This window comes from Trifolium pratense, linkage group LG6 (genome assembly GCF_020283565.1).
Source record: "Trifolium pratense cultivar HEN17-A07 linkage group LG6, ARS_RC_1.1, whole genome shotgun sequence".
Taxonomy (NCBI): domain Eukaryota; kingdom Viridiplantae; phylum Streptophyta; class Magnoliopsida; order Fabales; family Fabaceae; genus Trifolium; species Trifolium pratense.
The window spans coordinates 19,583,573-19,655,661 of NC_060064.1; the positions used below are offsets into that span (position 1 = coordinate 19,583,573).

The following is a 72,089-nucleotide window of genomic DNA, read 5'->3' on the forward strand; positions in this document are numbered from 1 at the left end:
GATATGTGAAATTAGTCTTAATTAACAATGATGTTTGTATAAGCATAATTATTAAAGGTATTTCATTTCAATAAGCTTGATTATGGAATTTATTTTGTTTGAAATTAATTTGTTTTATTCTTTGACAAATTCTAATATGGATCACTTCTTCAAGTGATTTATGGTGGGCTAGTCATGAATAACGTTATAACGAATAAGAATTTCATAAAATCCACTGTTGGATTAAAAGTTTATATCATATAGATTATCCATAGAAAAATTGAAAATCATTGGATATGTTATCGAAACTCATACCGTTAATCCTGATAGATCTCAATAATATTTCAAATGATTTTAAATTTTTCTAAAAAAATTTATGGAAGATCTTCCTGTGAGGAATAAAAGAGGGGCACGATCTCCTCTCAATGTTTGTCCCCATCGAGTATCTCAACTTCTAGGAGAAGAACAAGGGCAAATCCAACTTATGTTTTTGGTGCTGCAACTTTGCACTTAGATGGTCAAACTTCTGTTTTTGGCCTGTCATGCGCCCACTTAGCTACTACGGGACAATCCCATTTGTGCATGAAACCCCATTTGAGTGACACTCATTTTGGTTAGTCATAACGTTTCCAATTGAGCCACAAAAATGTCCCTCGTCAATTAACATAACATTCCCAATCGTCATCTTTAAAGAACACCTATATAAATTTTATGAGTAACCAACGACGAACTATACGGGCATTTATACACGAATTGACAAAAACCAACACAAACTAAAAATGAACACAACAAATAGAATAAAACAGATGAGGAGAGGTGAATGAGAGAATGGGGGCAGGCCTTTTACTTGTGCAAAAGGCTTGACCACCGACTGGGCTGCTACTTAAGTAGCATACTATGTCTGCTAGGCAGGTAGTGGACGGTGATTTCAAAATTTCTCATTTTTATAACGTCCGCTACTTAAGTAGCGAAAAAACAAAATTAAAAATTAATATAGTGCACGAGAAGCACCGAAGGCGCAAAAAATAAAAAACTCTTAATGTATAGTGCTTATACAAACGCCCAAAACATTAAACCAAGGGTGAATTAGGAATTTTGTTCTTCTGACCCCTATATTGTAAAAGGCCTCCGTTCTGACCAAATTATCCCTAAGCGTGTTTTAAAATGTAAGATCCGAAATTAATTAATTTTTTGAATTTTAATGCGTGTATTGGTTGACGTAGGATCCATCATAGTGCAATTGCAGTCTCATCCCGTGCATGCTTCAATTGGGATTTTGGGATGGTAAAGGTTGACTTGAAATGGAGTGATTTAGTGATGAGAGAAGTGAATCATGACAGAGGAAGTGAAAATGAAGCTTGGGTGAGTTTAATTTACTCTTTGTGTCTCTAAGATCTTAGAGGTGTGTTTGCATGAGGTAAGAGAAGAGGAGGAGTTGCTGAATTTGGGTTCTTTGAAATGAGGAAGACATGAAGGTAGTAGTTGGGGTGTTGACTTATATACAAGTGTTTTTTTTTAAAAAAAAAAAAATACATTTCGGATTATATGATCCAAATTTAATTACTTTTTTTTATTATTTTTTTACATTATGGATGTTACGTTCCGAAAATACTCTTTTTCGGATTCTAGAATACGAGGTGAAATTTCATTTCGGAACACAAGATGAAGATACAAACGAATCCGAGTCCAAAATTGAGGGTATTTTAGGATTTTTTTGGGGGCCTGAAAAAACTCAAGGGGTTTAAAAAGCAATTTTAGTGAATCAGATCAATCAATGTTTTGGGCCCACTGCTAGGTTTGCATTTGATTTAGTTTTTACCTGTGTGCATCTACTTGCTAGACGCACCCCATTTATGTTATTTATTATTATTATTATTATTATTATTATTATTATTATTATTATTATTATTATTATTATTATTATTATTATTATTATTATTATTATTATTATTATTATTATTATTATTATTATTATTATTATTTTGTAGGTTCTCTCCATTCATTATAATTCAGAGCGTGAGATATTAGTTTTTTTTTTTTAAATTTATCCCTTAATAATTTGGAGTATTTACCCATCAACTAATAAAAAAAATATATAAATGTGAAATAAAAGTTGGTCACAAATTAGTTGTGTGTACCACATGTAAATCTAGTTATGTAACTTTTTTTTTTTGACGATAAAGTGATTATAGCATATCATTGATTAAAATGTGTTCAATACAATCGAGAATATCACCCATAATTTGGACACTAGCTAAAAATGGGGCCGCCATAGCAAGGGTGTGAGCAACCTCATTTGCTTATCTCCTTACAAACTCAACACTAGAATTTACATAGAAAGAGGAAAAAGTAGCTTTGTAATTTTGAATAATAGCGCCAAACTCCGTAAAGTCTTTCTTATGATAACGAAAACTTTCAACCACCAATTTGGAATCTAGTTCAAAATCAACAGGACCCAAATTGAATTCATCCACCGTAAAGTCTTTCTTGTTGTTATTGATTATTGAGTAAATACTCCAAAATTATCAAGAACTATTGAATCTCTTTTAATTAAATTTTTTGGGGGGGGTGTGAGGATGTTAGGAAAACAGCTTGGGTAAATTGGAAAACTATTTGTTTACGGAAAGAGTATGGAGGTTTGGGGGTGCGGCAGTTGCGGGAGTTTAATTTGGCACTGTTAGGTAAATGGTGTTGGAGGATGTTAGTGGATCGAGAGGGGTTGTGGTTTCGTGTATTGGCAGCGCGATATGGGGTGGAACGAGGGAGATTGAGAGATGGGGGGAGGCGAGGGTCTTTGTGGTGGCGAGAGATAGTGAGCATTCGGGATGGTGTTGGAGAGTCAGGGGGAGGTTGGTTCGGGGAGCATGTTGTTAGGATAGTGGGGGACGGTTCAAATACTCTTTTTTGGACTGACCCATGGGTGGATGAGAATCCTTTATGTGAGCGATTTGGTCGTCTGTTTGCTTTATCAGAGACTAAGTCGCGTACGGTGGCTGAGATGTTCTCGTTAGGGTGGGGGTTGGATGGGGCGGCTTGGGTTTGGCGGAGGCAGTTGAGGGCGTGGGAGGAGGACATGTTGAGGGAGTGTCAGTTTTTACTTGCTAACATTTCTTTACAGGCACAATATTCAGATAGGTGGCGGTGGCAGCCAGATCCTGACACAGGTTACACTGTTCGAGGAGTTTACCAGCTTTTGACTACTCGTGACTCGGTTACTTTGGATGAGGCAGATCATCTTATTTGGCATCCTCAGGTTCCTTTGAAGGTATCCATCTTTGCGTGGCGTCTACTTCGCGATAGGTTACCTACAAAGACAAATTTGGTTATTCGAGGCATCTTATCTTCTTCAGCACAGGTGTGCGTAGCTGGTTGTGGGGAGGCAGAGTCGGCTCATCATCTGTTCATCTCTTGCGATTTTTTTGGTTCTCTTTGGGCTTCGGTGTGCACGTGGATTGACATTTCTTTGACGGACTCCAGTACTATCCGGGCCCACTTCGTTCACTTCACATCATCATTTGGTGGATCACGGACACGACGGTCTTTTTTGCAGCTTATTTGGCTTGTCAGCGTATGGGTTATATGGACGGAAAGAAACCATAGATTGTTTACAGGCTCAACTAGCACTTCTCTCCAGTTATTGGACAAGATCAAGTTATTTTCGTATAGGTGGTTGAAGTCGAAGAATGTTACTTTGGCTTTAAACTACCATAGCTGGTGGTCTAGTCCTTTGTTATGTTTGGGCTTTGTATGATGTTGATCTTTTATTTTTCTTTTCTGTCTTTCTGTAAACTCTGGTAGTTCATCTAGGCACACCTTGTGCTGAGATGACTATTTTTAGTTTTAATATATATCTCATTTTAGCTTCTTCAAAAAAAAATGTTTCACCGAAATATTAAATATGAACATATCTTTCATCTGCGGTCTAAATATTGATTCACTATATTATTCCATTTAAGTTTAATTACAGTAAAATATCACAAAACTCAATAATGAATAAAAGGTTCTCACATATATACTCCTTTCAAATTACATCACTTACATATATGTCACAAAATCATTTTTCCTGATGTTCAATACTAGAATGCAATTAATTTTTCACACCAAGATTTTCTTATGAAAGTATTCTTTTTATAGTAATCACAAGTTAGTGTGTTTTTCTGATATTTTGATTGTGTGATGCAAACTAAAAAATTAAAACCTATTAATACTCTATTGTTTTTTTCTTTTGTAGGAAAAATATCACCAATGCATTCATAAGAAACCACCTTTTTCAATAAAAATTAAATAAATTCGTCAAAAAAAAAAATTAAATAATGAAAAATTGATTTATCTCATAATATAGTAGATCACAACATGTTTTTGAGTTATAGTTTTAATTGTATATATACACTATTTAAACTACTTTTCAATGTGTTTATGACATTGATAATAGTTAAATATAAATATTTCACACTTGCCCCATAAGTACTAATAGTAGTATTTAGTTTGAAATTTCATATTTCTTTCACATTTAAAAATGTGAGTGTAACCGGTAACTACTAGACTACTAGAGATTTCACACTTTGTGATGATTTATGAACATATGTCACAGTTTTGTTTACATTGTTGTGTCCAGGGGCGTCTCCGAGTTTTAGGAAGTTCTGTGCAAAATATAAAAGTGACCCCTTAATAAAAAAAAATTAAAAAAATTATCGATTTAAAATGCATATAATATATAAAAAAAAAACATTATTGTAAACATATAAATTATCAATATTAAATCTTACATTAAATTAAATGGAACAAGAAATACAAAATAATTATCTTTGAATATAACGTCAAAAAGGAACATCATAATCTAAGATTAAATTTTATGCAAAGATTAAAATGGACTAGAACTATATTTACGAGTATAGATAACTAATATATTGATACTCATGATATTTATGAACATTAACAATATATAACTATTATTTTAGTGCCTAAAAATTAATCTATTAATATACATTTGATATTTTATAGGTATAAATAATATATAAGTAATATTATAGGACCTCAAAATTTTGAGTTGAGGCCCTCAAAATTTTGAGGCCCTATACCGTCGCACACCTCGCACATGCATGCGAGCCTCCTTGTGTCATTGGACATAATGTATCTAGTCTAGTTGTAATTGGTTGCAAAATCCTCTAGAGATTTTGGATGTTACTGAGCGCAACAAAAAGATCATCAACATAAAAAGGAAGCATTCAAGGCTACCCTCCAATATGTAGCCATGAAGAAAGAGGTGGTTCCTGGGGATACTATTACTAACCCAGTCAAGATTGACACTCTACAAACAGTTCCAACACACGCGGTGATTCTGTGACGGTGCTTCGTGCTTTTGAAAATATGAATGTGGTTCCTTGGGATTTACGGAATCGTTGGTCGAATCGTTTGCATCTTGGTCTTACCTTGAAATGGTCTCATATTTATAGAGAAGAAAATGCTTATGTGGATAAGTTTGTTAGTCTTGGGCATGCTTACACGCAAATGAGGTGGTGGGAGACTCTTTGCCATCTATGTTCAGGGACGATTTTCTAAGAGATAAACTAGGACTCCCTCAATACCTAATCACTTGAACTTTGTTTTTCATGTTATTTCTTTGGGGTAAGGCCTAGTCCCCCTAATAATTAATATTATTTTTTCCTTTTTAATATAATATGAGACATAGATAGAGGATAATGAACAATGGGGTGCCAACATAGTTGAGATGTCTATTTCTACCTAGATATTTAAATGCTCTTAATTTATAAAAAATTATAAATAAATAAAATATTAAATATATAGATAAAATCAAGTAACTGATATATACTTAATATCATAAAATTTTAGTGAAAATGTAATGTCTCTCTTTTGTTATTGTGGAACATTAATATGTTGTTCATCCTGGTCTCTTGAACACAAGTTAAGTGTGTTGTAGCCAGATCCAGATTGTATGCAATAAAAACTGCATGCAGTAAAGAAAGATCTAACCTTCTAATTAAGATTAGACGATTCAGATATAAAATAGTCATACAATCTAATTTAGTCTTCTTTATATTTGGATCATCCGATCTTAATCAGATAACCAAATTTTCCCTGCATGCAATCCAATTCTGTCGAAGTCTAAGAGGCTTATAATTTTGTGAACTTCAATTTTGGGCCCTAATTATAAACTTCAACTTTATAGCTTTGTTAGTTGTGACATTCACAAAAAAAATGGACACATGTGAAGCATATATAGATATTATTAATATGGTATCATGTCCAAACACTAACTGCCACACACTTTCCTTAAGTAGCACTCACAGATACAGACTACAATCCACTCAATGTTCATATCATCATAAATGATGGAGATGGACCATACACAGCAATGTTGATAGTTAGGTGATCTTCTCTTCAATTCATTTAGTTCAATTCAATTTCATTCATAAACCTACTTTTAATTAATTAATTAATTAATTAATTAAGAATGGCCTAGATATAAGTCTTTCTCTAATATTATTAAATTAATAAACCCATATGGCCAATTTCAGTTTGTCCAGTCTTCATCATAAATGGCGTAAATTCGTGGAAGTTGCATGTGAAAGGCCCGTAACACAAGAAAATTCTTAATTTATTAACTTACAATAATACCATTGGAATTAAAGAGTGTCCCTTAATGTGGCAGGCATACCCCATGTTAGCTGAGGATTAGGTTCGTATGGAGTCAAAAGGATAGAATTTGATGTGTAGTAGTATTATTATTTAAATCGTTTGATCGTGATCATCGACAGTTTATATTTTTAATTTGAATTTTAAAATAAAAATTCAAATTTAAAATCTAAACCGTCTACACTTAATTTTGGATGATCCAATTACAGTGATCACATATAATCAAACTGCAGTGGATCCAAATCATGTTAATTAGTTATGGAGGGACTATTTTCTAGTGCTACTATATTCTAAGTTTGACTCCCATGTAGCCTTAAATTTAGCAAGTTCTTTGGGAGTATCATGCTGCTAGATCAAGCAACTCATGTGGGATACCTTTAAAGTCTACATATATCAAATTATTTTAAGAAGTCTTGTTTCCTAAAATTTTTAACGTTGTTGATGCATGCATATATAACCAATATTAATACTAATATCTACCAAAAGTTATTAACTAAATATATTTATAGTGAAATCTTTCATCATCAAACACTTTTTTTTTTGTATTCGCAACACAAGATTCGGAAGATTTTGAGTTCAATTCTACCCAACATAGTAATGTTGTTATATGAAATTTAATTGAAATTAGTTACATTTTTGAGAATGTACTTTCTTTTAGGATACCTTAATATCGCTATGAAATTTTTACCACTAACTATCTTTGTCGAGGAATCTGTGAGACACATAAAACACGTAAATTCTCCTCACACGATCAAATTTTCTTCATACACATGAATTAGAAATCAAATTTCTGATCACATATTTAAAGTTTCCAAGACTCTTATCAATAGAACCAATTCATTCTTAAATGAGGATGCACTTCAAGATCTTAAATATAAACACCGTAAGCTAAAATACCAATAGTCTCAATAATAGAGTTGCATTGCATGTGTTCCAAATTAATTAATAGTAAGAGATATATATGCAAAAATGATGACTTCATTTCAATGTGACACTTAACACTATTATTTAAATTATTTAAATATAAAAAAGACAAACTCTAAATCTCTATATCATATACTTCAAACCCATTTCACATTATTATTCATTGAAACACAAAGTTACCAAAATTCTTATTCAAAGATGTTTAGTTCCAAATCTGAGCAACAACAAAAAACTATCCTCCAAATCAAGCAAGATGACAAGTTCTTTTGCAGACTTCTAACAAAAGAAAGTTCCATTTCCAATCCATCTTTTAGAGTAGCTATTACTGTCCCTTTTGTTTGGGAATCTCAACCTGGCACACCAAAATACACATTCTCTGAAAAAATTCTACCTCCTCTTACTCCTCCACCATCTTATTTTTCATGCAAAAAAATACCAAGTAAGAAAAATTCAAGATCCAATCTTTTTCTTGCACTTTTTCCAAAACTAAATCTTAAAAAAAATATTAAGTCTTCTTCGTCGTCATCTTCATCTTCATCACCTTCGAATTCGCCTTATTATTCTTCTGCTTCATATTCTTCTTCCTCTGAGTCTTCATCATCAACATCATCGTCAACCAAAATTGTCCCGAGAAGACGACGTTTCTTAAGCTATGGTTCATCTTTCGAGTTAAGAGGAGAAGATGAAGATGCTACTTCACCTACTTCAACACTATGTTTTGGTCTTACTCGTTCAACTAGCACTATGGCTAATAGTGGATTCCTAGGATTCTCCAAAAGGTAATCTTAATGGTGGATTATACCATCGACAAAGGTGGTTATACTAAATTTGTACGTGCGTGTTTAAAATCACAGTGAGTTTGACAAAGTCACAGTGTGATTTTCTTGAAGCGTTGAAAAATAGTTTTTGCTAGCACACTGTGATTCTGTAAAATTGTTGTCAATTCAAACATTTGCTTAGTTAGAGTTTATGTGTAATTAATCTTTGATTTGCTTTTCATGTTTAAAGAGCAACCAAATTTTCTAGGATAGTGAGTTTGTTTCTTGTCAAATAATGGGTATGCTTAATTCTAAAGTGTACTTTGATGTCTTAAACATACTATATTATGTTTAAACTATCATATATAGTTTATGGATCTTTGAAGGTCTATTGAATCCATGGACCTTAATTTCAAGCAAGATCTTGTTCTATCTTCTTTTGGTTTTTTATGTTATGAGTTTTGTTGTTATGACAATTGAATCATAATAGTTGATATTAAGAACACATTACACATTAATTTAAAAATTAATAAGAAAATGTGTCAAAAAATATAATAGTCAATATTCATTAGTAATTATAAATGAATTTTTCAGCTATCTTTTTCTATCACTTATTGTGCTTAGTTGGACCAATATTTGCAAAGCTTAGTTTTAAATTATCATACATGATAGATACCAAACATGATATTGAGATTAACCTATGAGCGCAAATTAATGAATAAATATGATCGAATGTAACTATATGTCATTGTCGATATTGACACTAGTCAACCTTTAACTTAAATTGTCGGTGTTACATAGGTTTTAAATTTCCCCAATTTTAGTTGATTTATTTAAAATTAAGTTTAAACTAAACTGATTTACATTTGAGTACTCTAATCCTAAGTTTGCAATAAATTTTACAATCTAAAACAAATTCATCTATCTCAAATGAGTTTAAAGACTAACAATCCAAAACAAATTCTTCTTTCTCTATCTTCTTATATGAGTAGCACAAACACTTCTAATGAAAGACATGTCTAGTGTCCGACACTGACACACATGATTACATTTAATTAATTTATTTTCTCAAATTATTTTCAGTATCAACATATTAACGTCCATATTTGTGTTAGTGTTTGATATGCTTCTCATATATTCATACATTATGTCATATTATAGAACAATTCAACGGTTGAAATTTTCCTATGGCTGCATTGCCACTATTCTCTACTAGCCGTCCCTTTAAATAATTGAAGGGACAGAACAAAATTCTCAATTCAACATATTTGACATATTACTGTATTTTTTTCTTAATAAGGCCAATTTTAGTGTCCTATATTTTTTGTCATAATCTCCACACCATCACTCATTGCAAAAGCAAGAAATTGGTAAAAGTTTCTCCCATACTATTAATTTGGTCTTAATTAAAGATGACGAATAGTTGTTCTGTTTGCAGTGACTTAGTACTAATATGTTGTTGTGTCGTGTAGTGTAGGTAAAGTAACCTTACACACTTTTAAGGGTTACCATTCATTTCAACATTTCTCGTGTGTCACGGATTCATGTAGGAGTACAAAATGAATATCCCTTAGTCATAAGAGGACATTGCAATAAATAATACTAGGAACATTGTTATTTTTCAACCACTTATAACGTTAATCAAATCAAATATACTCAATAGTATATACCTCAAAAAACATTGGTTGGTTGATGTTTGGATGGATGGATGGTGAGTTATGACAAATTTTACCACTATTTAGTGTCACGGAATTAAATTCTTTAGCCTAGGTTAAATTATTGGTGTGCCATTTTTTTTATTTTTTTTTTACCACGGTATCTGGCCCGACTGAGTCGTCTAAACTGATTTGGAGGTCAGTTCTGACATCATGTGGTTCCAACCCTCTCCCAATCACAGCTGCGGGGATCAAATTGCCATTTTAATTTACATAACATAAAATAAAACTTCATTATTGAAGTTTTTTTTCACATTTTTTAGTCCCTGAAGTTTTTTACGTCAATGTTTTTAGTCCATACTTTTCATTTAACTTGTATACTTTCACATTTTTTAATGAGTTTTTGTATTCATGTTTATAACATATGATGAATTATTTATGAATTTTTATGTGAAAAAACTAAAAAATTCATATTTAATTCATCTTTTGTAACAGAGATTCATATAATTTACTAAACATGACCGCAGAAAAAATTTAAAATTTAAAATGGTATGCACGAGTTGAATAAAAAGTACGGACTAAAAATATTGACGGAAAAAACATCAAGACTAAAAAGTGTGGAAAAAAATTTCAGGAACTAAAATAAAATTCTATGAAACTATAGGACCAAAAACATATTTAACCATTAGTTAAGGATACAAATATAGAAATTTTATCTCGTAAATTGTGCATTCAATGTTTTAATGATGTGAAAAGTTATTCTCTCTCATCATTAACTTTATCATTTGTTTCCTTTTTTAGTATGTTTAACTAGTGCCCCAGGGACACTGTTTAGCATGACCCAAAGTATATATATACCACCATTATTTTTAGAAATTTAGGGCTCGTTTGGTTTGATCGAATGAAAGCGGGAGAAAAGAAATTGCGCAAACCAATGAATGAACCTAGACTAACTTTAATCAAAATTCATTCATTGATTTCCGTAATTTTCTTTCCTCCTACTTTTTTTCCTTCATACCAAACGGACCCTTAAGGTTCCGTGTGTTGAGACATCTTTTTGAGTTTATAAGCCCATGTGATTATTTGTTTCTCGTCAAAGAAAAAAAATGCTCATGTGATTAAAAAACATTATTTCATAATATATAACAATTTTTTATTAGTTTATACTTTAATTTGATAAGTCAATTAATTTTCATCTCAATTTTACTCCAAAGTTTATACTTTAATTTGATAAGTCAATTAGTTTTCATCTCAATTTTACCCCAAATCCAACTTGTATCTAGACTCCAAAATAGTAATTCTCATTTTTGTCCTTTCATCTAATAAAAATAAATATTAGTTGAACATATTTTTTTATGTCAGTGATATTTAACTGATAATTTTATTCAATACTATAAATTTAATTATTTAGATTATTCACCGTAAGTTATAAGCTAACTTATAAATTATTCCCTATAAACTATAAGCTATGTAATTTTGTCAAGTAGTGCTTAAATGTTTATTAGTTTTCACCATCAGTATCTAGCGCACTGGACCGTATAATCTAGTTCGAGAGTTAGTTTTGATATCAAGTGATTTCAACCCCTACCGATCACAATTGGAGAGGATCGAACTGTGATCCTTCATACAAAATTCAGCGTTAATTATTACTGAGTCAACTAATGATTTATAGTGCCTAAAATGTTTAGATGAGTGGTAAATATGACAACATTGCAATGAAATCATAAATTTATTAAAGCTAATTCAAAGTGTAGCATGATAGTTCATGTTATACTTCCAATTTGGTAGTAAATTCAAACGGACATGTATAGTTTATATAGTTTCTTGAAATTTCCATGATATTTCAAAGAGACACTTAATACCTAATGTAAAGATACTGAAAAGGAAGGATCTAAATGGTAAGGTATAACCACCTTATACAATGTATTATGGATTAAAATAAATACTTGTTGATATTCAGTGTGCAGTGTCTCTTTGCTTACATTATAATAATATGCAAATGCAATTCCAGGAAAAGAGATTGAAGGATACCCCAACAACCAAACACTTGTTTGATCTTATATAATAAATGTCGGTAGAGAAAAACTTTAGCTTCACCCACCCATGTGCATATGGGCCACTCTATGTGTGTGATACATGTACATATATAGAAACCAAATAATTACTATAATTTGATATTTGATATAGTAAATCAATCTACAAGAATTTACCAAGGATAAATTTTCCATGGTAAGATTTTTGAGTCACTTAAATGGGTGATTAGGACTTCTTTATTTTAGGACTTTTAATTTGTATGTTAAGATTAACTAAAAGTTGATTGGTATGTTTCATTATCCTTGGACTCATTAGATTATGTTTATGTCCCCTAATTTTGTATAATTCTATTTTCCTTTTTTTATTAATAAAATAGAAAGATATAATAATAGAAGCGGAGTCTGTTTTGTTTATCTGATGTTTAGATGCTCCTCAACTTATTAAAAAAAATTAAATCTAAATTGTATACGAAAAAAATTACGTCGGTGAAAATCCATATCCAAAGTAGTATAAATTGTGTAAAACTCTTTTGATTTTTTCTTGTTAGCATATGAACTTTTAGCTACATTTTGATTGAATTGACTAAAATTCTCCTAGTTTCTTTTAAATTTTCAACTACTGCCCTTTCCATTTTCTTGTCTTTCCGTTCTTCATATTTGACAGGGGTACATATAACCTGAGTTCACATATGTTAAGAGTCCCACATCGGTTGAGAGATGGCCTGACTAAATGTTTATATACTAGAGACAATCCTCACCTTACAAGCCGGTTTTGTAAGGATGAGTTAAGTCCAATACTCATTTCTAAGATGGTATCAGAGTCTCTCCACGATCCGCTGGGCCACCTGTTATCAGGTTTCCGCTATCGGGTCACCCACCGTTTATATCCACGCACCAAGCCCAATAGTGCTGGGCGTGAGGGGGTGTGTTAAGAGTCCCACATCGGTTGAGAGATGGCCTGACTAAATGTTTATATACTAGAGGCAATCCTCACCTTACAAGCCGGTTTTGTAAGGATGAGTTAGGTCAAATACTCATTTCTAAGAACATACACCAACATGAATTGAATTCATGAAGACACAGAGATGAAATGAGTTCACGTAAAGTAAATGTTAATGAAAGATATAGAATGATATTAAAAGTGGATAAGTGGATGTCTGGAGTTCGACCTCGGTTCCTGCATATAAAATGTAATGTCCCTACCAATTGAGTTAAGCTCACGGAAACCGCCCTAAAATCACATGTTAAAAAACTAAATATAAAAAATTTATCTTAAAATCCTGTGTGTTCAACTTTTTTAAAATTCAAAATATTGTTTTTTTCAATGTTAAATCACTTTTGTATTCCTTAACATTGCCCTTAGAGAACATAGCATGACCCTATAAAAAATAAATACAAGGTTAGGGATATTTTAGGCATTATATAAATAAATAGTTTGTGACAAAGGATGTAACTATGATGGAAGGGTGTAACTAGCAAAAAAAATCTAATTATTTTACTCTGTTAGTCTAATTAGCTGTGTTAAGGGATTGTTTCAGTTTAATGGGTCTTACCAGATTCTGGAGTGAGATTCATGCAAAAAAAATGGAGTCGGATTGTTTCCTTTTTATTTTTATATATTTATTTTGTTATTTATTAGGTGTCAAAAAAAGTTGATGTGGTACCTGAGTCACCTAAGTGATTTTTTTCCCAAAATATACCCCTCTCCCTCTCTTATTTCCCGTAATACACCCCTCTCAATTTTTTTTCCCGTAATACACCTCTGACAGAAGATAAACTTGGTAGCACCATTTGAAATGGCTACATGGCCATGTGATAGCGCCATTTAGAATGGCTACATTGACTGGAATCTGCTTTTTCTGTCTCCTTGACTGCTTTTCTGACATGTAGCCATTTGAAATGGCGCCATTGACCAAGCATAGCACCATTCCAAATGGCGCCATCTCCCTTGTTTTTTCCTTTCTGCTGCGCGTGGCTTGCTGCATGGGAGGAGGAATTTGAAATTTTTTGTGGCACCGGAGGTCATCGTAGACATCGTAGACATTAGGAATTTTAGTGTTTTGTTTGTAATTAATTATTTATTTATATAATCGTCTTGTAATAAATTTTTTTCCATCAAATAAAAAAAAAACAATTTCTTTATTCATCGAATATTTGTTCATCAAATAAATAAAATCATTGCAAAAAAATTCCTAATCTCCTCCTCCCATGCATTATTCAATTTGCTACCCGTAATGATATAATAATAAATCTAAATGTATATTTAAATTTCAACTAATTTAAGAGATTAGGAACTGATGGTACAGAGGTATTTCAACTAATTTATTATCATAATCATAATCATATTACTGCTAATTCAACTAAAGTTTGCAGTAATTTTATGGGAGGTCATCCCTTAGCAGTAATCATGTTGGAATGGAAAATATCATTTAATGTTTCCTAATCTCTTAAAAAAATTTCATGCATTCAAAAATTTTCAAATCTCATGCATTCAAAAAATTTCAAATTCCTCCTCCCATGCAGCAAGCCACGCGCAGCAGATAGGAAAAAACAACAAGGGAGATGGCGCCATTTGGAATGGTGCTATGCTTGGTCAATGGCGCCATTTCAAATGGCTACATGTCAGAAAAGCAGTCAAGGAGACAGCAGGTGCAGAGGAGACAGAAAAAAGCAGATTCCAGTCAATGTAGCCATTCTAAATGGCGCTATCACATGGCCATGTAGCCATTTCAAATGGTGCTACCAAGTTTGTCTTCTGTCAGAGGTGTATTACGGGAAAAAAAATTGAGAGGGGGGTATTACGGGAAATAAGAGAGGGAGAGGGGTATATTTTGGGAAAAAAATCCACCTAAGTGGCTTGCCACATCAACATTGACTTAGTTAAAATTGACCTTTTGTAAAAGAGAGCAAACATATGAGGCTAAAAGTGCTATTTTAAAAATTAAGAGGTTAAAATTGCAAGTTTGTGAATCTTAGAGGCTAAAAGTGCAATTTAACCAATTATATATTATTGGGATGCAGTAAACATTTTTTTATATTTTAAAGTAACAATTAATTATTGTACAAAAAAAAAGGCAATTATTTAGAGATAGAGAAATATTGCAAATAAGGTCCTTGTAATGACACAAATGAAATACTCCCTCTGTCCCAAAATATAAGGGAACATTGGTCAAAGAAAGTTGATGTATTTAGTCCAAATAATTTAATCAAATACATCAACTTTCTTTGACCAATTTTCTCTTATATTTTAGGACGGAGGGAGTAGTAGACAAATAGTAATTAATTTCATTTAAAATTTGTAAAAACAAAGATTAAAATTATCAATAGGTGCAAATAAAGAAAAATTATAAACTAAGAAGGTGCAATTATCGGTAGTTGTTCTTGAAGTTTTTAGTGTGAATAAACCTTCAATTTAATCCTTGAACTATCGATCTCTCTTAAATTTGGTCCCTATACTATAGAAATATTTTAAATGGTTCCTAAACTATTTATAATCCATCAATTTGATCCCTCGACTATCATTTTCTCTTATTTTTTAAATGAACTGAAGGACTAAATTGATGTATTAATAATAGTTTATGGACTATTTAGTATATTTGTATAGTCCAGAGATCAAATTGGAGAGAGATTAATAGTTAGGGACTAAATTGAAGGTTTATTCTTTTAGTGTCTTGTACAAAGTATGAATAACAAACACGCACACACTCATACACTATATAAATTGATTCCAATAACCAAAATAATTTTAATTCCTCTATTTTACAGGTTATTTTATATACCTTTATGCAATTTCTCAATGAAGAACTAACGTGCCAAGTATCCTCTTGAATGAAATGAATCCTAATAAGAAAATTTCTCTTCCGACCCCACATTTCTTTTATACGTCTCTAAAATTTAATTTTGTCCTTCAAAATTCAAAAAAATTGGAACACAAAATATCGATTTTTACGAACCGAAAAATTCAAACTTCGGTTTTTAGAAACTGCTCGCTAAAAACTTCGATTAATGTTAACCGAAATGATCCTTTATATCAGGAAAGGTCTGTCACTTTGTTATTCTTCATCAGTACACAACCAAAAATCTCATTCGAATCAAATCGGTTTTCACACGCATTTAAGGCTTGAAATCAAGATTGAAAAATATACTAAGGGTGTCTACACGAGATCTTCTTCCATATCTAAACATAGAAAAATAAATTCACAATCAATACAAACTTATAATCTTTGATAAATTCAAACTTATAATTTAATCAAACATTTAATTCTTACACCAATGGAAACATAATTCATATGGAGAAACATTTCAATTCACTAAAACATTTTGTCAAGCACTTAGAGTACAATATAATAAAATTAACCTCATATTCACGTTTAACTTAATATGCAACATGCATTCATGCTAATATCTAATCAATCTAACAACTAACCAATAATCAACAATTCAAACAACATAATCAACAATTTAACACAAACTCAGATATAAATTTGCTAAGGGGGAACAAAAAACGCATAGAATTGAAAATGTTGAGGATGAACACATAGATTGATAAAAAATATATGGAACTTATTTGATGAAGTATGATTTGAAGTTGGGCTCAAAATTGCGCAAGAGAGGAGTTAGTAAATGGTGATTTCTTCAAAAAACGTAACTGATATCAGAACTTGAGCTTCTATTTCTATATCAATTAACTTCGGTTACATAAACCGAAAAAAACAAGCGGTTTCTATTAACCAAAATATTTAAACGATAAAAAAAAAATCGATTAGTAAAAACCGAAAAACCTTGCAATATCAAAAACGTCAGTTCGAGGTATAAAAGAAATGTGGGTTAGACTTCTTGGTCCATTAATCTCTCTATCCATGGACCGCTTCCAACAAAGTTGGACTCAGGTCTAGTTGACTTGTACTCTCGATAGCATATTGTCATGCATTTACACAAACAATTACATAAAATAATAAGTTCTACGTCGCATTTGCATAATAATTTGTATAAAGACAAGGAATCATAGACCAACAAGCTGCGATTATGTGTTTTCCTAGTGTGCCATTTTTTGGGGAGAAGAATCCTATTCGTGAAAGTATATGAGAAAATGACCCTTGAATATTCTCCCCATATTTTTTCAAGATAAATTTGTCCACTATTACATTGTTATTTTTAATGGATAATCCACTTTTCATTTACAAAGTTGGACGCTCTTTATCACATTTTTTGCTGCGGAGTTTACGGTGCAACTCTACATCATTTGAATAAAAAACTAAGTCATAGTTGATTAAGCAATAAACAATCTTGAAATGGAAGAATACCTCATAAAGGACCTCCCATTGTCAAAGACGAAATCAACTAGTACGAGAAGTACTATGAGGCTATAAAATAAAAGCATACAAAAGACATAGTCCTGGATAAACAAAAACCTTACAAAACACAATCACGCAATAGGAAAAAAAAAAGGGGACACGCTAGAAACAGCAGCAGGAACAGGGCAGAAAATTCCAATAAGCAAAAAACCAAGCAACCAAACACACTTCAAAAGCATGGAGAACACTAGCACACTGTCCGCAAAAACCAGCAAAACAACTACACAACAACTGCACATCATCTCAGCATACAATCACCCGGGTTCCAAACCCATTCATATTATTTGCGGACAGTGTTAATTTGACATATTATTTGTCTCCAAAATTAAACAAACATTGGTTTTCTACCGTACCAAATCACATTGATATTCATATCCAAAACGATATGAGGCATATTTTGAGCCGTAAATGAAATTTTCCTATGTTTCAAAAAAATAAAAAATTAAGTATACAATATTCTATAACATCCGCTAAATAATGAAGGCAGGACAACAAACTTTGTTCGCCGTTTGATCTGAATTCCAATAGTGGAACAGCACAAAATATGCTACACGGGACTGGAGAGTTCCCCCAAATCTTGTTACCCACCAAGGTGGAGTACAAGATTTTGTCCACTGGACAATAAAGAAAAAGACAATATTGCCCGTATAATTGTCACTTTTTCAATACCACAGGCTGTACATTTTTTTTTAATAAAATTATAACAATGTTTATTTTTTTAACGAAACCATGCTTTTGATCAGTACTTGGTAATTGTTTCTAGTTTGTCCACTTATTTTTAATTAAAATTTTAGTTTGACATTTTGTGTGTTGCACAATAATATATTCAGATTTAGTAAAAAAATAAATAATATATTCAGATTTAACATATAATTATAATTTTATTTATGCATTAAAAAAATTATATAACATGTTTTTAATTTCATAATATCATAATAGATTTTTGATAAATAGAAAAAAATTTAACAGTTTGGAAATTTTGATATATTTATTTTTAAGGACAATGTACGGTTCCATATACATAGTTCTTACTGTGCTAGATACATGGATGCAGTTATTTTTATTTAAAAACAATTTTCTTTTTCTTTTTTTAATTAAAAATATAAATAACTACCTTTTTGTGAGAGGAACAGTAAAAACCACATCTAAAGAAATACATATAAGTTTTGTCCTATTTTTAATACTAGTTCCAATAAAACATTACACAATAGAGAACATTATAATAATTTTGAACATTTTTGTCCTGTGCTGTACATCGATTACCAAACAATGTCAAGAACAAAAAATTGTCCAGAACAAAAAGTTGTTCTGTGACTCACCTACATGTCCAATCCTATTTTGTCTGTCCTGTCCTTTATTGCGAATCAAACGCAAAATTATAAAATTATGATTTACTTAATAAGTAAATATAAAACACGAATTAAGTGGAAAGATTATTAATCTTACCATCTCTTTTACACATATTTTTAAAAAAAGGTTTACTTGTAATGAAAAAACTTTTTTTAATTTAAAAATAAATGCAAATTTTAAAATAAAATAATTCAGAAGTACACAAGTTTAATCTTTAATAACTAAAATACTAGCTATTAGTAAAGTTTTATTTACTTTTTAGTCCATCTAAAAAATTTTATTTGGACAAAAAGGTCACCAATTAGATTTTTTTAATTAATATTCAAGCTTTTTGAATATTTAATAATAATATTCAAGCTTGGAGCGTATTAAGCACACTAAATTAAGAACCGAGTTTAATTGTTGTGCACCGTCGGTGTAAATTATTTTTGCACATGCATCCAATGACGCGTTGCCACGTCACATAATGAATGTGACACATCATGTGTTTTTAATGACCATACATGATGTGTCGGTTTTTTATTGGATGCATGTGCAAAATAACTTTACACCGACGGTGCATATAAATTAAATTCATTAAGAACCGGTTCTGTTCACCTTGATCGGTCCAACTTACCCCAAAACCACCGGTTCACTTTTTTGTCTTTCTAATTTTTTTATTTTTTTTTTATTTTTTTTCTTTCTTGTTCTTCTTCTTTCTCTTCTTATCTCGTTTTTCACATATACTTTCTCTCTCGAACACCGACCCACCCACAAATACACCGACCCGAAAATTGAACGAGTCAAGTTCAGCTCCGAACCCGTTTAGCTACCTCAAATGAACGATGAATCTGTAAGTGTTCGATTCCTATTCCATTTCGCTTTCTGTTGATGCTTTTATTGCCATAGTTGAAGCTTATTAGGGTTTCTGATTATTATTATTATTATTTTCCTTTTTTGTTTTGATATTTTAGGGTTTTGAAGTTTTGAACTGTGTTGTTTGATTTTGAATTGGAGAAGGAAGTTAAAAATATAGGGTTAGGGTTTTTCTGTAAAGCATTGGTTTAGTTTGAGGGTATATTGGGAATTGATTGTTGTTAGGGTTTGGATTGAGACGGGAAGATTGGCGTGGGTTAGAGGATAATGTGTATACTGTGTGTGATTCAGAAGTGTTCTCGCCGGGTTGCTACAATGCTACCTTGGTTGGTTATTCCTTTGATTGGTTTGTGGGCACTTTCTCAGCTTCTGCCACCTGCTTTTAGGTTCGAGATTACTTCGCCTAGACTGGCTTGTGTTTTTGTGTTGTTGGTTACTCTGTTTTGGTATGAGATTTTGATGCCTCAGTTGTCGGCTTGGAGGGTGAGGAGGAATGCTAGGCTTAGGGAGAGGAAGAGGTTTGAAGCTATAGAAATGCAGAAACTGAGGAAGACAGCTACTAGGAGGTGCCGTAACTGCTTGAATCCTTATAGGGATCAGAACCCTGGTGGGAGTCGGTTTATGTGCTCCTATTGTGGCCATCTTTCTAAGAGACCAGTTTTGGACTTGCCTGGGTTGCAAGAGTTGCAGATTTCAAATACTGGTATAGTTAAGGATTTTGTTGGAAAAAGTGGTAAGATATTGAATGGCAAGGTTTGGTCTGAAAATGGGTGGATGTGCAGTCAGGACTGGTTGGAGAATGGAAATTGGGCTGGTGGTTCTGTTTTAGGTAATCCTATCAACTGGAAGATGTATGGGAATTGCAGTGTTTTTGGGGGAGATGAGCATTGTTTGACATCTAGGTCATATTCTGGAATTCTGGTTTTTGTTTGCAGGCTTTTGGCATCTTTTTTCTTGACCATTAGGTGGCTTTGGAGAAAGATATTTAGAATTCGTTCAAGGGAAGAGAATGGGGAAAACCTCATGGCAAAAAGGGATGAGAATGGGGAAAACCCGAATGAAAGTAGAGTGGAAAGAGCACGCAGGAAAGCCGAGGAGAAAAGACAGGCTAGGCTAGAGAGAGAACTTTTGGAGGAGGAAGAGAGAAAACAGAGGGAAGAGGTTGCAAAGTTAGTGGAGGAGCGTAGGAGGCTGAGAGATGAGACAATGGAAGCTGAAAAAGATAAGAGCAAATTATCACATACCAGTAAGGAGAAAGACCGAAGGAAGGAAGCTGAAAAGAAGCGCCAGGAAAGAAGAAAAGAGAAAGATAAAGGGTCTAGTAAGAGCAATTCTGATGTAGAAGAGATTGAAAAAAGTGCTACCAAAGAAAGTGAGCGAAAGCGGGACTTTGACAAAAAGAGTGAAACTGATCGTAGAGAGCATCAGAAATCTGGATTAGAGAGTGGCAAAGGACATAGTACAGATACTGCACATAGTAAAAATTTTGTTGCAAACAGTTATAACCGAGGAAGTACTGGGACAAGGTACCTTGATCGCATGCGTGGTACAATTTTGTCTTCTTCAAAAGCACTTGGTTTTGGAAAGGGTGCTAATATTCCTGCTACTGTGGTGAAAGAAAGCAAGTCTAACAATTCCGTAGATCATGTTCATACTGCTTCCAGCAGGAGAGATATATTTCCTCCTGAACGTCCAGCTGCTAAATCCAATTTGAATGGAGATGCTAAGAATATCAATCATTCTGTAAGTTATCATCCTTACCGTCTCCTTTTCTTTGCCTTTTTACAATACTGTTTTCTGGCTATTCTGAAGGTTGATTGATATTGAATCACTAACTTTCTATTCAAAGAAATTTCTTAAACTTAAATGCATTTTACAGACTTGTATTGCTACTTTTAGATTTATTAATTTCATGTAGCATTTTGACATACAATCTTTGAGATTTGTGAAAAGTGAAAACTAAATGGTGCTCTATTTAGTTTGAATTTCTTGTTACCTAGGATAAGCAATTTCATAGAAAGAGAATTACATGACATTATGATTGTTCTCTGCAGGTTCTCCCTGAACCACAGCCACGGGCTGTACCTAAAATGTCATGGCAGCAATTATTTACTCGTTCCTCATCTGTTCCTAAATCCTCAAATTCAAATGTAATATGTAGACCAAATTCCAAAAGTCAAGTTGAAGCCAAAAGCCCTCAGTTATCTGGCCAGGCACCAATTGCACAATCATTTAACAACCCAATTCAGTTTGGTCTTCCATCACCATTTAATATTTCTACTCATCTTAATGGTTCAACTAGTAGTAGTAGTAGTCTAGGTTTCTCTCCTGCAATTGAACCTGTATTATCCCCTGTTGTAAATACATCACATGAGTTTAGGTATGAAGAGCAAGAGCTTTTTGAAGACCCCTGTTATGATCCAAATCCATTATCCTTGCTTGGACCTGTTTCTGAGTCACTTGATAATTTTCAGTTGGATTTCGGAAGTGGCTTTATGAAAGACACAGAAGTAATTAAACCTCGCTCTTTAAGAAACACATCTGGTACTGACGTCAACAAGCCATCTCCAATTGAGTCCCCATTGACCCGAGAAAAGAATAACAGTTCTAATAGATTTACTAGTACCCCCCAGCCCCAAGACATACATCCATTTCCTTTGGATGATGCAGCTGCAATTGAGAAGGGAACATGGCAGATGTGGAGTAGTTCACCTCTTGGTCCGGAAGCTTTAGGTTTTGTTGCTGGCCCAGAAAGTTGGCTTTTGTCCTCACAAAGGAACCTACCAACCATTGGTACCTTTATTCCCCCAGCATGTCAGAAGACTGCAGCTACTGTTTTTAACAAAGACGATAATATAATTTCCAGTAGCTATTCTGCGCAGAATGTTTTTCTTCCTAATGGTAACAGTGGCAGGACCATCAGCCCCGTTGCAGTTTCAACTGGTTATGATCCTTGGTTACAAAAAGGTCTCTTTCCACCTATATCTTCCGGCCTTAAAACTCATGAGACTGCTCAGAATGAAATGATATATGGGAGTCCAAGTGGATCTTCTAGCAGCAATGTGCTCGAGTGTTCTCCAGCTAACGGTTGGTCCAAGTGAGTAAATCACCGTTTTGCCTAATTTTTCCTATTATTGCATGGCTAATTTAATATGTCTGTTGTTTATGGATCTACCATGCTATTAGAATTTTATACTGTTACTGTACATGTTATTGTTTAAACTTTAACCTTATTATGCTGTTTCTTGAGTTATTGGTTATTATGTTGAACTTAGTCAATCAAACTCAGTCGATCAAAATGTAATTTTAGGAGTGTGAACTCTCACTATCCAGAGCAGTGCATATTGCTCTAGGGCATATATGAACATAATGATTAAATCATTTTAGTATTTCCTTACAGAATGCAGGCTTATAAAGGCAAAGTGAGATACAGTGAGTGTAGGCAAGTGGGAAGTGTATTAAACAAATTTATATTTATTCCATGTTTTGAATATAAATGAACTTCCTTTGATGTACATTAGGAATTGTTTACCATTTGATTACTTGCTTACTCTAATAATAATGTAAGGAGGAAGGCTAATTGTCTAAGAGTAAAACAAGATATAGCATTTTATGTGTTAAATTGGCAGCCTGAGTTTTATGAGAGAAGAATCGGGAGTAAAAAATTGAACAAGGATCGGAGTTGAAGTAAATTGAAATAGATTCTTTATATGCCATGCCCTATGAAGCACGAACACTCCTCGGATTAGGCGTGTCCCGGTGTCGGACATGCGTCGGTGGTAGACACAATACCGGCACATATTGATTACATTGAATTATGCCATTTTCTCAAATTATGTTCGGTGTCCGTGTCATGTCCGGTGTCTGCATCCATGCTTCATAACTATGTGGGCTTATAGAATCACAGCTTATATTAAGCTGTCCATAATTTTGTGTTGTCCATGAAGGCATGAACATTGTTGATACACACGAAAGGTAATTTAAGTAGTGTAATTGAAAACCATGTTGTCATGTTATGTAGGATATTAGTTAAATGCATAAAATACAGGCAAAAGAATTATAGAATTCAGCTGCTAGTAACCTTTTCAATGCTGTTTTGTTTAGTAAAATTAGATTTCATAGAATTTTTGTCTAGTCTAACTCAACCCTTACAAAACCGGGTTGTAAGAAGAGGACTGCCCCACTTATAAACTTATATTTAAGCCTTATGTCACATCCAAAGTGAGACAATTATCACACCCCCACGGCCCTCCCTCTGTGATTGAACATCTGGAGCATGACCCAAGTCACCCGGTAGAAATTACCTAATCTAGATGACCCAATAAATTTTGGATAGGCTCTGATACCATCTTAGGATATTATGGGTTGAGCCTAACCAACCCTTACAAAACTGGTTTGAAAGTTGAGGACTGTCCCCACTTATAAACTTATATTCAAGGCTTATCTCATCCAATGTGGAACTCTTAACAAATTTAACTGCAAATTAAATGAAGTGATTTAATCATGAAATGAAGTGATTGGGGGTATCTAAGGCATCTGGGGTGGGGCTGTGTTTTTGGTCTCTTTTAATTTTTTGCCATTGATTGAGTCATGTGGTATAGAACTATAGAACTACGTAATTGCTAAATCCTAGTTGTAGGCAGTTTTATTATGCTTCCTATTTCCTAAATATAGCTTTTTAGATAAACACTCATCTAGAAAACTGTCATAAGCTGCTGACTTTTGAACTAGATAAACAAAAGGAACTTTTTAATCATAATGTCTTGCAACTTGCAAGGTCTTCTGGCTTTTTGTGACACTATTGATTTCTTTTTACTTAATGCCTGTAAGGACATTGACCCGGATGTGTTCTTATTTCAAGATATCCATTTTTAGTGTTAATAAAAATGGTTTATACTCATGTTCTCACTGGTTGATTAACAGCTTGTGATATCTGTTTCTTTGCAGAAATGAATGGTTTGTACATGGTTCTGGGCAAAGCATAGGGAATTCATCTGCGTCAATTCTCCATAATGGTAGTCCAAAGTATCCATCATCAGATGTACATTCATTTTGGTCATCTGATTAGAAAGATGGTAGTGACAGGGTAAGAGGGACTTTATAAACTAAACTGTTCTTAAGGCCAATTCCATTTTTTTGGGGGTGGGGGAGTCTAGAATACTGGAAGCATTGTATCTTCCTTTCTTGTTTATGAAGGAAGGTTGATGTTTACTTAATGTTATAGCATCGATAGGATTACATGCACGTCGTGCATGGCTTTTCTAAGGCAGGTAACAGAGGTGTCCCCTTTTTGATATGAAATTGTTCTTTGGAGAATGGAAAGTTCACATTCCCTCCCTTGTCACTATCTTCAATTATGACATCTTAATGAAAAATAAAACTTATACTAACATGATCCGCGTCCATTATAGAAATATTCTCGTGTTTCTGCCTGTTTTATTATGTATTATATTTGTTCACAATATCCACCAAGTAGGTCTGATTTGGCCAAGTCCTGCTTTTAACAATGTTGACAAATTAATGGAAAGGATCCTCCAAAAGGTGTTGAAATAAGTTAATGTTTATTTTATAGACACACCCAAAGTTTCTATTTTAAAAATGGCAGATTTGAAATGTACCTTGAATTGGTCAAGTACTGCATAACTAGATGTCAGTGTCAGGTTCCTTTACTTTTTCTTTTTGAAGTTATACTAATTGTGTTACTTGTTAAAAAATCTAACTATTTTATAATATATAAAAAAAAGGTTTATAATTGACTTTTAAGAGCTTTATGACCATGAGAATTATTGTAATTATAAAATGTCCTTTTGTCACGTTTCATACTAATTGGAAGTGTTCTTTGTAGATGGTATATTTTGTCTGGATGTTCATTTTTGAAAGGTACAAAGATTTGGTTTTTTATGTGTTTCTGAAGTTATGTTGAAGTGCAATGAAAGTTTCTCCTTAATTTATGTTACTTTGTTTTTTCTAAAAGAATTATGATACACGTTAAAGCCTAATAATAGGCATTATTAGTAAAATTAGCATTACAAAAAAAGTTACCTAAAAAAAGTATCGCTGACTGAATTACTTAATTTTTTTTTTCTGAAATGTTAATATAATCTTAACCAAATTTTAAAGCTGCAACTTTGCAATTTCCAGATAAATAATTTAAGACTGATTGGGTCAAGCAAGCTAGTTGGATTTTCTAAATATATGCTTGTATAAATAATTAAAATAGAAGAAAAATTTTCAGACTCATTCTGAATTGATTTGGCCGAGAGGGACTATAACTTAATTAACAAATAAATGAATGAAAAAATAAAAAACATTTCCGACCTACCGGATTCGAACCAGTGACCTAAGGATGGCTATTTGGCATGTTACCAACTACAGTCCTCCGCTCTACCAACTGAGCTAAGGTCGGGATGATGTTCCTTTTGGAAACGTTTATTATATTATATACAACGTTTATTTCTGATCACATTCATATATTTAATTTACTAACATTTTCTCTTCTTTCGGATTCAATGAATAAGAAGTGCATCATTATGTTTATTTATCAAAACTAAAAGCAATATTTTGTTTGGAATTACGATTACAATAGAGAAAAGAATATAAAAACAAAAGAATAGAATTAATTACATTCATCATTATATATTGTAAAAAAAATTAAATTCATCATTGCATTTTTTAACTGTATTTTACTTAAAGATTCTATCCATTCATTAGTTTTCGACCTTTTGGTGTACCCAAGAACATTTAGATGAGATGGCGTACCCAATGTTAAAATTCTTAGAGAGATTTGTTTTCCATTTGGGTTCTATAAGACTCAGGAGATTGATATATGCAATTGCGCACAGAGGATACACAATTTAAACAAAAAAGAAGAAGACCTTTATGGTGTCATATCTTAGCAAACAAAGAAACACTATAAGCAAATTTTGGTTGATGTGAGTTAGAGTACGGTGGAAGTGGAATGTCGTATTTTATCCTCTTATGTGAAAATTACACATGAAATAACTTTTTCCTTTAAAATAACTCATTTACTGTAAAGATTAATTAAATATTCAAAGTTAATCATTGGTCAACTATAATCAAAGTAGATGTTAGGTTTCTAGAAGGAATCCAAATTTCTCAATACAATTAAAATTTATCTATGATCTTATAAAAAAGCCTATTGTTGGCTTGAAGTAAACTTTTGAATTAAGACCGAAGAGCAAATGACTCAAAATGACCGTCTTTAAAACAAGCAGTTTGATGCTTGTAGAGCTCGACTTGAGAAGTAAAACACACTCAAAATGATTTTGAAGTTGCACAAAATTTATTAGGTTTTTTAATATGTGTAAATAATCTTTAAAATAACAAAATGAAAAGGAACGAGGGATCGGTATATCACATAATTAACGAAATTAAACAACTGCAAACATTGAAATTGATTCATATTATTAAAATCGAAATACATTACAATTGTTAAACATTACTTTGCCACCATACCATAATACCCAATTTTTCAAGAAGTGTCAGCAAAGTCGTAAGAGTTTGACTTTATATCATCAAACATCAAGAGATGATTCAAATTTCACTTGAGATGGTCATTACAACTATTATTAATAATAATATAATAATTTTCTTTCATCGTAACACTCAATTGCAACAATAAAAGTAAACAATAAGTTGCATTATACCCAAAAGTTCCAAAACCTCAATTGATAGCCCTGCAATTAACCCTAATCTGACCATTGGTCCGAGTGAGTGGATCAAGATTCCCCATTTTGATCATAGCATTAGCAAAATCAGTAGCAAAACTTGAAGGGTCACTACTATATTGATCAACATCATCATCTGTAGATCCTCCATTGAAAAGTTGTTGATCAGAATGAAAGAGACCCTTTTTATTTTGCAAGTTCTGGTAATAAGCATTGTCAAATGTATTTGGAGTTGTTGTGTCAATTGGTGATAAATTGTCATCACCACCTGTGGTAGGACAATTTGCTTGCAATGATGTTGCAAAGGTTGGATCTATGTTGTCTTCATTGTTAATCCTGTTTCTGAAGAATAAACACCTTGCTTGACCAATTGTGTGAGCTCCTATTTTTTTTTTTTTTTTTACAAATAAGAGTCAATGTAAAGGTTATAATAAATGATGGTGGACATGAAGTTTAGTTTATAAAACATCTTGATCATATATCCTACATAAATTAATGTGATTGAGAATTTGTTATTTCAGAAATCAAATCATTTGGCAGGACTAAATTGATGTTTTTTTTTTTTTTTTTATAAGCGACTAAATTGATGGTTGACTCGATCTTATATACACTTTGCCTCGCTCATTTTTTATACTTCTACTAAAAACTATAATGCCCGGGAAATAAATTCTTTAAAAATGGTTCTTTTTGTTTCAAAAATTGTTTTTTATTGTTAATTATAATTATAAAATTTACTATCTGCTTTTATTTTGTTTATTATTTCAAATATTTTGCCTATAGTTGCCGGTTCAGTAGTAGAGAAATTGACTTAGAAATTTTGATGAACGAAATTCAAATATCATATAAGATTGTTGTAAAATGACTATAAGTTAAACTATTATTAATACTAATTTTCTTTCTTCTAATTTTTAAAAATATTTTATTTAATTAGAAATATTTTTATTCTTTTATTTATAATTCTTTGAAAACAAAAACAAAGTAAAAATAATGTTATTTTGGTACTCTTTTAGTTGTTATTTTTTTTCAAACTAATGTTTTTTTTTTATTTAAATATAATTTCAATCCCATTGCTATATAGTTTAATTATATTATCCAAGTATATAATGAGGTTTGATAATTTGTACAAAAAAAAATGTTTGATAATTAAAATGTATCAAACACTATATTTACCTGATAGAGCAACCATTTCTTTGGCTGTGAAACCTTTGTTATCAAAAGCAGCAATAAGACCACTTAGATCTGTATCAGGACCAGGTAAATCTGTGTTTGCAGAATTTAAATTTGCATCGGTTGAATCCCTTCTGCCCAATTGCACTGCCCAACTAGGTCCACCCAGCTGAAATTTTTATTTTATTTTTGCAACATTATTTAGTAACATTCCAAAAAAATAAAATATAAAAAATTTATTGTATGATCTATAATTTTTTTTGTCAAGTAACCTAGTGGCTAGAGTCTCACACATTTAAATATGAAGAAGTGTGGAATCCGAGATTCGAATCTCGACAACTCCAATAATATCCCTTTTGGTTTTCACCCTCTGGTTCATAGGGAAAGGGGGCCCTAGTAGTCTAGAATTCGGGGCGAGTTCTGACATCAAGTGGTTCCAGTCCCCTCCCAAATGCAATTGCGGGGGATCGAACCGTAGTCCTCCCTACCAAATTCAGCGCCAATCACCACTGAACCAACTAAATTTTGGTTTTATGATCTATAACTTTATTATAGTAAGAAAAAACCTTTATATTGCATATGTATGAAAAATGAGCCGTGTTGATCTCTTCATTCTAATAAACACACTCTTTTTTCTATATGCACTTTTTATTTATCGGATAAAATTCATACATATTTCGTTATTTATGTGGGCCTATTTTTAAAATGTTAAGACCCAAATAAATTTCGTCAAGTAAAAAGTGAGTATTAAATTAAAATATTAGAATGGTTGTTGAGAGCGCCGCTAATAAAAAAAAACTCGACGACATGATCCTCGAATAGTATACTTACTTTGACAACAGAATCTCTTGCAGCTACGACGACAATATCAGCGCATGAGACAACATTGGGACACAAATTTTCGAGCTGAGACTTGATGGTGTCAATTACATCAAAACCCCTTAAGGAACCGGCGTTTGGGCCTGCTGTTTTTTCACCTGTAAAACTTGATGTATCGTCTAACAATACTGATGCATCACATCCCTATAATCAAACACAAGATTGACACTAAAATGTCAGATAATTTCTAGAAAAAACAATTTCATCAGTTGACTTTTTATTGCTTGTTGTTTAAGAAATGTTCTTTTTTAATACTATATAGGAAAGAAATGTTCTTCTAAGAAAATATAAAAAAATATACGCAGGATTGCCATGCTTTTTATTATACCGAGAGACACATTAATATGACTAAGAAATTTATATTGAAATTTTGAATTCAACTCCTTGTGAAAACTCACTTAAAATTTAAATAATAAACCAGCAATCTCATTTATTAATGAACTAGAGTAGCAAGTCATATAGTCTATTAAAAAATAGAGTAACAAGTCATACACAATGTTATCTTCTGTATATTTTTATATAGAAAACAAATGCTGATACTATGGTTTTGTTTGGCAAAAATAGTTTATGATTGATAAACTAGCTGATAGCTTATGGCTGATAACTAGTTGATAAGCTGATTAAAGTATTTGGTAAAATTAGCAGTTCAACTGAAAGATAAATGTAAAATGACATAAAAGGATATCTTTAATTCAATAATTTTTTTTATCAAATTAATACTATTTAAGATACTTAGAATTTAATATTTTAAGTTTATTTTATTTTTTTGGTACAATATTTTAAGTTTATTAATTCAATAATTATATCTTTCAAATATTATTATTAAGCTAATTTTTATATGCTGAATTTTTTTAAAAACAAATATTTTCATTTCAGTTGATATACTTTATGAAAAAATAACAGCAAAATATATTCACAATATAGTACAATGGTTAGTTATAGTAAAGTATGTTGTTTCAAAAAAAATTATAGTAAAGTACGTACCTATGAATTGATAAAAAAAAATGCTTTAGCCTTCATATTTGAAAATAGATAATAAGACAACGTTAAAACATACTATATACATGTGATTTTAAAAGGAGCAACGTTAAAATATGTATTTACTTATTTTATTTTAAATTCTAATGATAATAAATTATAAAGAGTAAATGTGGATTTTAGTTAAAATAATAAGGGTAAAAGAGGAAGAAAAAATGAAAAGTTAAAAGCAATAAGCTTAGAAGCTACTTGAAATAGCTTCTGAAAAAGAAGCTATAAATCAGTAAAATAAGCTATAAGTTCTTTCTGAAAAGACTGTTACCAAACAAGTCTTTTAGCTTATAAGCCATAAGATAAAAGCTAAAAGCTAGTTTTTTTGGCTTGCCAAACAGACCATTATATCCATAACAAATTATAGATGTCACTTGAGATACTATCTGTACCTTTTTTTTGAAAGAAGCATGATATTTAGAGACATTTTTTATGCTAAAATAGTTATATTTATGCTAAGAAAGTACTATAATTTATTTTTTTTTTCTCCTGAGGTATACCACTTTTAAATGAGCAATCGTGTGTAGGGCTGTAATATGATTTTCTCCCTAAAATAAATAAAAGAAATAGATTTTCATGAACAAAAAATTAAAAGATAGAATAAGAAATTTGACTTGCTTGAACAAAACAATCATGGAATTGAAGACGAAGGAGTGATGCTCCCATACGAGCCTCAGTTTCCACAGCAGAATCTACAACTGCCTTAATGGTTGAAAGTGCATTAGGACATGATATTGAGTAAAAATCAGAGTTTGACAATTGGGCTGAGACTACACCAACAAAGCATAAAATCAAACAAACTTTGGAAATTGAAATAATTTTAGCCATGTTTGTGGTAATGAGAATTCTATATAATTTTATGTGAGCTAGCTTATGATTATGTACTTGTGATTCTATCTATATATTTGTCACATATTTATATAGTATTAGTAGGTCTACTTTGGGATTTTCTTTGGTCAATATATCACAAACAATTATTTGAATTTTTTTATATTGTCCTATTGGATACGTGATCTCTTCATATAAATTAAATTTTCGTTTACTATTTGACAATTAAATTTGAATTTATTATCTTGTATATATCTAAGCTTTTTACCGACGGGACTTTGTCTTAAGGAGTGGAAATATTTGATTTTAATTAATAATTATAACCATAAATATAAAAATCAAACATAAATATTAAAATATAAGTTTAGTGTAATTGTTATTGTTTTTTTGACTTAGTGTAGTTGTTATTGCTATATATTACTATGTCAACATTGCTACATCAAATATTAATCAACATTGCGAAATTAAGCATTTGACAATATTGCAATTGGGCAAAAGAGCCACAAGTTGGTTATGATGATATCTTCTTATTACATATATTAATCAACAAGTAAAGCATAGGAGGAGGAATTAAAACTTGCAGCAATGAATTGTTTTTAAAAGATACGAGTTCATGTCAAGAGGGTTATCCAGGAATTATTCATATTGAGCTCAAACAAATGTATAAGTGAGTTAAACATCACACTTTAATTCAAAATCTTAAGATATTAGATTTATGGGTCATCTCATTGATCAAGTGTTCAACCTCCACTTTTCTAAGCAATGTGAAACTTAACTCATCTCACACTTGCCACAACATTTCCCATCATCTTTGTCAGGAAAACTTTCGATATAAGAAGTTGGTCGAAATATCCTTCGTCGAACCATCGACTCTAATACCACTGTTGTTCACGAGGGGGAAGCTGGAGGATCATCCACATTGGGCTCAAAATAACTATACAAATGATTTAGACACCACACTTTAACCTAAAACCTTAAGACATTAGGTTCACGGATCCTCGCACCTATAAAGTGCTCAACCTCTACTTTTCTAAATAATGTGAGACTTAACTCACCTTACACTTGCCACAACAGTGCCACAATAGTTTTGAGCGCCTTAAGTAAGTAGTTAAATTTGATCTATGACTCTTGTAAATGGAGAAAATTTGGTTGAAAAGGGAGAATTCACCTCACGTACCCGATAAATTCTCCGACGGAAATTAGTCACTACTAAATGACGGTAGGAACTTTGTAAATAAACTATAGTAATAAACAAAAAAAATACTTGGGCTAAAATATTAATCATCTTGTTGCACTTGCAGGCCCTTAATCAATGATGTAGTTAGCAAATTATAGTTGTACTAAGCTGTCCAAGGAAAAAAATTCCCACTTTTATAGTCTCATGTCACATTGATTCTACTCTTAGTAGCTAAAGCAAGATCTTAGTGACTACCACTAAGTGGACTTTGTGCAATGTCAAGTGCTGGCTTCAACTACCATGTGAATTGCAACTGTGGAAGCAAGAAGCTTGTGATCAATCTTTGAATAACACTCGTGTAATAAATCAAGCATCTAATAATTTTTCAAAATACATTTGAAATACAACAAAACAACTAGCAACGATTCACAATTAGCAAGAGTCCAACAATTAACCTTTTCTCCCGTGCTTATCCTTACTCTGAGATTGCGGTCTTCAACATTATAAATAACTTTTTGTCAAATAATCGATTATCCCAAAAGTTTAAATTATTAGGATATAGTCATATCAATGATTTTATATTATTTCTAACACTTTCCTAGAAGAGTGATACCAAATAATAGGCACCCATTTAACAAAAAAATTATCCCTAAATATAAATTCATTTCCAAATTATTTCATATAATTATCGTTCATTTTTTTAATATAAATAAACTCCTAATTAATACTACTACTAAGTGTTTTAGAATATGCAAAATTAAGTCCACAAATTCTAGATCAACCGGTAAATATGCAAAAATTGTTAGGTCGGATGCATGATTGATGTTTGAACTCCGGTCCATCCGCTTCGTGTGTATGAGTTTTCAACGACTTGTTGATGATAGTCAATTATATGATTTTTTAGTAGTAATTTAGGGTAGTTTTAATAGCAATTGAAGCCCAAAAACAATCAAATACCTAGAAAAGTGAAGTTACTCGGCCTAGAAACAAGAAAAGTGGAAAAAACATCAAAAAAGGGCAAAAACGTAATAAACAACGCAAGCTATCATACCTACGATGAGATCCAACATGGCGCGATGAGAAGGCGGTTTAAATTGAAGAAAATCTGCAACAAATCTTTTCCCGTGCTTATCCTTACTCTGATTGCGGTCTTCAACATTATAAATAACTTTCTGTCAAATAACCGATTATCCCAAAAGCTTAAACTCTTAGGATAAAGTCATATCAATGATTTTATATTATTTCTAACACGCCCCCTCACGCAAGAACCAACTTGGGCTTGAAGCGTGGATAATGCATAGACCCACCTACCACATGCTTAAATTCCATTTTTTTTTAAAATTAGAAAGTGAGGGGAGCAGGGATCAAACTCTAGACCACTTAGTCATAGAAACTCTGATACTGTGTCAAATAATTGATTATCCCAAAAGCTTAAGCTGTTAGGATATCAATGATTTTATATTATTTCTAACACTTACATAGAAGAGTGATACTAAATAATTTAACAAAAAATTATCCGTAAATATAAATTTCCAAATTATTTCATATATTTATCGTTCATTTTTTTTAATATAAATAAACTCCTAATTAATACCACTAAGTGTTTTAGAATATGCAAAATTAAGTTCACAAATTCTAGATCAACCGGTAAAAATGCAAAAATTGTTAGGTTAGATGTATGATCGATGTTTGAATTCCGGTCCATCTGCTTCGAGTGTATGAGTTTTCAATGACTCGTCATTTGGTCTATTTATGAAATAAAAAAGAATATGAAAAATCAAAATTAACCATATACATTAACTATATATAAAATAGACACATTAATCATCCGTAAGTTTAACTCAGTTGGTAGAGAAATTACATTTAATAGCATAAATAACATACTCATACCTAGAGCTGGGTATGCGGGCTAGCCCGCCCCGTTTAACCCGCCCCGCATAAACCCGCATATTAAACGGGGCGAGCAAGCCCGTCGGCAAATATAAACGAGTTATAATATTAAGCCCAAGTCCGGTCCGCATAAGCCCGCGGGTTAAACGGTTAACCCGCGGACTATTACAAAAAAAAATCATTTTTTTCAAAAAAAAACTAAATTAGTAAAATATTGATATAATGAAAGCTTAAAAAAATATAGGCTTAACTACACATTTGGTCCCTTACGTTTATTTTAGGTTTCAATTTGGTCCCTTACGTTTAAAAAGTATCAATTTGGTCCCTTACGTTTATTTTAGGTTTCAAGTTAGTCCTTTCCGTTAGTTTTGTCACTAACACCGTTTGAACAGTACACGTGTCAGCGTGTCAAAGTGCCACGTGTCAGTCCACGTATGCAAATTGACTGCCACATGTGACAAAATTGACGGAAAGGACTAACTTGAAACCTAAAATAAACGTAAGGGACCAAATTGATACTTTTTAAACGTAAGGGACCAAATTGAAACCTAAAATAAACGTAAGGGACCAAATGTATAGTTAAGCGAAAAATATATTATTAATAATTTTATGTTATAACATATAAATTGTAACTAACAAATAAAAATAAATAAAGTTTGTGATATCATTGAGTTTATCTATCTTCTCTTTGTAAGTAATGCAACTAAAATCAAGTTCAACTGATTCTTATCGTCATTTTTTTACTGTCCATTTTAGTGAGAAAAACTTTCTACATGTACCCAAAAAAACATAAAAAGATTAACAGATTAAATTTAACTAAGTCACATCAAGGTAATCAAATTATTCAAAATATAATAGCGGAAAATACCCCCAAGAAAAATAACTACCCATTTGGACATGTATCTTTTAAATACTAGCAAATGTATATACAGCTAAGACAAAGTAAAAGATAGTGAAACCTGATGTTTTGTGTTGTTGTCTACTTGATTAAAATTGAAGTGTGTTGTTGCTTTTTATAATTAGGGTTTAGACTAAGTCTTTTTTTTTTTGTTAAAAAAGTTGAATTTGGACATGGACCAAGTTATTTATATATCTGACAAATTTTGTAATTAATTATATAAAAAAAAGCAGGCGGGCCACGGGCTAACCCGCGAACCCGCGGATTTAACCCGCATAACCCGCGGTTTTAACGGTCCAACCCACACGGGCAAAAATGTAAACGGGCCAAAAAAAATTGGTCTTAAGTCCGTGCGGACTGCGGGTTAAACGGGTCGGCCCGCGGACCTTAGTCCGTATACCCAGCTCTACTCATACCTATAAATAATGTGATAAAATTAAAGTAATTAGAATACTTATGCCTTTAGATCTACATTGTTGATAAAGTTACTCGCGGTGTAAATGAGAGAGAGAATGAAGAAGAAAAAAAAAGAGTTTTGAGCTTAACATTCCTTCCTTTGCTTGAAGATGAAAACAAAACTTGTACTCTATTCTTGTTGAGCTTGAAACAAATTCCTATGAAAAGAAATGACCAATCAAGAGATTCCACATTGCTAGTATAGACAATTAGGATTTTACTTTTAAGGCTATTACTTACTCCTCATTCCCTTATTATAAGCCTTATTTCTATTTTCACGCATTAAGAAAAGTTAGTAGTGTAATTAATATGTATTTTTTGGATGTTACAATTATGAGGAGTGCTAGGGTCACACCCTTTAACACACTCCCATAAATACACCCACACATGGAAAGCCAAGTCAGCAATTTTTTTATTTCTTTTACTTGTTAACCGGATGTGCAGGTTAAAACAGATAAACCTTTTTGTAATTTTTTTTTTTATAATTTATCTTTGTCTCTTTGACATCGCAATTTCCATGACCGCAACAAGCTCCATGATTTTTCCTATCTGATTCATCTAGCACTTCAATTATCGGCTACTAATTACCCTGTTGCAAGCTCTTGTTGTCATTTCCATTAATTCCCATCATTTTGTCGAGAGTTCCGATCTGTTCTGTCGTGCTCTGTTAGCGGCGACCATCTCTGTTGTTAGCTCTGTTCCGTTAGCCGCATCGTTCTGTTCCTGTTGCCATCGATGTGAGCCACACCGTTTTGTCGGGAGTTCCGATCTGTTCTGTCGCACATCAATCTTTGTGTTTTTTTCCTCCCAGATCTAAATTGTCTTCTCTACTTTTTAAATGGATTTTAAACCAATTGAACTAATTGAAGCATAGGATCATCGATTGTGGCATTCTTTTTGTGTTTTAATTAAAATTTATATAACATTACTTTGGTGGATTGTTTAGATTTCATTGAGAATTTGGGAAAGATATTCCACTCATTTTTGCGAGTGATATTGTTTCTATAATTTTGTGTGTGCAGAAGCTTTCAAATTGTGTTTAATAATTTAGGTAAAAGATTGACTTGAACATAGTAGAAGTTCCCAGAGAGTGAAGAAACGGTGGTGGTGGAGGAGGTTGAATAAAGAAGATGAAAAGTTTAAATAATTATTAATTAAAAATATAAAATAAATAATTACAACCTGTAAGAGAAACCGGTTCCCAGTTAAATGGATAATAAAAATAGGTGATGTGGTTAATTATGATTGGAGTGTGTTATAAGGGTGTGTTAGAGAGTGTGACACTAGCACTTCTCTATAATTATTAAATTGTCTTTGGTAAAAAGATGTTTTAAGGCTATTACTTACTCCTCATTCCCTTAAAAAGATGTCTTTATTACTACGTTTTTTAAGAGAAGTTCAAAGAGTATCTAGGCCATATATTAATCAAATCAAGTACAAGAATGAGGATTAGGCAATAGTCAAAATCATGAAATCATCAAGAAGGTCCCAAGTTAGAAGCTTAAGATTTATTTTACTTCTTACTTCTCACAACCTTCTCAAAGAGGTTTAGCACATCTCAAGTTTCCTTCATAGCTGATCAGTGTCCCATAAGCTTAATCTTGTATGATACTATGACCACACCTTTAAGGGCACACTTTATATAGATTTGGCCCTTTCATGACTATGAGCTAGATTCATACATTTCACTCATAAGGTTCAACCATTTTTGAGATTTTCTCATTTGATACTAGCGGTTGCCTTTTCATTCTTCTTCTTTTCTATTCGTTTGGGGATCAACCATCTTTTGGGATAAATAGCCTACGAGTCGGGTTGTCCTTCTTAGTTCGAGTGGTTGCCTTTTACCGACTTTCATTCACATGTTTTTGTTTTCACATTCACCACACAAGATCAATTAGGACTTAGATGAAAGGGTACTGATAAACTCAACCATGCTTCATAGGACAAAAAAAATTCATTTATGGTCTCTCAAAGTTTAAGTTTTAGATTTCCAAGCATAAGAATGATACAAACGAGCAAAGAATAGAATATGAATTCTATTTGCATGCTCTTATGATCAAAAACTCAATTATAGATTGCAAAAAGTAAGAAATGAAAAAAAAATTGGTAAATTATCAAACCTTTAACTTAAAAAAATTGGTAAATTTGTTAATAACCTTCGAGTCGGGTTATATTTCTTAGTTCGAGTGGTTGTCTTATAACGACTTTCATTCACATATTTTTTTTCACTTACAATATATAATATTTTGCTCAAGGATCATCACAACACAAGATCAATTATGACTTATTGATGAAAGGGTGCCGATAAACTCAATCATGTTTTATAGGACAAAATGTTTCATTTAAGGTTTCAAAGTTTAAGTTCTAGTTCTAGATTGCCAAGCATAAGAAGCAAACGAGGAAAAGAGCATAGACTATGAAGTCTATTAGAAAGCTCTTATGGTAAAAAACTCAATTATAGAATATTGCAAAAAGTAAGAAATGAAAGAAAATTGTTAACTTATGAAACCTTTAACTTCAATTCTCCACAAATTTTTTTAAAAAAAAAACTTAAATTCTCCACAAAAAATTCCATGTCATTCCCCTCACAACAATAAATCCTATTATTCTAGTGTCGATTATGGACGAATCATCTAGTAAACAGGTGATTGAATTCAAATGGTTCATGAGCTTTCATTTAAGAACGAATCGTTTTGATTCAGAACAATCTAAATTCACATTATAATCAGAATAATTCTTAATCAATTTATTTTTTACTTCCATATGAAACTCTGAAGTATTAAACCTCTTTTCATGATAACTTATTATTAGTTTTTAGTTTAGCTCTCCTTTACTAAAAATGTTTAAGCCCAACACTTGGGCCTGACTTTTATATTACTTGGGCCTGAGTTTATGATTATGCCCTGTTTAATGATGTTTTTTCTCCCCACCTCCTGTGAATCTTTTATGCCCTTAATATTCCAATTTTGCCCTTACAGAAAAATTCGGTTCGCAGAAACCGAATTTTTACTAGTGCAAATTCAGAGTAAATTTCGGTTTTTAGAAACTGAATTTTTTTTTCAAGGGCAAAATTGGAAATTCAAGAGAATAAAAGATTCGCGGGGGTGGGAAGAGAAAACATCCTGTTTAATATTCCACACACCAAGAAGGTTTGACAATTAAATAGGTACCAACATTATTATTGATTGATATATTGATATATCGATTTACATTAATTAAGTTTAATGAGAGATTTATGATTACAATATATAGAATAATCCATAACCTTGTATTGTACTTTTACTTATACAATACTAAAAGGTCCAAAATCTTAGTTGATTCTCCCACAGATTTTTCTAATCTGACCATTAGACCCAGTAAGTGGACTAAGATTCCCCATTTTAACCATTGCATTAGCAAAATCAGCTCGAAAACTTAAAGGGTTGGTAACATAAGAATTAACTTGTGCCTTTGTGGATCCATCATCAAAAAGCACTTGATCAGAGTGAAAGAGACCCTTTTGATTTTGCAAGTTCTTGTAATAAACATTGTCAAATGTGTTTGGAGTGGTTGTGTCAAGTGGTGACAAATTTAAATCACCACCTGATCTTGGACAATTTGATTGTAATGATGTTGCAAAAGATGAATCTATGTTGTTCTCGTTGTAAATCCTGTTTCTGAAGAATCTACAGCTAGCTTGACCAATTGTGTGTGATCCTAAAATATTTTTCAATTGAAAAAATTGAGTACATGTAGGTAATTATAAAATTGAGTATATGAAACAATTGATCATGGACATGTATATTGAGTGGTAGAGATTTTGTTGGTCTTGACTATTTAATTTTTCGGAAAAAAGACATTGATAATTCAGAACTCTGCTAGATAGATAAATTAAAATTCGTATTTTTTGAAAAGATCTAAATTTAACTAAAAGTCTAAAATGGATATAGACACAGAGTAAATAAACTTTACACACTCAACTAATCACAACCATGTTTTCCGCCATGTCACCCCACTTTCTTGATATAACAAGGAAGATTGAAACATTCTTATCGGTTGAGTGTGTAATTTTTTTTTACTCTGTCTGCTTATGTCACTAAACTCTTTCACTAATTTGTCAAAAAAAAAACTAAATTTCAATAATTATATTTGAGTGGGTAGAGTTTGATTTTTATTTTTTTTTACCGTTAATTCATTAATTCCTTCAATATATTAGTAATTAATAAAAAATTAATTTCAGTACAAAGAAAAAAAAAATTCAATCCAAAAACATGATAGACCAACATTTGCATTGTTCATGATGTAAGTGTAGATGATTTTTTTTTTTAAAAGGAGTGTGTTAGATTTTAAAAATATATAAAGTCCGTTTTGACATTTAAAAATATAATAATAGAAGAAGATAAGAGCAAATCCTTAAATTATCTTGAAATTGTAGGGTGTAGGGTCAGTTTTGAAATTGGGAAATTGACAAAACTATTTCATATCTTCAATTTTTTTTAAGAAAAAAAATTTCAAATTGGTTTCTAAAGTTGAAGGTTGAATATTGCTCAAAATCAAATTTCTCTTAAATAATTTTTTTCATTATGATGTCAAATTAGTCCTTAATTATATTTCTTAGTTAAAATCTAAAATGTTAGTATATCTTTAAATGAAATATCACATGCATTTTCTATTTTAATTATAAAGATCTCAAGTTCAATCCCGAGTTTAAACATGCAACAATGCGGAGGATATCCAATTTACATCAAAAGGAAAAACCTAATATGTTATCCAATTCACTAAAACATATTTAAAATTTTAGATATGTTTTTGTGAATTTCTTAATTTTAGAACTCTCTTGACAAACTTCCTTCAACTTCAAGAGTAATGTTTCACTTAAAGTGTCATGTAATGTTTTACTTGTCATGCATAAACCTTTAAGATAATTAGTTCATGATAAAATTAATATATAAAAAAAAATGTTTGATAAATACTGTGCATCAATATATTTAGCTAAGTACCTGAAAGAGCAACCACCTCTCTAACTGAAAAACCTTTTTTGGAGAAAGCATTAGCAAGGTCACTTACATCAGAAGAGGGACCTGGCAAATCTGAGTTAGCTGAACTTAAACTTGCTGTTGTTGAATCTCTTCTGCCCAATGGAACACCCCAACTAGGTCCACCAAGCTGAAAAATATATATGTTCAATATATTAAATATTGCGGCTAGGCATATGGTTAAACCTTCTGCTTATACAACGCGAAATTTGAATTATAGTCCGAAATTTCATAATTGATAGATTATACGTAAATTCAATTATAAATTAATGATGTTGACGATTTTTTACGATCTTATAGAAATAATGTTACTTACGGCAACAACTGAGTCTCTTGCTGCTACAGCAAGAATATCAGCACAAGAGACGGTATTGGGGCATAACCTTTCTACTTTAGACTTTATTCTGTCTATTACATCAAAGCCTCTCAGCGAATTAGCATTTGCACCTGCTGATTTTTCACCTGTGAAACTTGATGTATCGTCCAATAGTACTGATGCATCACATCCCTGGATATATCAAAATTAATATGTATGAGCAAAATAAATTAAAGATAATAATTTTTAGTTGTCATTTTTATCACTTTCGGATTAAGAAAAAATATTTTCATCTAAAGAAATTAAGTAAGCATGATTATTTGTCGAGTTTTTTTTTTCTCAATATATAATAGAATAATTTGTGTGTGTATGCAGGACTAATACACACATATCAAACAATGATTGAGTAATTTATCTAATCTAATAATTTAAAATAAGAATTCACACGTACCCTACACAATATCTTAAATAAAACATTTTAAACAAATTATTCAATATTGGCACTAAATAATAATGGCTAAAAGTGGACTTTTCCACAAACAAACATATATTTGTTTCAAAGTTGATTTATGTGCTATTTTATTGATCATTGAATTTTATAAACCTTACATTAAAGTTATGTTTATTAAATAGATAATTTCAAAACTAAGTTGAAACATTGGTTTATATTCTTTTATTACTAAGTTTCATAACTATTTGTTACTTAATTAAATAATTTCAAACACTCGACCACAATTTAAAAAGTTAAAAAAATAATTTCAAGCAAACTCATAACAAACTTTTTAAAAATATAAGTAAATGTTAACTATATATGAGAATAATCAATTTGTATATATATAGCAAAATTTAATTTTTATGGTGAGTTATTAAGCTGATAAACTCTAGACACAATTTCTTTTGGTGGTATATTAGAGCATATATATTAGTATCTATGAAACACAAACACTCATCAGATTAGTCGTATTCAGTGTTTGACACATGTCGGTGTCGATCACCGATACGAGGTCGACACTTATGATTACACTTAATTATGTCAGTGTCTGTGCTTCATAGATTAGTATATTACATCATTACACATGCATGCATGTTTTAGGAAAATATAACTCCAGTGCTTATAATGAAGTGTATCATATATATCTAAATTTAATGTGTATGCAAACAAATTAATATGCAAATGGGTTAGATCAAGTCTCAAAATTTATTTATGGTGCAAAAAGAGAAAATTAGAAGAACAAATTAAAGTAAATGTTTTTTGAAGAAGAATTAAAGTAAAAGTTGACTTGCTTGAACAAAACAATCATGGAAATGAAGACGAAGCAAAGAAGCCCCCATGCGAGGCTCATTGGCCACAGCAGCAATTATTTCTGTTTTAATGGTTGGAAGCACAAGAGGACATAAGTTGATATAAAAGTTAAGGGATAATTGAGCTGAAATTGTGCCAAGAAAGCAAAAGAGTAAGAAAAAATGAACTTTGGTGATTGGAAGAATCATGGTATAATTGTATTTTATACTTAAAAAAGGAAAAATTATATACTAAGAGAATGCAAAGAAATGAGAGGCTTATAGTTATGCTTGTGATTAAGGTCTTGAGATGTGTCACGTATTTATATATGAGAGTTTGCCTTAGATTAATTTGTTTTATTCTCTTGTCAATATTTAGCCACAAGGGATTAAAAAAATACTAGTATGTTTGATTATTGAAAAGGAGGAAGTGACATCATAGTTGTATATCAGCATAATCATTAAGTTTAATCATACATACATACATACATACATACATACATACATATATATATATATATATGAATGATGGATTGCTTTAAGTGGTAAAAGATTTAAACTTATAAAGTAGTTAATATTAAATAACGATAGAAAATTGGTACTCGGTGGCAGACCCTGGATCAAGGGTGCAAATTTTTTAATTTCATTAACAATAATTATTATATTTAATAAAACTATTTAAGATACCAATTTTTAGTGCCTAAATTTTTTTCTTCTTATTTTACTATTTATTTAAACCACTAAATAAATAATTGCATAAAATAATTTCTAATATTTTTTTGTTGATAACACAAATTTATGTGAGTTGAATTTCGAGAACTCAACATGATTAGGATAATCCTTAAAATTCAAGAAATGCTGATAGAATATTTATAGACAACCACTAAAGACTTTTGAGGTAAAATAATGTTTTGAGGGAATTCAAATGATTTGAGGTGAATTCCACTGTTTGGATGAAAATTTGAAGAATTTTCAAAATGATGGAAATTTATGAAGTATTTTGTCCAAGTTAAATATAGAGAATTTCAAAATGACACCTAAAACCAAATAATTTGAAATTTCTTCTTCTCTATAAACTTTTAAAAATTACTAATTGATCGTAAAACCTAAAATTAGCCGAAAAACCTAAAAACGATGATATACGCTAAATCGGCCGAAAATCCAAAAATTTGGCAGAAAATACCTAAAATCGGTCAAAAGCTCAAAAATCGACTATAAACCCAAAAATCGGCTGAAAACCCAAAAAATCGGCCGAAAAACCAAAAATCGACCGAAAACCCAAAAAATCGGCCGAAAACCTAAAATCGGCCAAAATCCAAAAAATCGACTATAAACCCTAAAATCGGCCGGCAACCCGAAAAATTGGCAGAAAAACCTAAAATCGGCCAAAATTCCAAAAATCAATAAACCCTAAAATCGGCTGAAAACCCAAAAAATTGGCCGAAAAACCAAAAATCGACCGAAAACCCAAAATCGGCCAACATCCAAAAAATCGGCTGAAGAATCTAAAATCGTCCCTAAACCCAAAAAACTCGGCCGAAAACCTAAAATCGACCCAAAATCCTGAAATCTGCTATAAACCCCAAAATCGGCCAAAAGCCCTAAAATCGACTATAAACTCTAAACCCAAAAAATCGGCCCTAAACCCCAAAAATCGACCCTAAACCCAACAAATCGGCCGAAAAACCTAAAATCTGCAAAAAAACCAAAAAATCGACTATAAACCCTAAAATCGACCGAAAAACGAAAAATCGACCAAGAAACCCAAAAATCGACTATAAACCCTATTATCGGCCAAAAAATGGGTTTATATATGAAATCCTCACACCAAAGTTGCAAAATCTTACAAATTAACCAAACTCTCGATACTTGAATTATTTTTCACCTAAATTATTAATTACGTTATGAATTACTATAACATTTGCTTATAAGGACATTAGTATAAAAGTGTTACCGTCTTATTAATTGTTAGTTAATTTAGTGGTGATTGACGCTGAATTTGGTAAGGAGGATCACATATGGTTCGATCCCCGTAACTGCGATTGAGAGGGGCTTAAACCACTTGATGTCAGAACTGACCTAAAAATCAGATTAAACTCATGGTGAAAACAAAAAAATGTTACCATCTTCTCTGCACCCGCGTCAGTTTTACGTGGATCCGCCCTTGTACGTACTTTATATGATATAGCAAAAAAAAAAAGTTTAGTCATATATTTTTTATGGAATTAATTAAATTTTTTTACCCAAATTATTAAAATACAAACTCATGGTGAAAACAAAAAAATGTTACTATCTTCTCTGCACCCGCGTCAGTTTTACGTGGATCCGCCCTTGTTCGCACTTATATGATATAGCAAAAAAAAAAAAAGTTTAGTCATATATTTTTTATGGAATTAATTAACTTTTTTTCCCAAATTATTAAAATAGAATTTATTTATAAAATGGCAAATAATCTAAATGATATATATATATATATATATATATATATATATATATATATATATATATATATATATGGCACTTTAATTCAACAATGGAAGCAGAGATCCACTTGTTATTTAAAAACTAATTGATAAACCATCACCAACCTCCTAGGTAACATTATCCAAAACAGTAAGAAAGTGTTGTTGCATGAAAGATAAAATAGAAGGTTAAGTATTAAAACTGTTAAAACATATTTTTGACAGATTCCAAAATTACACCGTTGGTCTTTTATTTTTTATTTTTTTTATTATTTTGGTTCTTTATTTTATTTTTTGTAATATTTTCATCCTTTATTTTTTATTTTGTAACACTTTGATCCTGTATATTTTTTATTTGTAATATTTTTAGTCCTTTTTTGTAACACTTTGGTCTTTTATCTTAATTATTTATAAAAAATAAAGGACCTAAATGTTAGAAATAAAAAAAATAAAAGACCAAAGTGTTACAAATAAAAAGATATTTTCTGATAAAATTTAAGGGAATTTTTATTTTTTTTATATATATTTCCTCAATAAGACAATGAAGAGAAGAATAATATAAGGGTTAATGGAACTCTTTTTCCTAAGAAAAGAGGCAAGATATAAAATTGAACCCATTGTTTAGAGCAAGTGACAAAATCCCAAGGAAGTGGAAGTCTTTTTCTTAAGCATGTATGTAATACCGAAATCCCTTTCCAAGACTAGAGAGAGAATACACCATTTTCCAAGTAATTTTTTTTTTAAAGATGTCACATTAATACTGTTGTACTATATATATATATACACACAGAATAATTATACAGCTGGTTTTGCCGAAATAGGAATAAACGATACAATTTAATCTGTAGTACGTAAAATAAATGGACAACAAGCTATGTCGTTAATTTTTTCCGATGGCAAAACCAATCATTTCGAAAACTACATTAAAAAATCTAAAAGAGACAACATTATTATATGCGCGTGATTTTAAATTCTTTTCTAAAGATCAATATCATCTGAAGCTAGAGAGTCAAAAAATTTAAACTCGAATGGGATTAATATTTTCTGATGCATAACTCACTCACTTAATAGAAACCTTATAAAAAATATTACTAAAACATATGAATTAAATAATTATTTTAGTCACCGCCGTATAGGATTAATATTTTCGTTAATCAAAACATTCCGAAATTTTGAAGTGCATGTTCTTACTAAAAACAAGTCAAAGTATATGTGTTTTGGAATATAGTAGCCAGCGAGAGAGGTCAAAGAAACAACCTTCTTTGGCTTATATGGCGCTAATTTAATCAAGTTGCTTAATTGTCTATCTTTTTTGAGTTTGACTAATAATAACGCGTTCATTATTTTAAAAACATTTCAAGAACAATCCCGTTTCTAAGATTTTGGTGACCTATGAGCGACCTTAAAATTTGGGCCTAACTATTAAATAGTATAAAAAAATTGAATTGCTAATAAACATTGAATTTTTTATTTAATATCAAAATACTCATACAAAACAATTTCTACGCGTATTTTTAGATGCAAATTCACTAATAATTGTTTCTATATCAATATGTTCTATCATATCTTTCTCAATACATAAAATGGCTAGACCATTCAACCTTTCTTGTGACATTGGCGATCTAAAGTAATTTTTCAATAATTTTAACTTTGAAAAACTTCTTTCCGCAGATGCAACAGTCACAGACATAGTTTGAAATATGTCAGAGATTTAATTGAGTTTTATTTTTATCAGAGATTTAATTGACCGTTAAAAAATTATAACAAACCAAAATAAATTTTCAGTCTAAAATAATATAAATTTCATGTTTATTAAAGTCGGGTCATGTTAAACAGTGCACCCGGTGCACTTGTTAAACATACCAAAAATAGAAATAAAACATAAAGTTAATGTTTATAAAAACAACTTTTTATACTTTCAATGCATTGAATGCACGAGTTTCAAGATAAAATTTTCTTATTTATGTGTTTAACTAGTAAATCGGGTATTAACAATTTTAGAAATATATTTATTTTTATCAATGAAGTGACAATTACAATTCAAGCCTAATAACATCGACATTTATTATTTCAACAGGTTTTATGAAAGCAAATAAAGAAATCTCTCCGCAACTGCGATCGGGAAGGAACTGAAAACACTAAATGCCAGAACTGACATCCGAATTAGATTTGACGGTTCAGTAGATACTGGTGATTAATATTTTTTTTAAAAAAAAAACTAGAATACTTTATTGTTATAAAAAAAATACATTTTCTTATATTGTTAAAGAACATATGAGTGTGGAAGTGAGTTTGCTAAATGATAAAAATAGAATACTTGATAGTGAGTATATTTAAGAATATATTCATGACAAAAAAAAGAATATAGTAATAAATAATATAGAGATAATTAAATATATATTCTTATATTGTTTTTTTGGCTTTGTCAATATACTATATTTAAAACTGTTAAATAAAAATAATTTTTGCTTATATTCAAAATAAAAGAATATATTAGTATTATTTACTTAAGGCGAAGTCAATTACGTGTAGCATTTTTGTTGAGTAGCAAGTAGCTACATTCGTAGTAGTAGCCAACTCACTTCTACACTCATATGTTCCTTTTTCGTTGCTGATTCATCCTGATCCTGTTATTTATTTTTATAATGTCTTTTGTTCAAATACATGTTTTAGGATAATGAGAAATATTTGTGTATAGTTGGAAATATTTAAGAACATGATCATGCCCAAACGCCTCTGATCAATTATTGGATTGAGTTGTAAACGCATCACTAAAAAATCAAATATGTTTAATTAGATGAATCCGGCTTCTCTAATATGAATGATTTACTTTAAAGTGAATAATATTAATTATTAATAAAACAAAGTAAATATTATAGGTACATCTTAATTAACAAATCATAAAATTGTTATAATTATATTGTGTTTTGACAAAAAATTGTTATAATTATACCTCTTGATATTTTTATTTTACACCTTATTCATTTTAAAGGATTTAAATCTATTTTGAATATGTAATTTCGATCAGCATAATTTATTTCTTTGGAATGTACACATCCAAAGTAAATTTGGGAGGTACAGAATGGACCTCCTTTATTTTCTTTTTTTGTTTTTTTGTTTTTTGTTTTTTTTTTCTCTCTCAGTATTTTTGTTGTAGAAGGGCCAAGGTAAATTGACCTTGTAGCAGCCTGTTTCATCCAAATAAGACTTCTCGCGTCACATGAGTCTTATACGCGTCACCCGACCTTTCAATCATACCCGTCACACAATATAGGATGCGAATGTGTAAATAACAAAAATTGAGGAAAAAACAATTCGCATTCTCGCAGTTCGTATTATAGAATAAAAACTTTATAAAATCTAATATTGTTGTATATATCTCTCATTCCTTCGCCCCCTATTTTATAAGGTTCGCATTCTATGATACAAACTTTTTTTTCCTTCCATATTTTGTGCCTGCTGATTTTGCTACTTAAGTAACGAGAGAATATATTTGAAATTTCTAGGAGCGAACGAGAACTTCTAAGGGCGCGAGAAGAAAATCTCTCCAAATTATCAATTTCTATAAGTTAAACTTAACTATAAGAAAAAAGTTTTGTTGGATTGCATTATTTGAAATGATTTACAATCATGACTATTTGTGAGACTTTTTGAAAAACCTATGAAAATAGTTTTTAATTTAATAAAAACAGTTTGACCCGAGAAGTTCATTTTTTCTTTCTATTTTTATTTATATTATTATGAGTTATAGGTATACAATAGAAGTGTTTACATGTCCCAACTTAGTTGGATGTCTACTCACTTCTTGATGCTTAAATGCTCTTAACTTATAAAAAAAAATTCCTTTTTTATAGCTTGTTGATAAAATCATATTACACATTAGTATATAAATACACAAACTTTCTAAACCATATGTAACTTTTTTAACTGTTGAAATATAAGAAATACTAAAAAAACATAATAACACTTAGACAGATAGATGATTGTTGTCTTGGTTGTCCTTGGTCCGTCAATCTCATGTTATGTTTCGGGGTTTAGGGGGGAGGAAGTTAAAGAAGAACTTTGTGGGGAGAGTATGGAGGTAACAGGATGAAAGCAGGCCTTCAAAAAAATTTCTATTAATAATGTAGTATAATAAGCCTAATATAAAAACAAGATTCCTTCTTCTCGCGCCCTTTGAATGATTGACCGGCCCAAACATAAAGCAGCCCAAACCCTAACTTTAGGCCTCACAAAAAAATATTTAAGGTCCATTAGGCCAAATAATTGTAAGTTTGTTATATATAGGCCTCACGTCCAAAACTGTCACAGTTGGTGCATAAGCCTATATGTATGAAAAGGTCCTGTTCAAATTGAATCTCACACGTGTCCTCCGGCTTTTCAATACTACCCTCCTCGTAACGCATGATGCAAGTGTGTTATAAATAGCAAACATTGAAAAGAAAAATAAAACAGTTCGCATCTTAGAATGCGAACGTTATCAAATTTAATATTTTTGTATCTCTTCCCATTCTTTCGCCTTTTATTTTTTAAGGTTCGCATTCTAGAATGCGAACATAGTTATCAGATTTGGCGCCCCATAAATTCGCTACTTAAATAGCGAGAGAGATATTTTTGAAATTTCTAAAAGCAAACGAGGACTTCCAGAAAGCACGAGAAGCAAATCTGTAATAACAAATTAACAATCATGAAAAAAAGACGTGAGATGGAAAACAAGCCAAAAAGGCACAATGCACCAATTTATTCTTCCACTCTAATCCATTATGTGCTGGGCAAACATATAAGGTAAAATGAAATTCTTATACAGATTGGGACTTTCCATTTGATTGTGCTGGCCTTGCATAAAAACACTCACATTGTTTTGAAAGAGCGATCTTTGGGCTGGCCTTGCATAAAATGAAATTCTTATAGCGAATGAGCTTATAGCAGTTAGCTTATAAGATAACTTTTAACTTATAGGATGGTTCAAAAAAAAAAACTTATAGGAAATAAGCTTAGCTGATTATATTTGTAGTGTTTGGTAAAATTAGCGGTTGAATTAGCTTATAAGTATGAAATGACATAAAAAAGATATGTTTAATTAATATTTAGTTTTTTTTCAAGTAAGATGATAGGAGTAAAATTGTAAGAAAATATGATAAGCTATAAGCTCATAAGCTACTTGAAATAGCTTTTGAAAAATAAGCTATAAGCTAGTAAAATAAGCTATAGGAGTAAATTGAGTTTTGCAAATTAGAGATTTTAATCCTAAACAAAGCCTTACATATACATGAATGACTCTGGTTGGAAAGTCACACAAGCTAGTTTATGAGATTTCCTTTTTTCACCCTACCCATTTTCTCGCGAGTCCTACGAATTTACTAAAACACTCTCGTCCTCTATTTAGGTAGTGGACACCCCACAAAAACACCATACCTTTATAACGTTGGTTACTTAAGTAGCGGATGACATTTTTCAAAAAATCTCATTTTATAACTTTCGCTACCTAAGTAGTTGAAGGGTAAAACAGGAAACGCCTAAGGCGCACGAGAAACTGGTAGGGTGGCAATAGTAAATCTCCTAGTTTATAGCTTTTAGATTATAGCTTAAAAGTTCATTTGGCTAAACAAGATCTATTTGGTAACAATTTTCAAAAAGAGCTTATAGCTTATTTTACTAGCTTATAGCTTATTTTTCAAACGATATTTCAAGTTGCTTATGAGTTATGAGCTTATAGCTTATCATTTTTCTTCCAATTTTACCTCTGTCATCTTACTTGAAAAAATTAAATATTAACTAAACATATCATTTTTATGTCATTTCATTCATACTTATAAGTTAGTTCAATCTCTAATTTTACAAAACACTACAAATTCAATCAACTAGCTTATTTGCTATGATGGGATAAAGTTCTTCAGCCATCTTCTGTTCTGGTCCATCCATGTTTTGCTTGATGAATTGAGGTCTAGAACTGGCTTTCCACCTTAAACAAAATTTTCTAGCCTTAGTCCATTTTGGGTGACTCAATTTCACTCGCAACCCATCCAAGCGTGAGCTTTGGGTCTTTCCCTTCTGGTACCTGCACACTTCGACAATCAAGTCAGTAAGCATAGTAGAGTAGGGGTATCTAGGGTTATATATTGCATACATGAAGACCTTTTGGCAGGCTATATAACAAAATAATAGGGTTATAAAGACCTAGAAAGTTCTTATGTCCCTTGTGATTGTGATAGGGTGTTGTGTTATGGCAAGGTTGTAAAGACTTAGACGGTCCATAATCAGGGTGTGTCCATCATATGATATGCATTGTAATTTTATGTGTCGGGCTACCGAGTCCAACATGCAGATAGGCCTTTGTCCCAATTTGGAACAATGTTCATCTTGTGGGTTGAGAGAAGGGAGAAAAAAGGGGCAGACATTAAGATTTTTTCATGTTGAACTCTTGAAGTTAATTTCTTGTAACTCTTCTGTATCTCTTTTAAAGACTCAATATGAATGATTTGGAGAGATATGTTTCTAACCAAATAATTTAGCCCGAACTGAATAAATAATTTTGATGTGCATCGTAGTTTTTTTATTTGATTGTAGATTTGCTATATATACACTAAGTTGCTAGACTTTATTCTTGGTTGATTATTGTTTGTTGCTTAGACGTACTGTTTAGTTGTTGATTAGTATCATTATTTATTCAATTCTTTGTTCTTGTTGGTTTGAACAAGGTTCAAATTTACAACAATAACAACAAAGAAACATAGGCCAATATTTTGTCTTCCCCACCCACTGAAAGCCAAAATATTCTACTATCAATCAAGTTGGAAAATGTGTGTCCATTCATTATTTTTTGAGAAGATGCTGATCATGATAAGCCATATCAATATCTAAGGGCCATTGAAGTATATGGTAGGTAGGTACCTCAAATTTTGGCTGAATATGATGATGGAATCACAGATATTATTTGAGTTGTATATATATATATATGTACAAATTTGAAGCTTATAAAACAAGACAAAAAAGTGTTATGGATTTATTATAATACGTATGAATCAATCCATTTGATTATTCGTCGTCCGTGTTCTTGATAGCTTGCAACACTGCTTGCTTCACCACTTGCTCGTTGATACTGTCGTCCTTGTGACTCTGCATAACATAACATAATCATAATCACATGAGAGAGAGCTAGGAAATATATTTGGCACCATCATATATTTTATTTACCAATATTTAACTTCTTTAGACAACAAGATATATAATAATTAATCCAAGTTCTTTCTTTTGTTGGCAAGATTATTAAACAAGCTACTTAGATTGAAAATATTCTGTATGAAATTAAAGTAGGCATTTGAACAATTTTGTCTCCTTACAAAAGACTAAAAGTAGAGACCAAGAAAACAAAGATCTCTCAGATTCTCTAGACATTACGTAACATGGTTTCAAACAATTTTTTTTACTGTCCATTCAAATTCTCTAGACATTACATCTTACTTCAATCATTTTTTTTTTCCGTCTAGTATGCCCCTGGAGAGCGTACTATTTTGCAGGGTGCCAACAGTAATTGATCTGAGCCATGCGATCTCTGATCGGCGGCTGAGATCGTTTTGTTTTATAAAATTATATTTTAAATTGAACCGCCTGATTTCAAATCATCGGCCATGATTGATTAAAGTGTGAAACTACGTCTATAGTTCCCAACAGTAAATATACGGATCCTATTTTGCAGATTCAATTCTTTTCAACACTTTTTTATTTTTTTAGTTTTATGATAAACAAATATATTTTATTCACGAGAGTATAAATTATGCTGCAACTCATCACATATAAAAAACATGCAGGTTACAAGAACTAGTATGAGAACTCATGTACTATTTTTGGTATAAGTCTCCTATACAAGATAGCTTGTTTGAAAAGAAAGTGTTGGATTGTGTGTCGCTAGTTTTTGTCATTTTGATATTAGCCCTATGATATTTAAGAGAATTACCGAATTAGGTTCAGTAATTTAGAGTCCGGCTATAAAGTTAGGAAAATCTGACTAAAATTATTTTTGCCAGGAATAGAATTCGAGTTCTTTCAAACAACTCGTCTCAACCGGAGCTCATTAATCGCTTGAGTTCAATATCTTGGTTAGTTAAAAGACTTTAAACTCAAGGAGAACTGATCACAAAAAGACTAGCGACCCATACATATCGGAATTCCAATATTAACCCAAAATAGTAAGATTTTGTCACCAATATTGAACAATGCCCACACGTGTGTACAAAGTGGGAACGCGTCTTTATATATAGGTTTCAAAAATCATGTTAATTCAATTATTTAAAAGATAAAAAAGTGTAAAAGAGAAATGGTAGAAAAATATTAATATATTTATTGTCTTACATCTCCTGATCCCACAGCTTGTAGCTGGAAAGTGTCTTCACAAGAAACCCTAGCATCAAGCACATCAAGTCCCAAATTTTCAAAAGCTTCCAGTATTGACACAAGCATACCAGGTCTATTCTTTTCTAAAAGCACATTGATTAGGAAACCCTTTTCTAGGGTTTTCACACTCACCTATATCAAAATAAAAAAATTATAAGTGAATTCATTTTTCTAGACACACAAAGATGTGGCAATAATGAACCATATTTTTTCTTTTCTTTTTTACAGAAGAGTGAACTCTAATTAAGAAAGTCTACGTACATCGTAGGGTATATCAAACATACTCCCTCCTGTCAAATAGTTTTTAGATTCATTGGAAAACTGATGTATCTGATTTATATTATTGATCAGATACATTTCTAATGAACCTAAAAAGTGGTTGCTTGCTTATAATAATAATAATCGGAAGGAGTATATGTGATAAGGTTTTCCCAGCTTTAAATTAGGACGTTATCCCTCGCCTTAAATTTTTAATAGATAAAATAGATAGGTGATAACGTCTTCTGTGATTGTTCCATCGAAAGTGATTGTTTGTACATAGAGATTGCTTAAAGGAGACTCACCTCAAACGCAGCTCAAAACCCTATGTTCTCGTGTCTTTTGCTTCCGTTCACTTAAAAATAGCTCATATTTATTTTTTACTTGCTCCATTTCTTACCATGTTTGGCGTAACATTTTAAATTAGTTGTGTTTCCAAAGTTTATCTCATTTGTTAAAACATGGTGACGGTGTTATTAGATGGCAAGAAGTATACGAGAGGGATAAGTTTTTTTTTTTTTTTAACAGCAAAAGCTATGAGAGGGATAAGTTTATTCCGTGGTTGACGCTAGTCTTGGTAATTTGAAGGATGAAGAATTATTTAACAATATTTAAGGAGGATATAGTTTATTGCGTTTACTTATGAAATTAAAATAATTTCTTGAAAATTGTTCATTTGTAGTGCGCAGTGCGCACTAGCTCAAAAACATTTTTGTTGAAGGCTTTTCACATCCCGCAAATAAAAATTGTGGATTGCGTGGAGTAGTATGTATCTTTGATATAGTTGAGTATCCCTTATACTTGTTGAACACATTTTTGTTTATAGAAAAAAAAAAAAGGTGGGTAATAATACTACAAAAGAATACCTTAGGTTGCTCATCATCCATTTGAGAAGTTGATGATTCAACAATTCCTAACTCATAGTTCAATCCTTCCACTTTTTGCTTCCAATCCATTTGCTCATCATCCACTTTTTGCTCATCATCCATTTGAGGCTTTGTTCATCTGCCAATTATTATCCATTTTAACTTCATTAATAATAAACACAAAAAAAAAAAACAGTACACAAGAAATATATAAACCAATATATTTATTTTACAGCACTAGATCTTGTGACATCTCGAAGTTGTTGATACTTGTGTTGAAGAGACATATGCTAGCTTCTTCTCCTTCTTATAGCTTATGTTTACTTGATTGTGGTTTTCTCTACATTTGGTTCCATATGTGTGGTGGTGGCTTTGGAGGTTTTTAACTTCTTTTTGTTTATATTATAAAATATGGAGAATGTTAACTTGTGCCCTTAAGGCACATGTTAAAGAAGCAAAAATAGAAATTATTAAATGTTAATTTGTGCATTTTGACTTTTGAAGCATTAAATTTATTGTATCATTAAATGTTGAATTTCTATTTTGGTATATCTTAACATGTGCCTTAAGGGCACATGTTAACAAGACCCTTATAATATAATATAAATGTGAAGTGGCTAATAAGCTTACAAAAATTATTACTATGTGATCTCTTGTTTGTTTGCTTGATGACTACCTAAATATTCCCCACAACAAATTATGCTTTTTCACTAGTTATTTACAAATTTGCCCCCTATATATAATTTTCATGACTATTAACATGAAAAATGGGCCTTATTGTTTTTTGGTATTTAATTGTGGGAAGATGTGTTTATTTGGTTAGGCTTGTCGACGGGATTGGAAAGATGGAACCACTTTTTATATTTTGGGAACATGGTTAAATTAAAAATTGGCTTGCCACTTCCTCTTTGTGCTAGTATCTGGCATAAAGGATGGTTAATCCGAGTACGTCAATGATTGTGTCTATATTAACTACAGTATGTTATTCGAAAACATTAGTGTTTGAGGTGACATTGTAAGGGTAGGATTCCTTGCTAAGGAATGTATAAATTTTTTACAATTAGAAATATATCGATATCAATAAAGACTATTTCTCTATTTTATGAAATAAATAGGTTATATTGTATTTTTGGCACTCTAATTTTACAAACTTATAATTTGGCCACATAATTTTTAAAATGGTATTTTTGACTCTTTAACTTTCACATACTTGCTATTTTTACCTCCTAACTTTAGCCCTTTTTGCAAAAGAATGACTCCCCACTAATTTTGATCAAGTCAATACACACGTGGCAAGTGACTCACAATCACATCAGCTTGTTTTGCCACGTGGACAATGACGCACATGCCACGTTAGCATGGAATGCCACATATGTTGACGTGATATGAGTCATTGTCCACGTCATGTTGAGGTTTTATGTGAGTCACTTAACACGTGTGCGCTGACTTGGTTAGGGGACCAGAATCACAAGTTTGTGAAAGTTAGACGCCGAATGTGTTATTTTAAAAGTTTAAGTGATAAAATTGCAATTTGTGAAAGTTAGGGACCAAAAGTGCAATTTCTATGTACATTTTCTCAATAGTAAAACTTGTTTCTACGAGACCAATGAAATATCATTAATATGCACAAGTGTACATGTTACTAGACAATTAAAAAAACTATAAAAAGAAAGAGTACTGATAATATATCTTACGTAATATAGGCACATGAACTACATGAATTTGTTGATAATCACGAGTTATGCTGATGACGAGTTAATCTGTTGTGACATACTCACTATATTGTTGATGATATTACTTCATATATGTTACATTCACATAGTTGGACATGTCGTAGGTTGAAAGTGATATAATAGTTGGACAATCAAGCAATCGTGGAGATTTGTGATATTTTCTATGCTTGTTGAGAAACAATTTTATCATGATTTTACATTAAATAATACTCCTTTTGTTCATTTTAAAATAATAATACCAAATACTCACCAAAATAATAATAATAATAATAATAATACCAAATTAAGAAAGTGTGTTTTGCCTCTTATCTTCTTATTATATCCTAATTTTAATCCATCAATAAATTTCTATTTTTTTGCACACACTTTCTCTTTCCTATATTATGTAAAAAAAATACAATAAAAAAATTACATAAAATTTAGTCAATAAAAAAAATTAGGAAGGAGGGTATAATAGAAAAATATAACCTTAAATTATCAAAACGACAAATAATTTGAAACAAAATTTTTTTCTTCTAAAACAACAAATAAAAAGGAACAGAGGGAGTAACGTTTTTTAAACACATTTGCAGCAGTACATAAATGGAATAGTTATAGAAAGAATGATGAAATCCAAGTTTGATTCTTAATTAGTGAAAATAATTTTTTATCAAACTTTTACTTCGCGATGAAACTATAAATTATCAAGGCCTCTTAAAAGATTAATACCAAAATATGACACATTCAAAGAATAAGTCATGCGCGCTACTTAGCCAATTTCCACCCGAAACATTCTAAATATGTTATAAGCGCAATTATAAGGAGGGTTCTGCTACCTCCTTGTATTACTCTTTATTGAATAATGAAATGATATGAGTTTTTGATTGTCAAAGTATTACTCTTTATTGAATAATGAAATATATGAGTTTTTGATTGTCAAAAAAAAAAAGGAGGGTTCTGCTACCCACTCATAATAGATAAATTAAGATCCAATGATCTTACTCAAAAACCATCATTGTCAAGGAGAATTTTGTCGAATACACCAATTGCTCAATACACTGCACCTTGTTGGAGAATATATCATCATTGCAAGACTTCCTAATCAACACCAATCAATGTTGTCAAAATTGCATGTTAACATGTAAAATCATCTGATTTTACGTGCCTAGGCATGAAAAATCGCGTTAAATCATTAGTAAACTCGTGAAAAGGTCAATTTTGAACAAGTTAAATCATGGTGAAATTGTGTAAAATCGTGTTAATTATTTTTTATTTTACCCGATTTTGAAGAGATTAACTCTTTTATTTTTGAGTTTGTTTTAATTTTTAAGAACAATAATGTTTACAAGAGTGTGAGATGATTTTTTTTGCATGACAAAGAGGTTTTATTTACGGCCTAAATGACCTTAATTTTGTGCATCTTAGTGGTTACTAAGGCTTTATTGTATATAACTGACAATTAGAAGTGAAATGAAAAGACAAAAATTGTCGATTTCTAGTTCTGGGTCTCGCACGACCATGGCAGGGACAACATGGGTCGTGGAAGGACTTTCTTGCGAACTTCCTGCTTATAGACTTGCATGCCACGACCATGGCAGGGCACCACGGAGCCCCGGTAGGTATTAGATTTTGGTAAATTCTGGACTATTCAATTGCTCAACTTTTAGTAATAGTTTTTTGGACCTTTTGCTACGACCAAACATGATTTCTATTGATTTTCCATCTTCTATTCATTAAGGAAAGTCTTCCATTTATCATTTTAAAAAAGTCTTGATCAATAAGGCACCATAAAATGCATTAAATGCATTCATTTCTTCATATTCCAAGCATTAAGTCCCAAAAATAGAAAACCAAGTAAGTAGTTCTAATAAACATAAATAAAAGTTGGGTAAATAGCTTTATACCCCATGCAAAATAAGCCAGTTAGAGCTGTCAAAATGGGTCGGGCTATTGGGCCGGCCTATTAGGCCTATCGGGCCAGACCTTATCGGGCCAGACTTTAGCGGGCCGGGCCTTATCGGGCCAGACCTTATCGGGCCAGGCTTTTTCATGGGCCGTCATGGGCCGGCCCACGGGCTTCTGGGCCGGCCCCTTAAAAAATTTAAAAAATATTTTAAAAAATTCTATAATTTTTTTATTGTTATATTTTGATCCTATTTTTACGCATAAATTATATATAATCTTTTTTATTAGTTTTGTCGTTTTATTATTTTTTTTAAAACAAATTATCGTTTTATTGTTATTATTTGTGTTTTGTTCCTATCTATAATCTGTTTTATTCATATTTCTAAGCATATCATGTTTTTATTGTATTTATCTTATATTCTTTCTATATTTTTTTGTTGTGAAATTACAATGAAGGATATAAAACTTGGAATATAGTTAAAACTACTAAGAATAAATTAGTAACTTTGGTAGTAATTAATTTGATTATATTAGAAGTAGATATAAAATACTGAGATACGAGGTGGAAATCAATACCTATGTATAAAGAGGATACAAAAAAATTTGGTGTGAACTTTTCATAATAACAACAATACCCTTAATTTTTTTTTGGGCAGCAAAAAACTTTTATTAACAAACTCACCATAACATAAGACGCGTCTTTTTTTTTAGCTGTAAAAATCTTTTATTAACAAACTCACCAAAACATAAGGCAAAATAGAAAATGTGGATCACACAAACTGACACTGGCCGCTAATAATAATAATACTAATAATAATAATATGACAAAAAACTTTTTGGATTATGATGAGATTATTTGTTAGAGATTTGTTTGTTTGTTTGATGAGGATAAAGAGGATGATATTATTGTTTGGGAGATTATGTGAGAAAATATAGGGATATTTAGATATAAAATAAATTTAGTACTAGAATCTGTTTTTTTTTTCAAAAAAAAAAAACTGAAAATTAGTGGGCCGGTCCATCGGGCCATATAGGCTTTTACTTATTGGGCCGGGCTAGGCGGGCTGGGCCACGAAGTTAACGGGCCAGGCCGGGCCAGGCCCTTTATATGAACGGGCCCCCTCGGGCCGGGTCGGGCTGGACCGGGCCGACCCCTTTGACAGCTCTAAAGCCAGTTATTTGTTATCCCCAACAATTATTTTTTTTTTGAGATTTCACCCCTGCAATATGAAGATTCCTTGCCTTTGCCCCCTGGCTGCACATGTAGACATATGACATGGACAAAATCATGGCGTGGCATGACACGTGGAAATAATTTATTTTTAATTTATTTTTAAATGCCATGTCAATTGTACAAGTGGAAATTACCTAATTTTTTTAAAAAAAACTGAAAAGAAATATTTTTATTTAATTAAAAAAACTTAAAAGAAATGTTATAATTTAAGAACACGACCTCCAAACTTAAAAGAAATTCTTTTCAGTTTTTTTTTTTCCAACCCATAAATCTTCATCATCAAACCTTCTTTCATCTTCATCTTCTTCAAACCTAACATTCCTCACCCCATCATCACTGTTCTTTCTCAATCTTCAACAAACCATAAAAGAACAAAAATTCAAACCCAGAAAAACCAAAAAATTGAACTTTTAGGTGTTTTTCTCTCTTTAATATACTTAAGCTAACAATTTAACGGCTTGAAAGGGAATAGAGTGCGAGCAATTTAACAGCAGAAGAGAAGGAATAGAGTGCGAGCAATTTAACTGCACAAGTGCTTTGACTCGCAACTAGTCTATGTAGAGATTCTTCTTCAAATATTGCTCATACTTGAAAATGTTGGCTTGAGTCGCTTTATATAATGATGCAACTCCTGAGATTTGTTTGAGTTTGAGTTGCATCGTGATTTTAAAACAAACTTTGTTTTAAAACAAACTTTAATAGATTTAAAGTTTCAAGTAAATTTTTTTCTAAGATAGTTATAACTTCCAATCATATATAACATCTAGGTTTGATAACAAATTTTGTTATCAAACATTTTCTTGGCAGCTAATCAATCCTCCACGCCTTATAACAAACTCTGGAGAGATACGCGCATATAAGATAATGTCTTCTGCTTGTACAAGATGTCCTACTCAAGTTGGGACATTTTGTCTAACATGTGTTAGTGGCACATCTGTCCTAACATGCATGTTGCTAGTTCTGGTGCAAGATGTCCTGCTTAGGATGAGACATCTTGTCAAACATGTTGCACCGGCACATCTGTCCTTCACATGTTGTTTTAGCATAATGCTATCAACTCAAAAGGAACTACATTCATTTGATTTATCCATGGCTACACAATAAAAATATGCAAGTTCAACAAATATGCTTAAGACGAAGAATAAAATCATAAAATCAACAAAAAATCATCCGAGCAACAATCGGTTTCTGATTGGGTCATCCACTATTTATATATGCGCCCCAAGCCGAATAGTGCTAGGTGCGAGGGAGTATGTTTAAGAAGTCTCACATCGGTTGCAAACTAGCTTTTATAAAGTGAGAGCAATGCTCACCATACAAGCGGATTTTGTGTAGAGTTTAGTTACGTCCAACTTCCAATTCTAAGATTTGTAGTTCATGTGGGGTTGGCAATTGAGAGGCAAAGACTAGGACGGTTAGAGTCCAAAAATAAAGGAAATGCCGCCCGGGCCATAATCTGTTGTATCTTATAGTGACGTGAGAGTTTTAAGTGACATTCAGGTTCACGGGCTACGTTCTAGTAACACAACAGAACATGTCTCTTGTACACTTGTTATAGGTGGAAAATTCCCATATATTTTCTCTAATCGTGTACATAGTTGGTTTGTCTCTTTTCCTCACATGTTGGATTTAGCCACCAATACCATACCTACACACATAGAAAAAACCAAATTGCATCAAACGGATAAGATCGCTTGTACAAAGACACATAAACTAATTTTATCAATTAGGCCACGAAAGACAGCTAATACTAGTGTCTAGTGGTAAGTCCTTTCAAGTTGAAACCCAAATGCCGTTGCATCATATTGTTGGATATTTGGATTTACTTTAATTATTTATTTAAAATATAATTAAAAGTGTATAATATCAAATACAATTACTTGTCATGTTTAATATAAGGCTTAATGTTGAACGGGTCGTGATGGGTTGGGCCGTTCTTTCTAGTCAGCCTATTGAGAGGTCCCTGCTGATGAGTATATATTCTAGCCATCCCATTAAGCTAGTAACACTGAAAACATAACACGCATAATGACTCATCAGTGAGAGGTAGAAGCACCGTCTCAACTCTCTTACTCTCTCAGATTCAATTAATGAAGGATTGATCCGCTGCTATTCCAGGTATACCGTTCCCGTATATTCTCTAATATTACAATATGCTATAACTTGTATCTATTGATCTAAGGTTATTAATTTATAACATTCTTTCAATTGGTATCAGAGCCACTATAGATACATATTATAGTTATTGTTCAAATAAAATCATTATCTCACTGTTTCAATTCTTGATATGAATGTGCGACACAATTTGTGAATGATTTTTTATTATGATCATGTTGTAATGCTATTACTGTACCTGTTATATCTCATGTTCTGCAAATCTGCGATCATAGCATGTTTCCTTTTATTTTAATTAATTAATATATTTAATTGTATAAAAGCAAGGACATTAAAACATGATTGCAAAGAACACGTTGATACAATTACTGCGTTTCGATCCTGATTTCAAACTCAATTAAATTCTAAACTGATATGAGTTTTCTCCAAATCGTATCATAACAAACAGAACCCATATTCAATCGTTGTTTATCGTTGCCTATTTCGCAAGAACCCTAATTTTTCAACCCACGATTCGATTAAGGATTCTTAAAATTAATGCCGGATACCCTTCTAAAATTGAATGACGATCAAAATGCGATATAGATCATTGTATGGTTCTGCGTATTGAGTAAGAACGAACCGGGTTAAACCGCGGGTTTTTTGTGACCCGTTTTTCTGTTTTTCGGGTAAAGAAGAAGTTGTTCAGCCAGCCCCAATGGACGCCCACTCGCGGGCTGTAGCGCGTGCGGCGCGTGTCAGAGTTAAAAAATTCCAATTATTTTATTTTTCTGCCAAAATAATTATTTAATAAATACTTTAATATTTTGGTATGAATTTTGGACATTTAAAATATTTTATATTGACTATTTTGAGAATAAATTGTAATTTTCATATGTATTCTCAAAATATTTTGGTCCAAAACTAATATGATAATTTCTTTACTCTTTTATGGCACTTAAAGAAATTATTCATTCTGCATCAAATTAATGTGTCATTAAATTATTTTAATTTATTCCATATCATCCAAATTGATACTCTGTTATTTTGAAACAAAATGATAATTTTGATTTATGATCTCCAAAATAAATAAATAATGATAATAATATTGGTGTTATTTAAATGTGAGAATTGCATACTATTGAATAACACATTCTCAAAGATTAATTTGAGCCGTCTTCTAAAATTTTATAAATAGTAGTAACACTAATGTATTTTATTTTCTATGGAAGTGTTATGATCGTAAATTATTTAGGCTCAAATTTTGGAGATCATTGAATTTAAAATTATCATTATTATTAAATTATATGTTGCTTTATTATTTTCCACTTGTAAATTCTTAAGGCAAATTAATTTATAACATCCTTACATTGATTTATTAAAATAGAGTTTTATGACTTGATATAACGGTTTTCTCTTTGACTATTTTTATGAACCGCTTGAGATGACGTCGCAAAAGACTTCATGGAATCTGGCTAAAGTCATGACTCTACTTACAAGGATAAAAGTCACATTCTCAGAGGTCAGTGCAATTTTGTAATTTGATTACTTTTAAAACCTCGTGACTTATATTATATAATGTAACTATTGTCCATAATATTTTAGGTTTTAGAACTCTCTAATCTTTTATTTTTCATCAATTAACTCCATTTAAAATTGAAAACTATTTTGGGAGTATTTAAAATAAAATTATTTTGAGAATTCTATTATAGACAATTGTGTATTTACTCTATTAGTTAAATTCTTCAATTCATATTATTTTAGCATAACGATCCAAATATTTATAGTTGAACAATTCTTTTGCGACAAATATAAATTTATACACTTGTTCTTAACTTTCTGACAAATATTATAAACTTTCTAATTATGTTAAATAAGTGTCTTGTCGCAATTAAATATTTGGATCAAGTTAGTATTAAACTATATATTTTATTTTATTCAATGATGCAATCTTGCATTTTTTATGCTAAAATTCTAAGTATGAATTAAAATTTATACGCCTCATTGTTGTTTATCACTTAAATATCATCAAAACAAGTTTATTGAAATTGAGGCTATTTTAAAACTATTATCATCCTTGTAACAAAATATTTATATAAATCACATTGATTTATAATTAGAGTCTCATATATGTTTTAATGGCTTATTCTTTATGTATGGATATTCTGAGATGATGTTATCAAATTGTATTCTCGCCAAATCATCAAAAGCCAATGACACTAAAGACAAGGATGAATGTCACACTTTATGAGGTTAGTCACGGTTTTATCAAATTCTTTAACCTCTTGTGACCCATTACTGGTTATTGCATATATGAAGAAATTTATTTCTTCTTCTCTTATTGTGCAATTATATAAATATAAAAGTGGAATCCTTTTTCAGGAAATTCTAAATAGAACTCTATAATGATTGTATATATATTGTTTTCTTACTATAATACTCTATTTTCAATTTATATTTAAGTTATAGTGGGAGTATTTAAAACCTTAGTCTAAGAGTTCTATTCTGGATAAAATACAAAGCTATTTTACACACTTTTATTTTAAATAATAACTCTTGCTATCATATTCTTTCGTATATAAATTCTAAAGTCATATTTATGATGTGCTAATTTAAAATACTTTTAAGCATTTTTTCTATTATTTTAATATGAATAAAATTAAATAGATTGTTTATGCATGATATTATTTTATCATATTCTTTTAAGCATAAACATTAATGATTTGTATAATTGTAATCTCACCTATCGTGGATACAATTATGCAAAGTATACTGACAACAATCATACCCTATCGGTGTGTTGTTGTTAATATAATATTCGTTATTACTCAATTTACTTTAATTTTATATATTTATATTTCAAATACTCTGTCACTATTAAAATGTTGTGACATAAAAACCGTACATTGAAATGCTATAGTTCTTACTTACTATCCTTAATACCCTTGAATGATATTACAATAAGTAAGAAATTTCACTAAATATATTATAGCGCATGTAGCTAATATCTTAATTTTGCAATTCAATATTATCCTAATTTTAATCAATGAATTATTTAAACTTTATTTAAAAATAAAAATAAAAATTGGATTGCCATCTATCCCTAGATTTTGTCAAGTGGCGGACATAACCCTATCGGTGTGACGTCACTCAACACGATCTTCATGTGATAGAGAAATAGTTGAATATTTATTAAAAATATTTTCAAACTTTTAATCAATGTTTTAAAAACCGGACCGGAGGTCGAACCGGTGTGACCTCCGGTTCACGGTTCAATTGGTCGGATCGGTTGGACCGCTATTAAACCGATCGAACCGGAATAATAAATAAATATAATATTAAACTTCATAAATAATAATTTTTATAAATAAAATTCATCATAGTAGTAGTTTTTTAAAAACAGAATTGGATAGTATGGCCCAATATATTTATTGCCTCAAAGAAAGAAAAGCCCAATACATTTGTTCAACAAAACACAAGGCAAATTAGGCAATATATATAGGAGTACTTTTAACTAAACCTAATTAGCCAAAGACAGTTCACAGCCGCAACATCACTTTCCTCTCCCTATTTTTACTCTATGTTTTTCCACTTTCTGCATCTCAAATTCTATACCTACCTTTTCTTCTTCTTCTTCTTCTCAAACTCTTTTTTTTTTTTGCCTTAAAGGTTGATACTTAAATTAATAATTGTTGTTTCAGCAACAATGTTACACAGAAATAGAAACAAGAAACAATTGCAAAGAGATTATGCAGAACCATATGTATTATCCAACCCGAAAAACTTCTCAAACTCTACCTCTTCTTAAATGGTGTAAAGATAAAGAACTGTGCTGGTCTTAAACTGATGGATCTATATCATCATGATAGAGAAGGAGGATTTGGGGATTAAAAGTGCAAGCTTTTTTTAAAAAAAAAAATAAAAATCGCAATTTTTTAACTATTGTCTGTACTGGAAATTGAAAAAAAAAAAAAAATTCTGTTTTTTTATTAAATAAATTGGACCGGCCGGTTAGACAAAACCGGCACCGGTTCACTGGTTCATCCGGTTTTTACCGGTTCGCACCGGTTTTTATGGTTTTTTGAGCGGTTTTGCAGACTGCCGGTTCTGGAAGGCTAGCCGGACCGGTGCTAGGTCCGGTTCTCGGTCGAACCGGTTGGACCGGCCGGTCCGGTCCGGTTTTATAAACATTGCTTTTAATTCAACTATCATTCTCTATCAAGTGGGAGAATCCTCACTATGTATTGTGTGACGTAATGGACATACCTATCGGTATGACATTGCTTAACATGATCATTCTTTTCTTGGTGTAAGAAAAATATCTAACCATTTTAAAAAAAACCATTCTTTGTCAAGTGAGAAAATTTCTACATGCAAATTAACTATAGCTAAGAAACAAATATATTTATTTGTTTCATAATTCTAGACATAAAACTACTGTAGAGACTTATATTGAGGATATTAATTATAGTCTTTTCTCATAAATTATTATATACTTCCATATCATCCTATATTTTTGTAAACTCATTTTGTAAAAGCAATATGTCAAAATCTCAAATGCTTAACAACTCTACCAACAAAAATTCTATTTATTTTATGTCATTATTTTAAATGGTTTTAAAGTGTACATTTGAGATATTCAATTTTTTCTATTTTCACTATATTTGACATATTTCAAACTATTCTTATTTTTCAACACTTATGGAAGTTAATGACTATTTTCTCATATACCCTCAATAATAATAAAATGTAAGTCTCGTGTATTTCCGCTGCGTGTAACCAAACTATTTCTCAAATGTGTGTGTTTATAATTGTAGCATTTGAGTTTTATGAGTGATTTATTAAAACTTTTTATATATACAGTCTCATATCCTATTTTATAATACTAGAGACTTAATCTCACTCGTATGATGATAAACCTTTTATATATGTTCATCATACTCTTTATATGATAGCTACTTTATATATAAAAATTCTTTTGAGAATTTTATTTGTTATAAGGAGATTTATATTATAAATTGTTAAGTAAAAATTAGCAATCTCCTTAATTCTAAATGCAGAATATGTGGTTAACCATGAAATCCAACACTTATAAAAATCTGCCATTGAAAAGTTTTGTATATATTGGATTTTATATTATTATTGAGTTACCACTTGTGTTAGTAATTCTGCTATATTCATGTGCAAAAATGTGGTTGAGTTTGTGACACTCTAGTATTGAAATAAAATAAAATTATATAACCACATATATATAGAAAATTTTGCACTAGCAAATAAGTATCCCACTGTTAAATATTACACATCATAATATTTGTATATTAGTGATCACTAATGAAAACACTAAAGAAAATTCCACTCATTCTTGTTTATATATGTGGGATCAGTGGGAGTGTGTACATAATATTATATACTATGAGCTCAAATAAGAAATTTCACTCTTTTTCATATATGTGAGATCAATGAAAATATGTACACAATAATATAAACACAAAACTTAAAGTTATAATCTCACTCTTGCCATATATTTTGTGCGCTAGATAAAATATGGCATAGCTTAAGAGACTTTAAATTTCAGTCTCATTCTACTATTCTAAGATATATATCAACTCTTTAATCTCGGTAAGCATCATAATTTGATGCTTAAGTCAATTTGTTGGAAAATGCACAATTATCTCTTAGCATGCAAATATATTGTGCTTCTCTTTTACCAACACTACACATTCTATAAGGTCATAAATAGTAAGTACTACGTATAGTATCAATACTCCTATCGAGTATGATATTGTGTTCTTAAAGTACTTATGAATTGCATAATCATAATTTGTTCATTATTGACATTCTTGTGGCCACATTAATCCATGTCTTATTTTCTTTAAACTAAGTGGTTGTGTTAATCCAATTGGAGATTCTCCGGTCTCCTATTTCTTTATGGATTTTCATAGTCACAATTTTTTTGCTAAAATTTGGATTAATTGAATGTCAAACGTTGTAGAACATTTAATGATTTCGACTAAAAGTAATTATTCTCTTAATAGGCTATCCCTATAAGTTAGTAATTACTTGACCTATGTGGATATTCTATGACTTTTATAAAATCAAAAACTCATTGGCAGAACCACTAACGACAGACTTATATATATTTGATTAAGTCTTCTATATTTTGGGTTAGTGGGAGTTTGTTGTAGCATTTTAGATGCATGGACCTTTATTGGATTACAAATTCTTAATTTTATAATGTTAATCCATATTATTCTATGTGAAATTTAAGGTTTAGCATGTATGATTTTGTTTGCCCTATCGGATTCAATTTCTGCACTGTTTAAATCTTATGTTTCTTATACTTTAGATGACATGTTTTATTATATTTGATAAATTTCTACCACTATTCTTATGTTATATTTTAAAGACTAATTAAAGTAATCCAAGTGGGAGATTGTTGGATATTTGGATTTACTTTAATTATTTATTTAAAATATAATTAAAAGTGTATAATATCAAATACAATTACTTGTCATGTTTAATATAAGGCTTAATGTTGAACGGGCCGTGATGGGTTGGGCCGTTCTTTCTAGTCAGCCTATTGAGAGGTCCCTGCCTCCACTGATGAGTATATATGCTAGCCATCCCATTAAGCTAGTAACACTGAAAACATAACACGCATAAGGACTCATCAGTGAGAGGTGGAAGCACCGTCTCAACTCTCTTACTCTCTCAGATTCAATTAATGAAGGATTGATCCGCTGCTATTCCAGGTACACCGTTCCCGTATATTCTCTAATATTACAATATGCTATAACTTGTATCTATTGATCTAAGGTTATTAATTTATAACATTCTTTCACATACAAGATGATTTTGAGTTTGAATCCGGTTCTAAGATTGTTGCAATGGGACAGAGAATTTTGGCATCCACTACCGTCCTACTCAGGTTAAGAGGTACAATTGTGTGCAATGGATATCTTGTTTGTGTGTTAAGTGGGGTGAGAATCCTCTCTCGTGAGGATTACATCGGAGGAAATCTAATGTTAGATATTCACTATCAGCACCGTCCATTTTTTTTAATACTTGGCTGTCTGCAAACAAAACAAATCCAATGGTCCAGACTTCATTGTACAACACTTTTAACGGGAGAGGATTTGTTCCCTGTTAAATGTGAATAAGATTTCATATAGTGGAAGCAAAAGTGAATGTTGAGCACCATATAAGAGGAGCCAATAATATATTTAATGCTTAAACCTCTTCATGCCTCAATATCGTAGTTTTATTCAACTTGAATATGGGAAGAGAGAGAGAGTGGGGGTTTGTGATGTTGGATCCAATACGTTGAGAGTCTCTTACTTGGAGTAGAGAATGTTGATGTGTCAAATTTTAGTTAGAAATATATTGATAAAAAAAAATAAATTGTTGAGCATAATAAAATGAGAAGACCACGTATTGAGAATTTGGATATAAATTTGGTGTCAAAATTATTTGTACGCTTGTTTTTAGTCCAATATAATAATTAACCCTAATATTTTATGTTCTCCTAAAAGTCCCAACACATTCAAATTACACCAAATTGAAGATTGTAATTTCATTTTTAGTAATGTACATAATGTAACTTTTCTAAGTAGCTATAACATAAGATTTTTGAAACTCAATTATTGATATAAATAATTTATAGATTATTCTTTAGAGATTTTTTATTTATTTATAAAAAACAGTATAAATCATGGTTGAAAAACCATTTAAGTTGAAAACTATGCAGGTTAAAATATGTTTTGAACTGACAGAACTAGATGGTTTCTTTGGTGGATTTCGTGTAGCCGATGACGATGGTGATGAACTCAGATACGGAGGGAAAACATACCTGCAAAAATATTAGCACTTCAACGCTCAAGTAAATTACAGCTCAAGATGAATGTGTATGAAATGAGTGAAATATGTATGTACCATGAGGATGAGCGCATAACTGTATATATAGAAAATGCTGTGAATAACCGTTTTATGGGTTCCACTATGTGAGTGGAATGAGGAATAAATATCTCATGACATTGATAGGGGTCATTTATCCGCTATGAGTAGTGCAGCATAAGAATACGGTGTGCCTTGACATGGATATGATTTATCCATTATGGGCAGTGTATCATGAGGGCCGGTGTGCCTTGGCTTTGGACAATGGGGAGCAATATTTGCCTTAGGACTTAAATGGGATGTCAGCTTTTTGGTTCAGTCTAGAACAAAATAGTTTTTCATTAATAAGGTTGAAAAATCATCTTTCGCCCTTAATTATTAGCAAATGCTCTATTTTCAGTTATTTAATCAATCTGGAAAATAAATATTTGCTTATAATTAAGTTTGAAGAGAGTAAATACCATGAATTACATTTTTCTCGCACTTCTATAAAAAATAATTTCCTTCTATAACTAATCAAAATAGCCATTTCATTTTTTGTTAAAAAAAGAAAAAAAAAATTGGCCTACATAAAAAATATGTTTTTCTAGAAATATAAAACAATATTTGGCATTATAGAAAGAGAAAATCGTCTTCGTAAGCATAACTCAATCGATAAGAGCATTGCAATGTGTAAAGGTCATGGTTTGAATCTAAAACACTCTACTTATTCATCTAAGCGGTAAAATTCTGATCACCAAATACTTTTGAATCCCGACCTGATTTTTCCCCACTAACCAAAGAATGTCAGATGCAAAGCTCCGCACGTCATTAAAATCATATTGGCGTACTCTTCCGAGGAAGAAAAAAAAAAGACGAAAGCAGCTCTTCAAGGTATCTTGCGCTATATATTTACAGCCATTGGCCTGCCTCCTAAACAATTGGCAACATTATTACTAGTCTCTATTTGAAAAGCCTTTTATTTAAAAAAATAATAATAATAATTATATAGAAAACAAGAAGGATGAGTAAGCACTTTGAAAAAGTATCCATTTCCCCATGAAAATTGGAGAAGAATGAAACTTTAACCCCAATGTTGATTTGTGATTGATGATCATATATTGTTAAAATTTGTGGTCCTTGTTTATCAATGTTACACATCTATGAGCCAATTATGTTAGGTCAGGTTTGGCAAAATGCACAGGCTACTACAGCACATGTGACAAGAAACTATAGAAAAGGGTAAAAATTAATTCATCAAGATTATTGGTTATTTTAATTTTATTAGAATATTTAATTTATTTTAAATATAAAAGGTACAAAGAATATTTACTTATTTAATAAAGTTGTTTAATTTCTTGCTCAATGATGTGGATAGCAAAATTTGAAGTGAACAATGAATGTGTCTATCGTGTTACTGTGTACCGTTTACTCAAGAACATGCATTTGAACATGTTCTCTTCCTTGGAACCATGCTTAATTTGCATACATATAATGCAAACATATTATTCGCCAAAAATAATAATAAAGACAAAAAAGTTTTGCTGTTGATTATGAATCATATAATGTCGTATATAACACCTACGAAATTTATTTATTAAATTATTATATTGAAGTAATAAATGTAGTTTTATTTCTACATGTATATATATATATATATATATATATATATATATATATATATATATATATATAGGTGAGTAAGATGATGAGGATGGGTAAAAAGCTGGTAAGGCTAAAGGGGTTAATGGAGTAAATTTGTTCTGTAAGGGAGTTGACGAAGCTGGGTTTTGTAATACATGTTTTGCTGTACTAACTCTTTTTGATGACTCCTCGAGAGGAGGGCCATAATTATCTTTTTTGCTCATTGTTGCTTTTTCCCTGTAAAAATTCTCTGGTAAGAAAATCTGGTAGAGAATTCTTTTCTCCTTTAATATGTTCTATGTCAAAATCAAAGCATGATAATAAAGCTTGCCATCTGGCAAAAATATGTTTGGAAACTAAATTTTTAACATCCTTTTGTAAAACTTCTTTTGCAGCCTTACAATCAGATCTTAATAAAAATTTCTTTGAAAATAAATCATCTTGAAATTTAGTAATACATAAAACAATAGCTAAAACTTCTTTTTTGATAGTACTGTAATTTAGTTGTGCCGGATTCCAGGTTCCTGAATAATATCTAACAACTTGTTCTATAGATGACTCTGGTAATCTTTGTTTTAATATTCCTCCAAATCCTATATCAGAGGAATCAGTTTCTACTATAAGAAAAGCTTGGGGATCTGGGATTCCTAAGCAGGGTAGCCTTCTAATCAATTGCTTAATTTGTCTAATGCTTTGACTCATGGTTTCATCCCACGGGGGAGGATTCTTCTTAAGCCTCTTAAATAAGGGTAAGCAAATGATTCTAATGTTGGGAATAACGTCAGCTACATAATTTACACATCCTAAAAATCTTTGCAATTGAGTTTTATCTTTTAATTCATCTGGGAATTTATCCCCAAATTCTATAGCTCTACTAATGGGAGTAATGGTTCCTTGATATATGTTAAATCCTAAAAATCTCACATTAACTTGAAATAATTTCATTTTTCTGGCTGATAAAACTAATCCATTGTTTTTAATGATTTCAAAGAATTTCTCTAAGTGATCAAAATGTTCATTTAGAGATTTGGAAAATACTAATATATCATCTAAATAGACAATAGAAAATTCTTGATAATTATTTAATATATCATTCATAATGTGCTGGAATTCACTAGGAGCATTCTTTAATCCTAGGGGCATTACATTCCATTCATAATGACCGAAGGGGACTACAAAAGCAGTTTTATATTTATCCTTTTCTTCTAATTGAATTTGATAATATCCTGACTTTAAATCGAATTTAGAAAATATAATTGAATTAGATAATCGTCCTATTAAATCCTTTTTATTAGGAATGGGGTATCTAATCCATTGAAGTACTTTATTTAAGGGTATATAATTAATAACTAACCCCAGAAAAATTACCTTTTTATACACCTCCAGATTCATTATCTTGTCCCTTCATAGAAAAAGATTATAAAAAGATTCTTTTCCTAATTGAACCAGAATATAATTCTGAAGG

General features: G+C 31.2%; 6 protein-coding genes and 1 non-coding gene across 7 annotated transcripts; 3 read left to right on the forward strand and 4 right to left on the reverse strand.

The window, feature by feature from the left end:
• The first annotated feature begins 2,677 nt into the window (after positions 1-2,677).
• LOC123891877 lies at positions 2,678-3,782 on the forward strand. Its single transcript, XM_045941751.1, has 2 exons — positions 2,678-3,244; positions 3,335-3,782. Exons 1-2 carry the CDS (start codon positions 2,678-2,680, stop codon positions 3,728-3,730), a joined length of 963 nt encoding a protein of 320 aa, XP_045797707.1. The 3' UTR covers positions 3,731-3,782.
• Positions 3,783-7,626: 3,844 nt separating this feature from the next.
• LOC123889889 (uncharacterized protein DDB_G0271670-like) lies at positions 7,627-8,731 on the forward strand. Its single transcript, XM_045939398.1, has one exon. The coding sequence runs from the start codon at positions 7,756-7,758 to the stop codon at positions 8,338-8,340; it is 585 nt and encodes a 194-aa protein (XP_045795354.1). The 5' UTR covers positions 7,627-7,755; the 3' UTR covers positions 8,341-8,731.
• A 10,619-nt stretch (positions 8,732-19,350) lies between these two features.
• LOC123889373 (stress response protein NST1-like) lies at positions 19,351-24,952 on the forward strand. The gene is made up of 4 exons (XM_045938673.1): positions 19,351-19,539; positions 19,661-21,305; positions 21,617-22,659; positions 24,510-24,952. Exons 2-4 carry the CDS (start codon positions 19,830-19,832, stop codon positions 24,628-24,630), a joined length of 2,640 nt encoding a protein of 879 aa, XP_045794629.1. The 5' UTR covers positions 19,351-19,539; positions 19,661-19,829; the 3' UTR covers positions 24,631-24,952.
• A 922-nt stretch (positions 24,953-25,874) lies between these two features.
• Positions 25,875-25,968, reverse strand: TRNAY-GUA. The gene is made up of 2 exons: positions 25,932-25,968; positions 25,875-25,910 (listed from the first exon to the last, which is right to left on the reverse strand). It is a non-coding gene; the product is annotated as a tRNA-Tyr (tRNA).
• A 985-nt stretch (positions 25,969-26,953) lies between these two features.
• Positions 26,954-31,223, reverse strand: LOC123893151 (cationic peroxidase 1-like). Its single transcript, XM_045943073.1, has 4 exons — positions 30,944-31,223; positions 29,249-29,440; positions 28,421-28,586; positions 26,954-27,632 (listed from the first exon to the last, which is right to left on the reverse strand). The coding sequence occupies exons 1-4, from the start codon at positions 31,151-31,153 to the stop codon at positions 27,247-27,249; spliced, it is 954 nt and encodes a 317-aa protein (XP_045799029.1). The 5' UTR covers positions 31,154-31,223; the 3' UTR covers positions 26,954-27,246.
• A 7,501-nt stretch (positions 31,224-38,724) lies between these two features.
• Positions 38,725-42,485, reverse strand: LOC123893217 (cationic peroxidase 1-like). The gene is made up of 4 exons (XM_045943153.1): positions 42,190-42,485; positions 40,906-41,097; positions 40,554-40,719; positions 38,725-39,270 (listed from the first exon to the last, which is right to left on the reverse strand). The coding sequence occupies exons 1-4, from the start codon at positions 42,394-42,396 to the stop codon at positions 38,885-38,887; spliced, it is 951 nt and encodes a 316-aa protein (XP_045799109.1). The 5' UTR covers positions 42,397-42,485; the 3' UTR covers positions 38,725-38,884.
• Positions 42,486-51,434: 8,949 nt separating this feature from the next.
• Positions 51,435-54,557, reverse strand: LOC123893091 (transcription factor SCREAM2-like). Its single transcript, XM_045943013.1, has 4 exons — positions 54,397-54,557; positions 54,164-54,302; positions 52,998-53,171; positions 51,435-51,764 (listed from the first exon to the last, which is right to left on the reverse strand). The coding sequence occupies exons 2-4, from the start codon at positions 54,284-54,286 to the stop codon at positions 51,684-51,686; spliced, it is 378 nt and encodes a 125-aa protein (XP_045798969.1). The 5' UTR covers positions 54,287-54,302; positions 54,397-54,557; the 3' UTR covers positions 51,435-51,683.
• Between the last annotated feature and the right edge of the window lie 17,532 nt (positions 54,558-72,089).

Bases quoted from the DNA above. Each gene is read 5' to 3' on its own strand.
- LOC123891877 (XM_045941751.1), top strand. From the start codon at position 2,678: ATGTTAGTGGATCGAGAGGGGTTGTGGTTTCGTGTATTGGCAGCGCGA. The intron at 3,245-3,334 runs GTATCCATCTTT...TCTTCAGCACAG, and splicing joins ATCCTCAGGTTCCTTTGAAG to GTGTGCGTAGCTGGTTGTGG.
- LOC123889889 (XM_045939398.1), top strand. From the start codon at position 7,756: ATGTTTAGTTCCAAATCTGAGCAACAACAAAAAACTATCCTCCAAATC.
- LOC123889373 (XM_045938673.1), top strand. From the start codon at position 19,830: ATGTGTATACTGTGTGTGATTCAGAAGTGTTCTCGCCGGGTTGCTACA. The intron at 21,306-21,616 runs GTAAGTTATCAT...TGTTCTCTGCAG, and splicing joins CTAAGAATATCAATCATTCT to GTTCTCCCTGAACCACAGCC. The intron at 22,660-24,509 runs GTGAGTAAATCA...GTTTCTTTGCAG, and splicing joins CCAGCTAACGGTTGGTCCAA to AAATGAATGGTTTGTACATG.
- LOC123893151 (XM_045943073.1), bottom strand. From the start codon at position 31,153: ATGGCTAAAATTATTTCAATTTCCAAAGTTTGTTTGATTTTATGCTTT. The intron at 29,441-30,943 runs GCAAGTCAAATT...GTTTGATTATAG, and splicing joins TCCATGATTGTTTTGTTCAA to GGATGTGATGCATCAGTATT. The intron at 28,587-29,248 runs GTAAGTATACTA...TAAAAATTTCAG, and splicing joins CAAGAGATTCTGTTGTCAAA to CTGGGTGGACCTAGTTGGGC.
- LOC123893217 (XM_045943153.1), bottom strand. From the start codon at position 42,396: ATGATTCTTCCAATCACCAAAGTTCATTTTTTCTTACTCTTTTGCTTT. The intron at 41,098-42,189 runs GCAAGTCAACTT...TGATATATCCAG, and splicing joins TCCATGATTGTTTTGTTCAA to GGATGTGATGCATCAGTACT. The intron at 39,271-40,553 runs GTACTTAGCTAA...AAAATATTTTAG, and splicing joins AGAGGTGGTTGCTCTTTCAG to GATCACACACAATTGGTCAA.
- LOC123893091 (XM_045943013.1), bottom strand. From the start codon at position 54,286: ATGGATGATGAGCAAAAAGTGGATGATGAGCAAATGGATTGGAAGCAA. The intron at 53,172-54,163 runs GTATTCTTTTGT...ATTTTGATATAG, and splicing joins TGGATGATGAGCAACCTAAG to GTGAGTGTGAAAACCCTAGA. The intron at 51,765-52,997 runs GTAAGACAATAA...TATGTTATGCAG, and splicing joins AAGCTGTGGGATCAGGAGAT to AGTCACAAGGACGACAGTAT.